Raw genomic sequence first — 68,487 nt, forward strand, 5'->3', positions numbered from 1 at the left:
GCTCCCTCAGCAGCCATGGGTGCATTACATCAGGGCCCAGGGATTTGTGGATGTCAGTTCTGCTTAGATGATCTCTGACCTGATCGTCTTTGACCAAGGGAAAGTCCTCCTTTCTCTGGACTTCCTCTCTTGTCTCCAGGGTCTGAAATTCCTGAGGGCTGATCTTAGCAGTAATGACTGAAGCAAAAAAGTCCTTCTGCACCTCTGCCTTCTCCATATTTTTTGTCACCAGGGCACCTGCCCCATTCAGCTGCAGGCCGACATTTTCCCCAGCCTTCCTTTTTCTACTGACTTATTTGAAGAAGCCCTTCTTGTTGTCCTTGACATTCCTTGCCAGATCTAATTCCAAATGGGCCTTGAACTTCCTTTTCACATCCCTGCATACTCTGACAATGTAAGAACATTAGCAACCTTAGCAAAAGAGTAAAAAGAATAACAGAGACGAACTATGTTATATCTCACTTCTGTTTCCTTCTTATTTGAATTATAAATAAACAGAGCAGGACCTTGCTGGGAAGAGACCCTTTTTTGTGCCATTTTAGTGTACAGTGATGGTGACCAGGTTGCTGAATGTGGGTCTAGGCACCCTAATAATCCCGTAAAAAAATTGTATTATTCTTTACTAACTTCTGATTTATTTAACACTGAAATGTACAGGGAGGTAGTCAGCTTGATAGCGTTAAAAAAAAAAATCCATCACTAAGTGAGCATATTTTTAGAGTAACACATTTATCACACAAACTAATTCCTAATCTTTGAATATGCATACAAGTTATGTATTTAGTCTTCTGCAAACTCCTTTGCAACATGTGGTGGGTGTATGGTAGAAATGATATGAGTTTTGCAGCTCCTTTGATAAGTTAGACTGAATGCTCTTAACATTTTTGATTACTTACATTGTCACTCATGATTTAATAATTGATCTGAACTCTTCAGTGTAACAAACCCTATAATTTATTTAAAAAAAAAAAAAAGCGGTATGGTAAATACAATTATTTTTTGTGCTTGGTGAAGCACTTGATAGCAGACTGGATAAAATGTAAAGACATGTTTGTAATGAACTTGTTCTTGAACAAATTTTGTCTAGTGTCTCTGCTATCATTTTTGTAATGGTTTTGAAATATAGGAATTTCTTCTAGAAGGCTCTGTCCAAGGCATATCCTCAGGAATTTTAGTGGGGCTCAGTGTCAGTCATATATAGGAAATGAACATTTATCTCTGAACATCCGTTCTTCTTGAGCCAGTGACCAAGGGTTTCTGTGATCCTGAAAGTCTTTCTATAACCGCCTTTCACTTAGTTTGTTACTACTGTGCACTGATGAGGAAAAATAGGAAGATGTGGTTTGTACAATACGGATATATCCTACCATTCAGTGCAAGTATGAAAGGGAAAGGAAAGGAAAGGAAGGGAAAGGAAGGGAAGGGAAGGGAAGGGAAGGGAAGGGAAGGGAAGGGAAGGGAAGGGAAGGGAAGGGAAGGGAAGGGAAGGGAAGGGAAGGGAAGGGAAGGGAAGGGAAGGGAAGGGAAGGGAAGGGAAGGGAAGGGAAGGGAAGGGAAGGGAAGGGAAGGGAAGGGAAGGGAAGGGAAGGGAAGGGAAGGGAAGGGAAGGGAAGGGAAGGGAAGGGAAGGGAAGGGAAAGTATAAGACCCTGAAATTCTCTTTTGGAGACAGGTTAGAAGACAGTATTCTATCACAACACATTTTTCCCACAAAAGCAGAGTTTTTAGCATGACAGTCTAGTGCTTTTTGGATGATTAAAAGAGGATAAATATGGCAGTATGAAAGAGAATTAATGACAAAACAAGTGACAGCATTTGTTTTTTAAAGGTGTGCTCTGTATTATCCTTTAAGATGGCATTGTGTTTGATGAACATTCTTTGTGTTCCATGGAATATGTCGTTGGGACCTTAAAACAACCCGAAAAGTCAAAGATAATGGGAGGTCTACACTTCCCCCCCACCCCCCATCCCCCCCAGATTAAGGATATACGGACAATTTTTACTGCTTTCACCTGTGAGGAAACAAACGAAAGAAAACATAGTTCAGGGGACATTAGGCACCATTATTCATTTGCTTTCATTTCCTCCTCATAATTGAATAAATGAAATGAAAAATCACTGTGAGAAAATGCACATTTTTTTAGTGTTCAGTTATGTGGGAATGTCTCTAAATATAGCTTTAAAATCCCAAGGATAGTACATATTGTTGAGGTATTGAGCTGATGGTCATTGTAACTCGTAGGAAAAAAAAAAGTCTTTAAGAAAGAATACATAGGAACAAGGGTTTTCTTGGTATACACTGATATGCATTTGTGATTATGTCAGTTTCATTGAGTTCTTTGGAAAAAAAAAAAAAAGAAATTCATGGTTGATGTTCCTACTGTTTTTGTAGATTGATGTTTATTTGAACTTATCTTCATTCCTATATATGGATACCAACATAAGAAACTTCAAAAAGGTATCTATGTTTTAAAACTAGTTTTAAACCTCTTTTTAACACTAATATAAACCTATGGATAGTCACTCTTAAATTTCAATTGAATTGAATCTTGAGGGTCAACTTCAGTCTTCAGGATTTCATGAAGTAATTTGCAGTCACAAGTCGTTAAGAGCTCAAGATAGAAATAGTCATATGTGTAAATAGCTTCACAGATCAGTAAACCCAGTAATTTCCCTGGGAATATGTGTGCCTCTGATGTTATTCACAAGCATTATTCTAGTATTTTCATTTCTATAGTATATGGTTATATACATGCATGAATCTTGAGTTAACATCTCTGACATAATTTGTTTGTATACATTTCATTTATAATAAGCAGACTGAATTTAAAATGTAGCCTTCAGAGAATTTCTGTTGTTCAGAAATTAAATTTAGGTGGTATGTGGTTTCTACACTTTATCCCTTGTTGTTAGAATTGTGGATTGCCTTTGAAATAATATCGTGAAGGTAAACTGTATTGTACAGATGCCTTGCTAATTCTCTCTCTCTCTCTTTTTTTTTTTTTTTTCCTGATAGGATTTCAACAGTTGCAGACTTTCTGTAGGATTTCAAAAAAAAAAAAAAAAAAAAAAGAGATAGAGAGAGAGAGAGATCATTACATTGCTAATTAAGTGCCTGATTCCAGATGACATATACAGTCAGTAAAATCCCCCCCTTTTAAAACCTTCCTTTGGCTTTAAAATCACCCTTAAATTTCTTTGTTTGCTCCAGTGGTTGAATATAGTCCTAGACTCTAGATACAAGTCATGAATAGTAAGTTAGATTTTTATTCTGCATATCTCTATATCTCTGTTGTGTTCAGTGACAAATGCTCCCAGTGATGAATTGCTTTGACCTTCATACCATTTAGATTTCATGTCAAAAGGTCTTATCTTATATTTAGTGCCATCTATGGAAGCTTGAATATCATTTTTAAAGGAAACAGAATTGAGCCAATATTTCATTCATGTGGACCTTTTCTTGCCATTACTCCTATTACTAAGCCATCTTAAATGAACAGAAGTAAATAAACCAGCATAGATTTAAATATGGCCTATTTGGGTATTGAATAAGTAATCAGAAAACTGGACACTTTGAATGCTGAAAACCTGGAATAGTTAGAATTTAATACAGTTGTAATAAAGCTCTTACTAATTGATATCAGTTTCTTTCATTTTGAAAGAACGCCCTTGTTCTCTATTCATTTTTGTATAAAATAAGAGATTAGCTATGTAACTTTTTATTGGATGAAAGACAATAGTTGCTCAGGTCTTACAAACATGTGCTAATTAACAAAATATTAGTGAGATAAGAATGTATTGTTCTTATTAGCAACTGAATAAAAGAGAATTGCCAATTGCCTGTATTGTGGTCTGAACATTCAGAGTAGCAACTGCATTCTGAAGGCATTGTCTGTGCCAGGACACTGGACAATGAAGGTGTAGCTTTGAGTGTGCTCATGGGGTTCAGCATCTTTCTGTCTCTATGACAGCTGTGATGACTCAGAATATTAACCAGATCAGCTCTAAATACCCCTTTAGCTAAACAGCTGTGAACCAGATAGCTCTTCAGTTGTTTAGAATATTTTTTCCCTTTCTCTTCTCTGCTTCTTTATGAAATTAAAAACTTGCATTTGTAGTAGAACAAGCTACAATAAAGCCAGTACATGCAAGTTTTAAACAGTTGTTTTAGCACTGTAATTTTTAAACGGTTAATGAAAGTAATTGTTTTAGATCTAGTCATGTAAGTGTAAAATTATGACTGTCTGCCCTATTAATCAAGTTGCTTTTGAATTCTAAAGAGATTCTGAGGTAGGAGTTTACTCAGTGAGACATAATCGTTTTCCCAGCTCAATACAGAGTAGTCCCATTATTCATGTTTTCTTCTGAATAAGAACTCTCACTGTAATTCTAAGCACTTGTGATAATTACAAAGGAGTTTTTTTTTTCTTTTTTTCCCCTTCAAAATGCTTCCCACACCCCCCACCCCCCTTGGCATTTTAAGAGAAAGTGGAATATTATGATCATACTAAATTCTAGTCAGTGCACTTGCATTTTGCTTGGCAAATTTTACCCATTTGATTTCTTTATTGTCATGTTGTACATCTGTGTGTTGTTAAACTGATGTTGCATATGTCCCAAGTTTTGTTCATTTCAGAGTTTATGAAAGTTGGCATTTATGACTTGTCTAACAAGGAATTTGTTTGCAGCACAGGTGATTTTATATACATTAACAGTGGGCTCAGTCTATACTTTTCTAGATAAAGTCTGAGGCAATCAGTGATTGAAAATATGAATAGATAAAAGACAATAATACATATGTGTATACATGTATGAGTTTTTTTTTCCTTTTACTTCCATCATAGAATTGGTTGAAATTAGACCTTTGTTGCGGTTGGTATTATCTAATCTCACATTTATTTACATAACAGGTATTTACTACTATGTAAATTTTATGTATAGGTATATTTATGTGGTAGCAAATAGCTATTATGGTTGTGCTTATTTTTTTTATGGTAATGTGAGGCTTAAGTCCTCAAATTCATCTCCTCTTCCTCCCACCTGGCTTAGCAGGAGCAATGCAGCAGGCTTGTCTAGTGGGAAGCCAAACAGCCAAACCCCTGAGAAGCTGATTTGAATTTAAGCTCCTCTTTGCTGGAGCTGAATGGTGAACTCAAGGCTGAGTGTGTTTATGTCTTACAAAGACGGTATATAGATATGGTCAATGGCTTCAGCTGCTATTTTGCTTCTTCCTTGAAGCTTTTTTTTTTTTTTAGTAGTCAATTTTTTTGGTATCTCCAGTTTTCTGATGGTTAACATCCCTGTTTCAAAATGAAAACTTGGAGAACTGAGTGTGACTAAATGCAAAATGAATGGAGAGGCATTGGGTTCGGGACAGCAGACAGCTTAGTTCAGCAAGTGCCTGTTTATAGCTTGAAAGTTTTCTAAACAACTGCAACCACCACACCACTTGTGAGGAATGTGAAGAGTAGGTGGATAAGATCATGAGTGGATACTTTGCATTTCCTATTGGGACTACTGGTTAAAATGTATTGGTTCCTCAGGTAGTACTTTAAAAGTAGTGAGACTTTGGAAATGCTTCTTCCCCAGACAGTCAGTACAGAAATAGAAATATCTGGATCTGTCCCTAAAATGCCATAAATGCCACGCGTTGTGTCTTTTTTGTTTGTTTGTTTTTTATCTGCAGATTATTTGTGGAATCAATGACTATGTGAGCCAGGTTAGATTTCTTTTAGTTTAGGGTAATCTAGGTGAAAAATTTTCTTTTTGATGTCCCACCTCTTTTAGCTCTATTTCTCTCTTTTTGTTTTGTTTTGTTTGAGGGGGTGGGAATGGGGTGGGGTGTAGACAGAAATGAAAGCAAGATATTCTGTCACGTATCAGTAACTGGAGACTGAGATCCAAAAGGAGAAGCTATTGCTAAAGGTGTAAGCCATCCTAGCTATTTTTCGTTCATTGATTCCAGTTGGTGTTATGTGGTTTTGGATTTAATAATATTTTTATTTGTATATGCATGATATAGTTATCACTGAAATGCTACTGGGTAAAGAGATCAGACAGAAAAGTGTATTCTTGTCATACAAGTAATTTATAACATTTTAAAACACCAACATAAATGATACTGACACTTGCAGCCAGAATTCACACGAACATGCCTGAAAGTTACTGATGATCCTGACACTGTACAGTGTGACTTTTCGTAAAGTTTGCAATGAAAAGTGGCAAAGCAACAAGAATACCATGATGAATGATTTTAGTAAGCGATGAAGCCCAGGAGTACTTAGCAATTGCTATCATGTATTAGGCGGCACTTCAAAACCTTGAGATAGTTGTCAATTTTGTGGGAATCTCTGCGGAGGCAATGCAGCAGGTTGTAAAAGGCAAAGAGTCTGGAGTCCTCATCAGCAAGTTGCAAGGATGGAAGGCCTTCCCACTGAGAATAAACTTCATTTCCAGTGTCGCCAGAATGAACCTAAAGGCACAAAATGATACCGTAGTAGATAATAATGAATCTGACTGGATGTAGGACAGAGAATTAAGAAATACTGGCCTTGAGGAATGCTAGATAGTAGTGTACAGCTCATAAAGTCTTTTCTGTTATGGTTTGCATTATTCTGTACAATGTTTTATATCCTCATGCGGATTTTGAGTGAATTTCAATCAGATTTTTCAGTTTATTTCCCTAAAATATGTAAGAAGCTCAGCTGTCAGTGTTCTAAGAGACCTAATGTGTTAACCAGTGTCTGGTGGAATCTGACTTTGCTGAGAAGTCAAACCTTCCTTTATGCATGGACTCATCAGTGGCATCTCCTTTTGGTTTCCTCCACCTTAAAGTCGTAAGCACTTGCTTTCAAAACTTGTTTCTCCAGCTTTGTCTCAGCCCATCTCTTAGGTTGTCTCTCTAACAGGCAGCCTGAAGAGCATGCTACCTGGCAAATCTTTCAACAATACATCTTCAGAGGTATTGTACCTCATATTCCATTAAAAAAAAAAAAAAAAGCCGTGAGTGATATACTGACCTCTAATGTTAGAAAGCTACATGTAGGAACTTGTGTAATAACTTAGTTTCTGAGGTGAAGATTGGTTTAGATCACCTCATTTGAAAGAAGCAATCATTCATTTTCTCACATCACAGAAATCTACCTTTCATAGTAGGAAAGAAATCTGTGCCTATTGGTACTTGTGAATCTTTTTTATTTCCCATCAGTTATATTTCATGAAAGCACACAGGAGTATATCTGCGCAGCCTCTCTCACTTAGTTTATGCAACTGGTAAAAAAGAAAAATAAACCTGCAGTCACTCAAAAACATGGTTTGACACTAATGCATTTGCCAACCTCATCTTCAACTCCGTTCCGTAAACAATGTAAATGAGAAGGTGGTGACAGGGTAACTGCAATGGCACCTGACTTCTACTGTTATCTTGGATCCCCACCTGAATATGGGATAGAGATGTGCTTGATTACACTGATAAATGCACTGATAAATGCACTGAGGGCCTGGATGGGATAAGGTTTCTGAGTTAGTAGTCACCAAACTGAAAGAGAGAGACCATGAGTGACCCATTGGAACGTGGTGGACACAGAGATGGTGGTACTGTTAATCCTGTCCAACTGTTCCTAGCCTAAGCAAAAGCCAGTAAAGTCAGAACCTCTTATTAACATATTGCTCACTGACAGAATGATATATAGGGACTGCCAGAGGCCCCTTTAAAAATAAACAAGCCAGAGTTGATTTTATTCAGTAAAGCTTTCAATCAATTACTGATAGCAAGGGGTATTTGAGTATGGGTTTTGTCAAAAAACAGCCTTGCTGTCTAACCCTCCAAGTGTAGGGGGAACTGAGTCAGAGCCACAGTTTTGAAGAAACAATATGATAGGAAAAGAGAAATGAAAGATACTTTGTTGTGTGCCACATCTTTGCAATAGGCCAGACTTCAAGAACAGTTTTAAACACATTATCCATTTCTGAAAGCTATATACAATACCTATATGTATACAGACATGTATAAATAAGCTTATATGTACATATAAATATGTGGATGTGAAAAAACAGAAACAGCCTACAAAAATTTGCAAATTCAAATGCTTAAAGATAAAATGAAGATTTCCAGTCCTGATGATTACACTTTCCCTTGAAGCAGGTTTGGGAATATGCTGGATTATGCTAGGCAAATCACATCACATTGTCTCTTTAGAAATCACGAGACAGCAGAAAGAATTATAACTGAATCTGAGAACTTTTCAGCTATGTTGTATCCCCCTTTTTCCTCAGAATCCACTGTTTCTGTTTTTATTTACTACTGTATGTGGCTTCTTTACATCAATAGGCTGGAAGGACTGGAAGGACCTAATACTTACCCGCCCAACTATTTTCTCCATTCCTTCTAGAAGCCGCTTGTTTTGTTCCTCAATCTCTACAGCCTTCCAGAGGATGGTGTCTGGAGCTTCTTTGATTCTTTGTACCTCAGAGGCCAGATGGATCAGGGGATCATTCCAGGAGCGCAGCACTCCCAGTACTAAATTCAGTAGGTCTTCATGCTGGTCATCCACATTAAGAAAAGGCAGTTAAAATAACAAGGCTATATGCTGGCAGTGTTAGGAGGCATTTAGAGCAATGTCCACAGATGCAGAGATCTAGGAATTTATTTCAAGACTGAGCACTGGCTGTGCTCTATAGCCCTGTCTTAGATACTGCTGCGCAATTCTGATATTTTATATAATGTTTTGCAATAATACCACAAACAATTAGAGCATTTTAATGGAAAACATCTTTAAACCCTCTCCAAATTACAAACTAGTAGGAACAACTGTGCTTCATCTCTGTGGAAAATGAACAAACAAACAACAACCAAAAAAACACCTCTTTATGTGATTCTAATGAACATTTTAAAATCCAACAATTTATTTATTTATTTATTTTTAAACAAGTTTCGTATGGAATGGAAGATGCAAATTATGGTAAACCACTAATAGCTTTTATTACCTCTGCATAATTCATCTGTCCTCCCCTTTGAACTATGGTACAGCATTAGCTCTCTGCTTTTAAAAATTATTCTTTCTTGTGAGCAAATAACAACTCATAAAGCTTATGTTTATGGTAGTGCTCAACCATTTCTTCTTTCCTAGATACACTGTATCTGAACACAACCAGACTTTATATACCCAGATGGTGACACTACCATTGCAAAACTATTACTGTTTAAGATTTCTCCCTGGCACACACATATTCATACACCTGTGCTTACTTTTTTTCTACAGAGTATTTTCAAATTCAGTCTGTGAGCTAAGCTGAAGAAGACTGTCTTCATCTTTGTCTAAGTTTATCGTTATTAAATTTATGTATTTATCAGGTTTCTTTTTGCAAGTAGTTTGCAGTATTTTACACTAGGGTCTTTGTATATGGGCAATAATGTGACCACTTTTGCCTCTTGGTAAGGAAGGGTAAGGATAGCTGTTTAGCATTTGTTAAGTATCATCAATGTCTTCAGTGCCTGGGAAACCATTTACCTCTGCCTACTATATAGCCAATGAATTTTTATGTTTGTTAATAATTGTCTATAAGGTGTTCAAAAATAATGCTCAAAGGATCTAGTATTCTGAGTACTGTACAAATATAATAACTGGCTTTGCTCCATGAAAGCAAGTTATATTGTAATTGGAAATAAGATGCAATGACTGAATGCAACATATAGGAAAAGAAAAGGAAAATTAGTGTTACTGGACTTGTATATTCTGTATAGTCAGTAGCTTAGTATCTGCAAATGTCTTTTTTCAGTGCTTTTTTCTTCCTGGCTTTTTTACTCTGAATGGGCTGATTTCCATCTGTCTGCTACCTCTCTATTGCTTTCCCATCCTTTTTTTTTTTTTTTTTTTTCCCCCCCCTCTGCTCTATCTCACACTGAATGACATTAGAAATGCGACTTACGTGAATCTGCTGAGCTTGCTCCTTGTCTTCAGGAGTGGTTAAGGAGGAAGTGTGGCAGCCATTAACAGCTTTTGTAATGAAACCCCGACCCTGAGCATAGCGTTCATCCTGCAGATCAGCAAGGAGAGGCATTATTGATATAAGTAAGAAGAGCTGCAATTCAAACACTATATTAAGTAATTGTTCCATTGTTTTTATCACTGTTTTATGCTGTAAATATCAAAGGCTTCTGGTATTTAGAGTGAAAACCAACCTGAGACACAAACTTGTCCCATGGATAAAGAATAATGGGAAAATACTATTTTTAATAGAAGCATTGGGGATCTTAGCAATGGTCAGCACTATAAGCAGATTTGGTCACCATTGGGACTATCACTGCTTGTGCAGCAGTTATATTTGTTTACTTATTGAAGGCTTTCATATGTTAACATATGTTTGTGCTTAAAAAAATACTGAATTGGATTTTTATGTGTTCTCTCTCTCAGGAAAAGACAAAGTACTTACAAATTCATTGAACATTTCTGAAGAGAGGAAGTGGATGTAGTGTGAGAGTTTAACCGCACGGTCAAAAAGTTCCCCAAGGGAAACTTGGCAGTTGGCAGATCCATTGGGGCAGATAGGCAAGGAGGTCACTCCTTCCTTTGTCAGGAGCATGTTGGACACCAGAAGGACCACCAGCAACAAACCTGTTCAGGTTTAGAACAAACCAAGATGGAAATATTGACATGTGCATTTAGAAGTAACTATCAGAGGCGGATGTAACCAAACAGGATGCAGGATAATGTTGGCTGTGCTCACAGCATCTTCTGTGCTGACTCTTGAAAATGAATAGAGGAGGGAAGCACGGTCATTCGATTATCCTTCCTCCCCTCCATCATCCTCGATACACAGGAAAACACCCTACAGAGATTGAGCAGACACAGTAACCTGTGTTACAGTACACTGTATTCAAGTCTCTCCCTATTGTGCCTTACTTTATTATACAGTGATAAATGGAAGAAAGAAAATCAAACTTCTTCACTGTGTAAATATAGATACACAATTATATTTGCACAGATATATAAGTTTGGAAAATGTTTTATTTTACTTTATTGTTTGTTTCTTCTCCTCCCACAAATCCTTTTCTTCTTTGCTAACATTTGGAGTTTAAATTACTTTTGTGGAAAGGTGGTTAGGTCACTCTTTTAAGGTTCTGATTGTCCTGGGAGTTCCTTCAAAGGATTTAGCAGCTGTGCTGTTTTGCTATTTAGAGTTTAACCCTAAATTACCTACTGTTAAGAAAACAGGGAATATTTGGCATTTCTGAAGAACTTCTACACTGATACTGAAGACTTCTCATTACTGAAAAGATGAAACCTTATTTTTTTAAAAGCTTTAACATTGACAGGGTCAAGTGTTCTATTCAGCAAAATAAAATATGCACAGAAAGACAATGAAAAGCTTTAAAAGTAAATATTTGATAAACAAAAGACACTATTCTGAGCTCTGAAGGTTTTAGTTCTGGAAATTGGCCTGCTACATGCATTGGTTCACTCGAATCACCACTGATGCAAAATTAAAATAGAATCCATATATCATCAGAGCTCTCCTGAATTTTATCATGTGGCAGGCTTCCTTTTATCTCTCAGTTCAAGAAAGGTGACCCATTTGTACAATGTTAAAGTAAACCATCATCCTCCCCCATGAACAATGTCCTGAAATTAGAACAGTGTTCTAGGCAATAATTCTATTAATAAGAAGACTTGTTGGCTTAGAAACTTGAGAGTAGTTTTGAAACCATTTACTTCAAAATTACTAGACTGCTTCTGGACTCTGATGATAATGACTTTAAGTCATTGCCTTCTGAGTTGTGAGTAGCAAAGAAGTCTGGATCCAGTCTTTTTTGTGCAGGTGTCATAACCTGCAAACCAATTTTCAGTGACACTGCTCAGTGCAAAGGTAGTCTTAAGAGATCAAAAACTGAGTAAAAAAGGGATCAAACTGCATGCTAATTCCAAGGTTTGAACACTAAACATTTGAAGCGGAGGCAAGTTTCACTATTACTTGAAAACTGGATGTCTTAGAAGACCTCAGTTTCTAGAGTTGTTACCTGTCAGTTACTTCCAAATTCAATCTAAAGTAAAAAACAAACAAACAAACAAAACACATAAAAGTTATCGACAAGTGAATGGCTAAAGTCTTACCTTTCAATGAAGCCCCCTTGGTGCTCATGGTAGAGATCCTGTAGGATGACTTGCTGCACCAGAAAGAAGTCTCAATACTTGTTCTTATTTTCTGCACATACCAGATTTATATACACCATCCGGGGTCCATTTTGCATACATTCAACAGGTCGTGGAGTTTACCTCGATAATTACAAACATCAAATTGCCTTTCTTCCACATTCATATTCAGTATTTTTTTTATTATTTGTAACTGTGAGAGGGAATTTCATTAACAATTTCAGTTGTGGGATCCTGAGTATGGTTTGATGAAGAGAATGCCAAAATTTTGCCCTGAAAATGCCACTGTTCGTGGAAAGCTCTAGTTGTCAATTCTGAGGCAGGTATCCTCAATGTTTATAGCTTGTTGTTCCCCCTTCCCACAGCTGTCTTTTCATCCTTCCATGTCTCTTCAGCTTTCCAATGTTCAGCCTTCCAATGTTAAAATTCTGACTATTTGGGGAAGGGGAACAATACAATGTTGACAGTAAAAGAAACAGCATAAATTGTCTAGAGAGGGATAATGGGGGCTTCTGGAAAGACAGGTCATTATATGTAAAGTTATAGATATGACATCCTGGGTATATAGCTTCATACAGTTAAGAAAGAGATTACATAGTCATGATATAACTGGTCCTCAGGATGAGGTATGTTTAGAGAAACAGGGGCAGTTCTTATATTAAAAAAGTAATAATGTGTAACAACGAAGAGGAAGTTGCATGTTTACTGTTTAATCATAAAGTTTAATGATTAAATCAGCATTATTTAAAGAACAAAAACAAATCAGAAACCATAAGATTATTTTCTATACACGAAAACTCTTTGCGTAAAAGATGTACATTTTCTACCATACTCAAAACACATGCTGTCGTAATCAGTGGGATTTGTTTCCACATCTGATGTGTCTGTGGTAATCTACAAACTAGCCTTAACAGGTTGGCCCTGTTTTCTTGTTGTATGAGGCTCACCTGTATGAATACGTTAGCAAATGTGTAATCTCTCATCTGTTTCTCAGATCCATTTACCCATGAAAAGACCTTCTAAATTAGATGATTATAATGAATAAGCTATACAGCATTAATGAATTTTCTTGCCTTTAGACAACTTGTTCTGTACTTGTGGAACAGGTATTTGTGTAATCCCAAATACTTCATTATTTCATAACTACGGACATGGTTTTTGAAGCAGTGACAAACAAAGGAGAAGAAAGGTAGAGCATATAGAGGGTAAACCATGGAAGGCATTCCTTGGGAAACAATAATAGAAGATGCTTAATCAGTAAACCATCGGCAAGTAGCCTACATCTACTAAGATCTAGGATGATTTCTAGAACAGTTTATTCTGCTCAGAGTCTGGATCTGTTTTGTAAACTACTGAGTAAATGAAGTATCTGCCTGCATCTGAAAATAGTGACAATCTGATGAAGGCAATAAAATTAGAAAAGGGCCATAGACAAAACTCTAGAATGGATGGTGGAAAAACAGCTGTCTTCTAAAACACAGGTTTAAGCTCTTGATTTAATTCATCTTCTTACCCAATGAGATTACAGGTGGGCCTGAAAAATTCTTGTGCCTTATAATGTTGGAAGAATCCTGTGAATAAAAGGAATGACCATTTCTAAACCCACCATTTGCTCTTTCATTTACCAGTCTGCTTTTCTTGGTATTTTGAGGGGTTAGTAGGTGATACCAAAATAAGGTATAGACTTAATATCAGGTAATAAAGGAAGGCACTCACAAAGGCAGCAGGTAAACTCTACCATTTTTGGAGAGAGAAGCTTTTCTCAGGCCTAACAGCATCAGCTAAAGTCAGGATCCTCACACGACTTATGTTCTAGAAAAGCCTGTCTCTTGCTCTATAGAGGAAGATAAGCACCTTAAATACAGATTGTGGAGTGGTTTATATTAAACCATTGCATGATGTTTTAATTAAATCATTCTACCACATAATAATATATGTTATTTTTCTCATGCCTTTCATCCTGAAATACTTTACAAATGTGAATGGACTAAAATTCTCATTAAAATAGGCAGAGGGAGGGAAGAAACTCTCTGTAAATCAGGTAAATATAAAGTAAACTTCTTTTATCAGCTGTGAGAACTGATGTAGAAGTTGTTTATTCATAGTTGCACAAAAAGGGGGAAAAATTCCCGATTCCCAGGCCTACGCTTTAAATAAAGCTCCTTACTATTACTGAAAAGAAAAAGGAAAAAAAAAAAAAAAGGAAAAAACAGATGAGAGAAGAGAATAGAAGAGGAAAAGAAGGAAAAGATACAATAACCAAAAATAAATAGGTCAAAACAGTAATTTTCTTTTAAACAGAACCCAGTTCCTAATTGATAAAAGTTGAGAAAAACTTAAAAGTATCTGAGAATGCTCTCCTCTTCCTTTTGAAACTGTCCTTTTTATATCCCCCAAAAGACTAATCTAGACAATTCCTCTCTAAATGTTCCTTACAAACTGGTAAAGGTAGCTGATCCTAGCCCCAAATAGCATCCTAGTTCTGACAGTACCTCAGGACAGCACTGCAAATAACTGGAGGAATCAGTATTGAGAGGAATGCTACTAGAACAACTTAAGGTACTAGAAAATGGCTGTGATGAGCTGTATGTTTCCATGTCCTGTCTTTCACTTTTGCCTTAAGAATTGAATTGATATTTTCTAAATTGTCACACTTTTTATCTTCAAGAACTTTTCTGGAAACAAAATTATAAGGCTGTTACCAACGAGTGTAAACAATATGCCAAAAGAAGGACTTGGTATATGCAGGCTTATATATATTCATAGATTTTAGATCATTACTAGAGCTTCATAGACTTTACATCTGATAGATCAAAATTACAGATAACAACATTCAGTGATCATTTCTCAATAATCTTATCTATCTGCCTCATATCATGTGGCAGACCATGAGTTAGACTTGCATTTTGATTAAAAACTATTGATCAGTATTGAAAAATCAGATATTGCCATCCCATTTTATATATAAAGTTTTTGAGGTATGCAAATTGTTATGGCTGATTGATATCTATCACAGAGGAATTATTATTATTTTTACTTTTTTAGCGTACCAGTTCCTTGCAGAATAGTTCTTTTTAAAAAGGGGAATTGAAAAATGGGCAATATTACCTCATTTTGTCTTTTACTGAGCTGGAAGTATGTTTAATAACAGAACATTAGTTAATGTAGAAATTTGAAACTCAAAATTTTAGGCTATGTTTTTAAAAGATGATCTCTGTGTTTCGTATGCACATGACTGACCATGCAAAACTCAGTTTGCATGTAAAATCCCTATATGTGATCTGAATGTTTGATTCTTCAGATAGGCTCTGAAAGAAAAGTTTTCTGTGTTCCTAATTTGTTTATGTGAATCAGAGTCTAAGTAACAACAAAAAAATATATATTTGTCTTTCTGTTACAGAATAGTTTACAAAGTTAACCATTCAACTTAATTTAGTGGTTGTCTTTGGAAATAAATAAAACTGTTTGATCTGGATCAAAAACAAATCCTTAGAGCATTTAATGATTCAAATGTGGAAAATACATTCTGAGGAAGATCATCAGATCATCAACAATATTTTTTTCAGTCTAGATGGTTTCAAATGTTGTTGTTGTTGTTATTGTTGTTTTTCCTAATTAATCCTTACAATGTGCATGAAAATTCAAGTGATTTCCAAGGATTCTGTAAAACAAGGGCTTTTCTTCTCCCTCTTCTTCATTTAGGGAACAGGAGAATTTAAACAACATTCTCTCCAAATGGTTGTCTCAGCAGAAACAGCAAAATGGGGATTGGATGTTTTCTTACTGTGATCTCTGCATGAAGGGTGGTAAAAATAGATAAGAACATAAGGGAAAATGTTTCCATGTGAAGAAATAAAAAAGGTGAAAATATCTGGGAAATTTTTAGTTGACTTTTAATTTAAGTACTAGTGTGGTTTCGTACAATTTCAGAAGTAGACATAAAATAAAATGGCAGGATGTGTTTCAGAAATTATTTTTTGTCATTTAGGATGACATACCCGAGTGCAGCATGAAATATGAAGTGTGAATCCCAAGTAGAATTCCAGGTAATGTTCACCAAAGAAATGGAGGAATTGGCAAAGAACAAAGTAAATGTTAGCTTGTGCATATTGGTCCTGATACTTGAAGCTGTTTGAAGCATGTAGCTCTGTCTTCACCAAGGCCATGACTATATATTATCAAATAACTTATCGTTGAATCATAGAATGGTTTGGGTTGGAAGGGACCTTAATGATCATCTAGTTCCAACCCCTCTGCCATGGGAAGGGACACCTCCTGCTAGACCAGGTTGCTCAAAGCTCCATCCAACCTGGCCTTAAATACTTCCAAGGATGGGGCATCCACAACTTCTCTGGGCAACCTCTTCCAGTGCCTCACCATCCTAAGTCTACCCTTGTTTAAAGCCATTCCTGCTTGTCCTCTCACTCCACTCCCTGACAAAGAATCCCCCTCCAGCTTTCCTGCAGGCTCCCTTTAGGTATTGGAAAGTTGTTATAAAGTCTCTCCAGAGCCTTCTCTTCACCAGGCTGAACAACCCCATCTCCCTCAGCCTGTCTAACAGGTCCATGTCTCTCTTCTGCTGAGATCCTCAGAGCTGGCAGTATAAATTTGATCCCGATCACACATAACTGCATTATATCACTTTAGTTGAATTATCTGTTATGTACTCTGTAATGGTACTTACGCTGGCTTGATGCCTGATACTAGATTTAATTGGTTGGTGGAGAATGGATGATAGTGAACTGATATCTGTTAGGACAAAGATATCCTACAAACTTTTTGTATAAATGTGAAGTGGCAGAGTGAGCCTGTGCCGGTTCAGCATTTCATATCATGTGGCTGCAATATTATTTCTCCTATTGCTGAAATACAATTTCCATTTTTCAGAGCTAGAAAACTAGTGATTTTAAGACAAATTCGGTTTTGTTAAAAACTAATAAGGGGAATCTTCCCTCCAAAAAACCTTTTGAATGGATTCCTGGGAACATTGCTGTACATCTGAGGATTTGAACAGTTGTGACAGCTTCTTCTGTCTGTCCAGTTTCAGTCCTGTTCCAATTCTAAGATAGTGGATTTACATATTGGGCCATAGTTGGCCAAATTTCCAAAGCTGTAAGCTACAGTTCTGTCCAAATGGAGATGTATTACATCATGCAAGTGGTGCATTTGTTGACTTTGACACATAGGATGCATTTACTGTAACAGAAAAACATCACTGAAATGCTCTCTTAGCTTCAAGAAAAGGTATGCTTGATTCTGAGATGTTGAATGTTACTCCAAAAGCTGAAGACCTAGTGATTTAAACAAGTCTATATATTTTGATTATTTTCCCATACATTTGCTTTTATCTCTTAATTATTTTCCAACAACCATGTTCTGCTACACTCAGAGAGCTGTTTAGCATAAAATTCTGATTTCAGCTGATCATTCATCAGTCTAAAGAACAAATTTCAAGAATTTACTTAGGGTAGGCTTGCCACAGTGGAACTCACTAGTGGACTGGGTAATTATTTGTGTTGTTTTAAGTATTGTATTTGTATCACACATTTTTAACAAAAAGCAATAAACAATAAAATGAACATCAGAAAGCTGCAATTTTACTGTTAACAAGTAAGAAATAAGAGAAATAGGAAGTTGGTTTAAATATTTGCATATTTTTGGTTCTATGGATAAATGCATCACTAAAAAAACATTTCCTTAACAGCTTTGAGAAACGAGTCTGTAAAAGTAAGAGGATTTTTTTTATTTTTTATTTTTATGTTTTTTAATTACAAATACACTGGAAAGAGCACTGAAGTGTGCACAGAGATTTTGAAAATATTTCAGTAGCTAAGTATTTTGAAGGACTGTGGTAAATAAGCTTTTGTTCTATCATGTGGTGTTGGATTTTATAAATAGATAATATCCTGAAATAGCAAATGAAGATTTTGTCCTAAGTTTTAGAAAAAGTGCATCTTCCTGAAGACCCATTATTCCTCCTATGTGAGGTACTCTTTGGTCAGATAATTTCTGATATATGCAGAAAGATTTCATGGAGAGGAAAAGGTGAGTAGAAAAAAATGGGGGTTAGGGGTGGGGAGGGAGGGCAGAAGTGGTATTACCGAAAAGTTGAATGCAGGCAGAGATCAGTGCTAGCATTTTTGCTTCTTTGGGAGGATCTCACTCTTATATGTGCAGTTATCAGAGGGAGAAGCACATATTGATATTTGAGATTGTCAGTTTCATAATGGGATAGAAGTGATACTGAAACAATGTGATCTCTACTTGATTATCCTTAAGGAAGTATTCGGTGTCAGATGTTTCTCTTACTGATTCCAAAACCTAGTGCATTTTTTCCTCTTCATTTTCTTGTTTCCTTCTCTAAACCAAATACATAAAAATAAATATACGCATATATTTAAATGGAAGGGGTAAGGTATGTATGTATTGGGCATTTCCTGACTCATCGAGGAAATTTGGAACTTTGATTCTTGTTTAGTGTCTCATTATAACTATTTTTCCAATCTACCACATTTTGTAGATATTTTAATTAAGCTTGTCATAGGTATTAAGTCCAGACTAGTAATTAATATTGACATATGTTTTTAGGAAAACATGTGAACTTACTTTAGCAAAAGGCATTCACTCTCTTCCTAAAGTTTGTTTTCTTAAGGAAAAATGTGAGAGGGGTTCTTCTGTGACTATATATTCTGTGTTATTAAAAAGAAATATATGTCACAAGGTGAAAGATGTATGGAAATGTATACAGATATTTACAGCAGGCACAGACCATGGTATATTCTGTGCAGATTTTGTCAGCTCTCCCAGGGTATCTGGTAGGATTCTTTTTTGTCTTAAATACTTAAAAATAATAGATAAGCTGGACAGACAATAATATGAGCAAAGAAGAAATAAATGATTGTTTTAAAGAGAAAAAAAATATAGTGAAGAAAGCTTTTTGATAGCAAACACTGCTGACCAACCCTTAAAAGTTCAAATACATTAAATTGCACACCTGCAACACATTTGTGTATTTAAAAATTCATTAAAAAATGGAAGGTGCATTTCTGTTCAATCTCTTCTGTAATGAATATATTTGCATCTAATCACAGCTTTTCTCCTTTAGAGATTTCTTACTCATTTCCTAAGTCCTCAGTCTGTAACCTAAGCTTGTGGGATTTACAAAGCTGAGGCCAAAGTCATCATGGAAATGTCATGACATTGCCATTATAAGAAGTGTCTAGTCATCAAAAATGGCTGTCATGGTATAACTTCATGACTGAGCAGGAGCAATAACATCATATATATATGTAAATATATATGTGGCTTGTTACACTGGGCATAGATTTTGTGTAGACAAAAAGAGGTAAAGCAATGGTTGCCTGTTATGCTCTTGATCCTTCATTACTGTCATTCAGTGCAGTATGTTCATTAAATGTAAAGATGTGGGAGACGCTGCGCTGCTTGGCAGCTTGCATATAACCATCCCTGATGTCATTCTGCTTGGTTGTTTGTTTCATTGTAATCTATGTATTTTATTATAGTTTTTTGAAGTGCTGTTAAAAAATTATTATTTGAACTACTTTAAACACCACTCTGCCCAAGGAGGAAAGGTTTCAATACTGTTATTGGAAAACAAACAAAACAAAATAACCACAAAAACAGAAAAAACAACAGAAGGGAGCACAGTCAAACGCAGTCTTTGCATCACTTTCTCCTTATGTCGTTTCTGTTTTCACTCTGGTTTCAAATTTTGGGGCTATTATTCCTTGTGGAGTATATTTCAAGAGTGCTTGGCCTAATGCCTGTAAAACTTAAGAATACCATCCCACCCTGTAGATGCCAGAGAAATTCAAATGTCCGCAGTGAAAAAGAATAACTGGTTTATATCCTTCATAGAAAATGAATATGCTTAAGAGAGGTAGTTGAAAAATTTTAACATTAAAATAGATTAAAAGTAACTCATACCAAAGGACTGAAATTTTATTCAGATCATGGCATTTCATTTAAAAATGCACAACAGCCTGCAACAATTTTTCTACAAAAAAAAAAATCTTTTTTTTTTTTTTTGAGCAGGTGTCCTCTCAACCTCCTTAACCTTATAAGTCTGATAAATCTTTAAAAAGACAGTATTTGGTGAAGGAGGCATCTGTCTGTGTCAAAATTAATGTATTTTTGCATTGTCATTTGTTGTGAGGGATGCAATCATAATGTTAAAGAGTTCTAATTTGCAATGTTTTTTATAAATCTTATAATAAAAAAGTATTTCATGTAGGAGAAAGAGATACAGGTTACAATTAAAGCTGATTGTAGAACAGAAGTTCTCAGTTTTTTAATATTTCTTTCTTGTCTTTTAGCACTGGAGGAAAGAGATACTGCATGCCGGTTTGCAGAATCTTCTGAGAGAAACAGTGCCATAAGATTGCAGTGCATTTATCTATTAGGGCTCTTGAGTACATGTGTAGATGGATCCTGCAGCTGGATCACTTATTTGCAGGTGGCTGTGAGGTAAAGATTCCAAATGATTGGAATAGGATGAGCAGTTAGCAGAAGTTTTTGCAGTTTATACCAAGCTTTTTTTTTTTTTTTCCTGGAGGTAAGTCATAATCTTTATGTAAATCGGATAATGTAATCTCCAAAATTCTTCCAGAGGTAGTCAGTTTATCTTCCATCAAATCTTCTTTCCAAATGGTTGGATGCATGCCAGAAATCTATCACAGGTTTAAAAGAAGGGAAAAAATAAAAAAGGAAAAAAAACACGCCAGCAGTAACTGACTATTCTTACAGATTCCCTCCAGCAACTTTTCACTTCATAAAAGTTTTTAATTTAGGTCCATCATATCTATCAAGGAATTTTTCTAAGTTCTAATAAGGATCTTTATTCTGATTTTGTCTCTCTCTCTCTCTCTCTCTCTTTTTTTCCTATTCAGAATATGAATCTGGGAGGGGAAAAAGATAATAAAAACATTGTTGACATCTGGTGAGAATTTCAAATAGCCTTTCACCTTCTGAAATAAAATCTACAAGTTTTTGGAAAAAAAAAAAAGAGTAAAAGGATCAATCAACAAGAGATAAAACTTTTATCTGAGAGGTCCGTGACAGTGTTCAGCATTCTCTAGTGAAGATTTTGTGGAGGTGCTTAACAGCAGAAGTTTTTTTTTTTCTTAATGTGAGGTCAGAAATGCTTTCTAGCCTCTGTATAAAAACACACAATTGCCTTACACTGTTCAATACCATATTACACATACTTACTTTAAAATGACGGTGGAAAAAAGACCTCCATAACTGGTAGAAATCCCTCCTGGAAAATATACTGCTAGTGTTCCTTTTTGATATGATGTTGAGATGGCCCTAATATTTATGTTTTGTGATAAATATCAGGGATTGTGGAACTAGTTGTAGAGCTTAGTGATAAAATCAATAGTGCATATGTTGTTATTTCTGTAAGAAGTGTTTTAACGTTGTATCTTTTAATACCTTTGGAAATTGAAACTACATCTGTAACCTTAAGGTATGACTTTGTTATATCCAAAGGCATAGATAGGTTGTGTGCATAAACTCTGCACATAAAACATACACTCAGTTCTACATCTCTCTCAAATCTTGCAGAATCATCCGCAGATCATACAACCCTATTTCATTTTTACAGGATTTGGTGTTCCTTTCTCCATATACATTCTTTCCTCCCCCTGCTATGGAACCACATGAGAAGCACACTACTTTGGGGTACAAGACAAATATTGTTTACTCTCAAAAAATCCACCAGACTGCCACCTTGTCAGCATATATTGAGATGTAATAATTGCATGTACTTGCATGAAAAAATTCCTCATTTGCTTCTGAACGCATGGTCTAGTAGTCCACCAATTTATTGCAGAGACACATCTAACTATATGCATAGGGTGCATGATCCCAAGGTCAGTGATAGAAAAATGTCATGGTCTTTTGTAAAGTCTATTTATGCTATTGGATTAGTGGAATCTGGGATGAAGCTTGGGTACAGCTCCCATTCTAAAGCACACTCCTGTAGAACCTGGGAAAGGATCAACTTTCAGATCCCTGATTTGACATGGTAGTAAAAGCTACTGTTTTGAATGACGACAATAGGGTTTGGCAAAGAAACAGTAAAGAGAATTATGAGGAGATAAGTGTTTTTTGACTGTCACATTTATAATCTTGCTGAGGTGTTAATGAATGTTGCCTGTGTGAACAAGGCAGGTAATAGGAAAATCACTTACCTGTCACTTTGAGTGACTATTCAAAAACCTGAAAAATATTTGTTTCTCTGACAAACCCTTCTTAAATCATTTTAATTTGTGTTTTTAACTCAGATTTTTAAATATTTAATGTATTGTGTTGCCTTATCCTGTTGTTTTAATCAGCACAGTGATCTGGTGAAATTGAGAACAGTTATCTATCTCACTGCTAAAACTCCAAAAAATGCTATCAGTCAAACCAATCTTTATCAGTAGTAAAGTATATACTTCCCTGGCAAGATAAGAATAATATGCCGCATTCTGTTGAAGCTGTTTGCTAAAAGCTGCTCTGATATTTTTGGAACAGGCTTCCTCAAAAAGAAGAGGTGCACATCATTCCCTCAGGATGTCATCTCTCTAGGTTAGCTGAATGGCTCTGGAAACAATGAGTCCCATAGCCAAGCGCAGGCCCATCAAGATCCAGCCTGCATTCTGTCAGGTCTGAGATCCTGTCCCGGAGTTTTATCACAGCATGTGTTGGAATGAAAAGAGACTTGTGTAGATAGGACAAGATGAGTCTCTATGAGGTTGAAAAGACAAGGACTAGATATTCTCATCTGCTTAAAAGAAATAGTACAAAATATTGGTGTGATGTTCTGTTAGAGGTCCCTTCAGCTTAGGAACTGCCTTGCTGCAGTTGAATCTAAAGTATATATTTCACATAGTCTTAGAGACAATCTGCATTAGAGGTATATAAGGTAGTAGCACAGCCATGGAGCCTTACTTCCAAAATTCAGATCTGGCAGTCACTGTGGAGCTTGGCAGGTCAAACAAAAGAAGAAAGTGTATCTGACAATTGCCTTTAACTGTGAGCAAAAACAAATTCACAGCAATCTGCTGGTCAGGCACCACTTTGCCAGCTGGAGCACGGATTCTTTTACTGTCAGGAGTCTATAGTTTCAGCTGGGTCAATACAGTGTTGCTTTCTGCCTGTGAACCCCAAATCTACCTCTCTTGTTTAGCCTGAGACAGCTATTTCTCAACAAGGTTCATAATTCTCAGAGACATGGGGTCAAGAGAACAATACTCTTAACATCCCCAATTTAAGAGAAGACTGGATCCAGGTTTTGCAGGAGCTATAACAGAAAAGAATAGCTTCTTTGTCATGCTGACCACTGTACTGGAAGATTTTAGATGCCACATTTGCTCTTGATAACTAGATAGCTTTAGGCCTGTTGTCTAGCAATTCTTTACTCTCCTGTTTCTTTTCTTGCAGTTCGACATAGAATCAGTTAGCTATAAGGCATGAGTGAAGAGAGACAGAATCTATTACTTTGATGGCTGTAGTCAACAAATATTTGCAATGTTTCCATTTTATACACATTAACTGTCACCCAATTTAGTGGATATGCATTGATCTCCAACAGAAAATTTTGAAATTATGATCAATATGAAGATGCCACAGAAGAATAAAAATAAACCTCTTAGGAGCTGGAATATATTTAATGAATCAGAAGGTTTAGCAAATATTACCACATCTGTGCAGTGGGAGCTGTCTGAATAACTGTGGTTGCAGCTCCAAATAGCTTCTAAATAGCCTACAGAATTAAAAGAAAAATAGATTTATTCATTATTATTGGAAGGCTTGCACATCAAATGAAGTTTCAACAGCATAAAACATGAAAGAGAATGATGCTATTCTTCTTTCCCTTTAAAAAACAAAATGATAATTTTATTTGATTTTCAGGCAAAGCATGTACATGTTTCTATATGTAAGGTGGATAAGAAAGCTCCAACAAAAAGTAAGGAGCGTTTCTTCATACAAAAAAGTATTTTCCAGCTGGAGAATTGACAACAAATGCTTGGGTAACTCTTGCTTGTATCTATACCACTGCTTCACCCAGCTTCATGTACCTGGGACCATGTTGTACCTCATCAGTTTTGTGACTCAGGCTACAGAGGTGGGCAAATTAAACAAGGGTAGACTTAGGATGGTGAGGCACTGGAAGAGGTTGCCCAGAGAAGTTGTGGATGCCCCATCCTTGGAAGTATTTAAGGCCAGGTTGGATGGAGCTTTGAGCAACCTGGTCTAGCGGGAGGTGTCCCTTCCCATGGCAGAGGGGTTTGAATTAGATGATCATTAAGGTCCCTTCCGGCCTAAACCATTCTACGATTCTATGAATTTTTATACTGAATCTGGCTGGACAACACCCATCAAGTGGCTGGGGATTTACTAGCCTACCCTCACTCAGACCTACAACACAGTTGAGCGGTTATGTGTGATCAGTCTCTAGCGAGTCATATTTGTATCCTGTTGTGGATGCTGTGTCTGTAAAAGAAAGGCAGTGATGTACTGAAGATTCCCATCTGTATGATTTAGGTAAAGCAAGTGAGTTACTTCCACAGCCATTTCAGCAACTTTCTCTCCATGTCACCTTTATGTGGGAGAACACGTAGAGCAAAGCGAGCAGACTGCTGTTGGGGGTTTGAGTAGGTGACCCCTGTGGCCTTTCCAACCCAAGTGATTCTGTGGTTGTATGATTTGAGAAATGTAAAAACAAGCTGTTTTTAAAGGCATAATTACGAAATGAAGAGCAGTCATAAGTCTATGACCATTTCTTCCATATTTGCTGCTTTATTTTCAGTTTCAGAAGATCAGAGGGCCATGTGTGTACATGTGTCTTGATTTCTGCATAGCACCTAAATGAGCAATATCCAGCCTTTTTTTGATGGCTTCTTTTAGTGTTAGAAGAGAACTGTGTACAGTAGAGATTTTCTTCTCTCATCACAGAAATGACACAAGTTTTGGTGCATCTGGGAAGTGTACTGCTCATGTGCTCCATAGTATACATGCACAGGTAAACTCTTATATTCTACTGCACACAGAACAATGCCAGCAGGTTCTGGCTGTGCAAGAAGAGCTCATGCTATGTCTGACAGCTGCCTTTCTCAGTGGCAGTTTGCACACAGCAGAAGCAAAGGTGCAGGGCAGGTGATTTGCTCAGCTTCTAATTGAAATTTATTTCCAACTGCCCTTTTTCCTGAAGATGTCTTGGCCCACATAAAAAAATTAAAAAAAAAAAGTCACTGGTGATTTATCCAACACCAAACCCACTGCCCATGCCAGGCATTCTCCCAGGTTACCCCACAGGACAGATGAATTGCCTCTGTGGACTGTATGCAGCCCATGGTCTGTAGATTGAGCAGATGGATGGTTATTGTGCCTTGACAATGATAATTATAAAGGAGCAAGTAGTAGGGAGAATAGAGAATGCTTCCTCTGTTCAGCCCCTTCACCAGCGATTCCTCACAGAGGATGAAGTTGTGGTCAGAGCCCACTGACGAGTGGGCAGCCAGGCTCAAGCAGTGGGAGCAGAAGCTGGTATGGCAAGCTTCGGTGGCTGTTAGGGGTTGGGAGGCCAGCTGCCCAAAGGCAGAAAAGAAAGCAGGAAGGAAGGAGAAAAATTGAAAAATAATAGCAAAGAAATCAATTTCTTTTGAAACTAGAAACTTTAAAGGAAACATTCGTGAACCCTCGTGTTTATTAAACCACCTGGTGCTTTCCAGTACACTGCTGGTTAAATTTTTCAGTTCAGAGTGTGGTGGTTGCTTCCCTCAGTTATAAAAAAGAAAAGAAAAGAAAAAAGACATTTAATTCCACATGTGCATTGATCTAAAATTCACACCCCCGTAACTTTGAGCTCAACTTGTAAAAATCAGAAAGATTTAGGGATAAAAGCCTGTTACTTTTTAAGGGCAGTGTTACTTTTTTTGTGGCATGCATTAAGAAGTGCAGCCCGTGAACTCTGCTTTTGCCATCTGTTTAGTTTCCTTGTGGGAGCCCTGTGTGACTTGGGCTGTGTTTTGACAGTTGGTGGCCTTTGACCCCCTGCTCCATAAAATGTTTAGGCTGACGAAGCCTGAGAGGAGTTCTCAGACCTGATCTTTCAGGGCTCATTTGAGACAGGCCTGTCACCTTTCCCCCCAGCCCAGCCCATGCATAGTAGCAGTGGTGTTGGGCCTGCCCGTTGCGCTCGTGCAGCCGCTGGGACCGAGGAAGTTCCCTGCATGCCTAGCACTGTGGAGCAGGAGCACAGGACAGGAGTCGAGGATACCACCCTGTGACTTGCACTTTGAAGTCTCTCCTGCCTTCTGCTTCTTGGTTTCAAAGGAGAAGGGGGGGGGAAACAAAAGGGTGCTCAGCTCCTGGTTGCCTCCGCCTGTCTCAGTCCAGTGCTTCCATGTTTGTGCCATGCTCATCTGCTTGGCTGGCCAGCCTCCAGATCTCATCAGCAAGACTCTGAATCTGCAGTCATCCTCCCTGGTCTGCAGTCTGTCACTCCCCTAAGCCCCCCAGGATTAAAAGGCCTTGTGCTTTTTGGGAGGCAGTGGGAAGGAGCCTCGTGCTACCAATAGGGTTGAAACAAAATTCAGCTTATAATAATTCAGCTATATAATAATTATAGTAATTTCAGCTGAAACATAATTCATGATGCGAGTGAGAAAAATACAATTTAAATCTGATTTTGCCATGCCTAACATGGCATCTCCAGCTAGGGAGGGTTTCCAGAGAGTTATAAAGTCTCTCCTTTTGTACTGGAACTGCAGTCATGGCACTTTGCTCTGTCCCCTTTCTTCAGGTGTTATACCAGCTGATTATGTCTTATAAAAATATTTGTAGAGACAGGTAGTTACTAGGTTTGGATGAATCACTCAGAATGTTCAATGTATTCAGCACATTGCTTTTTTTTTTTTTCCTTTCATAACTTCAAAATTAAAAATGGTGTCTCTCTTAAATGCATTTATTATTTCAAAATCCGTTGTCACTGAAAGAGTATTCTTGTTCTGATTTAATTTGCAGTTTATTCCATGAAAAATATTTATAATTTCCACTGCTCTGACTAGCTTTGGGAATCAGGCAAGTCTCAGTTTCCTTGTTTATGGTGCAGGTATTTAACCACCAATAACACTATTTTGGAATTGTGTTTCACTCTAAAAATCAAACTTAAGCCAAACACTTGCATGTAATCAAGTACTTGAGCTTAACATCACTGTCTTCTCAAGTTTGCACTAAGGTATTTATAGAAAGTGGAGGATACTGACCTTTAAAGATGGCTGAGGTAAACACTAATTTAAAAAACTGTATGAATGTCTGAAAGTCTCAGTTTTGTAACTGGGAAAACATAGCCTCTATTTTTTGTTTCTTTTGTTAATTCTCCTTTGCTGTGGCCAACCTTGTAGTGTAAATAAGGGCTTTTTTGTCATGGTCTTGTTCAAGGGCTAATGTCTGTCTATGGCAGGAGATGAAGCAGTTATTACAGTTTAAGCAAAGCTGGAGATTTTTGTCATGTCTGGGTGGAAACGAATAACACAGGTAGAGCTTACTCCTGCAGACCAGGTGAGAAGCCTTAAAGAGCTAGTTTGTTTCCACTTCTTGCCCTTTGACTCTTGATCCTCCTGTCAAAGGTCAAACTTTGTAGTGTTATCTTGTCCTTCGGTTTACTAACTCCTGCAATTGCCTCATTTACCTTGGCCTGCACAGTTTGAATTTCACTGACTTGAAACTTACTAACTCAATCCCTAGTTGCCAAGATCCATACATAAGAAACAAAAATGTGACCATGAAAAAAAGCTTTGAATGGCATGGCTTTCATTTTTTTAACACAGGAATAGTATTAACTCACATACTCATTCTGTGTATTTGATCTCATTTGGCAGCTTACAGCTCTTGAAAGTACTATGTGTTCTGTCATTTTTCAGAATAAATGGAAGTTTTGTGGTTGTTCAATCTTACACCAAAAGTCTGTGATAAAGGTAAAAGTTATTTCTCTGTAGCAACATGCTCCATGGTGAAAGACCTGAACTAATTTTATGGAAATTTGTGTTAAATTCCTGACTATTTCACAAAGCCCTTCATGTTCTTAGGCAGGTTACTTAAGTTTCTGCTACAGTTCTCTATCTGCAGAGAAATTGAACTTATTGCTCTACCCCGTAACACTTTGTTTTGCTCATTAAAACTGCTGAGTACTTAATTTTTGGATCAAACTTTAATGCTGGTGTGTGGAATTAGTACATCAAGATTATGACCTTTTTTGGAAGGTTCAGGGATCATTAGGATTAAAAAAGCAAGGTACAAAAAGATCTGTATATATCCTCTTACAGTCATTTGCTTTACTTGAATCTCAGGCCATCTCTAGGCACAGGCAGCAAGTGGGCATGTATCTTGGAGTTCAGATTACAGGCAGATAGCCTTACAATCCATCCTTTCCCTGCTGAGAATGGCTTGTTCCTTATCATGGGGACAGCAAAAGGTAATTTTACATATGCTGCCAATCCCCTGATCCAGTTCTGCTCACCTGGTTTGCTTAAGAACAGTTAGTTATCCTTCTCAGAAAATTGTGTATTCCCTGTGGGAATGTATTTTCAGCAACACAAAAGTTAAGTGGTTATACCTTTTCACATTTGCTTCCAGGACAGGATTGCATATCCCAGTGCTTGGAAATACTGGAAGCATTTTGTGGATCCTTTTGGTGTAATAGTTCTATTTATTTATTTATTTATTTATTTTATCTAAGTCTTGGTATTATTTCTGTCCTATCTAATTCGAAGGAATTTAGTGGAAGAAAACAGAAAAATGAAAGGGGAAAAATTGATCAATATTGGAAGAACTGCTTACACCTTCCGCACTATCCTCCAAACTTAAAAAATTATCTCTATTTGAATTCAATGACAATTTTTTCTACTTACAGTAGATACAATAATATGGGTTATAAAACTGTGTATGGCTTTCTTTTGTCCGCATATGTATACTTGTCAGATACACATGAAAACATGTTAAAGAGCTTTTCTCAGTATGATTCTGTTATGTGGACCTAGTAAAGATGTTACAAAATTGGAAATGATGAGTTAGAAAACATAGATTTCATTCTTTCTTTGTGAAATAGAGAAGGAGAGTGATGTGAAACTGTTCCAAGAACACTGAACTGTGGACTAAACAAATTGTGATGGGTATCTAGGAGAATTTCCCAAGTGAATCTTATCACTTTCTTGCATCTATGCTGATTACCATCAGTTTGTCTGAGTTATTTGCCTTTTAAAAGGATTTTAGTTGTGGCTCATCTAGTCCCTTTCCCTTCTGGTCCCTTCACCTAGTGCTTATATGACTCAGCAGGAGACATGTCATGGAATCTTCGAACTTGAGCTCATGGGATATGACCTTGAAAAATGCAACTTCTATCTTATTTCCAGCACTGATATATCCTAGAAATTTGCTCTGCCTGTTATTTAAATAGTATAAAGTGTCTGGGGTTTGGTTTTATTCCTCTTTGTGCATCATGGTATCCATGGGCACATGTAGAGGATGCAAATTACTTATATATTTACATATAATAAATGGCTTTCAATTTACACTGGTTAATAAAAAGGAATATTTATGAACATGTACTATGGTATGGCAACTAAATACAAATCAAACCATCACTCTCTTTCTCCTTTTGAGGATAACTTTTGTTAAACAGAGAGAAATTTATCTCTGACTTCACAGTCTCTACAGCATCTAGATTGGCCATGGTGACAAAGCAGTAAACTCTCAGCCACACAGTTTCCCAGGATAAGCAAGTATAACTCCTATTCAAGTCAGCTGATCTTTGTGCAGTATACTGTAGGAATTTGACACTTTCATTTAGTTCTGTTCTCAGATTTGCTTAATTAAGAAAAATAGTTTCTTTTCTTACAACAGATACATTTGGAATGTCTTTGGAAAATTATACAGAGAAAAATTGTATCTTTGTATAGGTAGTACTTAAAGGATCATGAAGACTTATGCCTATACATCCTAACTCTGAAAAAAAATGGTTGTACGCACCATTGTGTTCTTGAATAAGTGGCAGAGAGTCCCTGTGACAAATGCAAAACACTCTTTCAGTTAAAAGAATTTTCTTCCATGATAGCTGGTTTCTTTTGATCAGTTCCAAAATCTTTTACACTACAGATATATACTAATAAATAAATAAATAAAAAAAAAGCCAATAAAATTTAACAATAACTGGTGAAAGCAAATAGTTATGTCTTATAAATCCTAATGCAGTCATGGTAAATATGTTATTTGTTGCCTGCTTTTGCTTAAATCAGGTAAGCTGAGCTGAAGTTTTCAAACCGTGGTTTGTGGCTGAAAGTGAAATATTTAGTAACATCAGGCTGGTTCTTATTCTGTTTTGTTTCTGAAACAGAAACTGTGGAAGGGGTGAATATGAAGAGTAGGGTGAAACTAGGCCACTTCAGTCCTTTGAAAAAAAGGACAAAGCATTTAACTCAAAACCCACCAAATTGTCATAAAAAACAACAACAACAAAGAAACAAACACCAACACAAATGCTTTCCCTTCAAGACTTTCCTATAGAAACAGTTGCTGTATACTACAAGTGTGTTGCTGCTGTATGTAGGTGTCTGTAAAAGAGAGCAGATATGCGTTTGCCAGAATGACAGAGAATGGTATTTGCGAACCATTTTTTTTCCAGAAGAAACCAGCATGTTAAAAGTTTTGAATGGTCCCAAGGTGATAAATTTGAGCAACATTTAATTTATGTTAGAGTGGGCTTTATTCAAATGTTTTGTTCTTCTGAGTACAACAGTTAGGAACCGATGGAACATTACTGCAATTCACTGAGGCTTATCCACTCACTATCACTTTGTTCAAGTGTGTACTGTTTGCTGCTGAATTGCCCGTGGCTGGGCTGAACTGGAACTTGGCATTTTCTATGAGCCATGGTGTGACAACAGAATGTAAGCTTTCATTGCATAACAGTAAGCTTTGTCAGGGGAACCTGTTACGCTCCATCATGAAATTATGAATGCTTCTTATTCTAGACATTCAAAGCAGACAGGGTCTGAAATTGTCTTTTTACAGACAAGCAAGGAGTATTTCCTCTCTGAGGTGATGGAATCTAAGAAACAAAGCATCAAGTATCTTTCTCTGTATAGGTACAGCAAAGAAATTTTCTTATTTCACTGTGGAATAAGGTATAATGCATCTTAGAATGGTACAAATCTCTAGTTCCTACTGAGAAAAAAGGGTAGATTTTGTTCTTTTTCCCATGAACCTCACCTTTTACTTTCCCTGTAAGGGAATCACTGTTCAGTGAGTAAGGAATTGGCTGGATGACTGCATCCATCCAAAGAGCCATTTGTTTGATGTTTAGGTGGAGACCAGTGACCAGTGGTGTTCCTCAGGGGTCCATATTGGGACTGGTACTGTCTTCATGTTACATGGCCAGTGGGACTGAGTGCACCCTCAGCAAATTTATGGATGGCACCAAGCTGAATGATGCAATTGACACTCTAGAGGGAAGGGATGCCATCCAGATGGACCGTGACAGGTTTGAGAGGTGGACGCATGTGAATCTGTCCTGAACAGATTTTTACATAGTTTTGATTTAGCAGGAATTTAAGATTTCTTAATATTTTATGGTAAATTACAAGATTAGATTGTGTATTTTAATAGCACTTAATCATCAGCTAATTTAACATAATGATTCAAAATAATTTACCACAGTAACAACAGCAACATATTTAAAGATTTGAGAATGGCAAGGTTCACACGAGACTTGCTGCAGGATATTGGGGGTATCTAAACTGAGTTGAGTGCTTACAATGCACCCTTTTCCCCCTCACCCTTCTTTACTTTGAAAATCTAACTTCTCCCCCTTCTCCTTTGTTGGTGTGTACAGCAGCAATCTTTAAACCTCAAGGAGTCTGTCCTGAGAGACTCAGGGAAGATCAAGTATCACAGCCCACTGTGATCCTTGGAGAGCTCAAGGGGCTCTTTGTTTAGGACCACTTTATAGAACTGTAGGATGATTGACTGTTAGTCAGTACTTTCCCATCCTTCCTATAGTTAAAATAAGGCAGTTTTGATATTTTCCACCAACTGTGCCATTCTGGTACCTTCCGGAATGTACGGTTCTAGTAATTACCAGATTGGGCTACTATCTAGGTCACAGGATCCAAGACACAATCAGGGAGTGCCTGTTATGCCTGCTGCCCATTGACAACAGAGGGGTGATGTAGCATTAGTTAATCTTGAACCACAGTTGACCCGGGGAAAGCGCTACTCCACCACACTCCACCCTGTGACTCAAGTCAATTCATGTCTTTCACAGAATGGTGGTGTGGTCACCTCTTCCCTCCGTGCCTATGAATAGACAAAGCCACATTTCAATAAAGGTTTGAGGAAAATTTTCATGTTTTGTCAATCTCTAAAACTATTAAAGAATGTTTCATCTATTTTAGCTAGATGGTATTCTATACCTGGGGATGTCCTTGTAGTGATGTAACTTATTTAGCCATCCTCCAAACCATGATGTATAAGAAAATGTTCAATAACAAACATAATATAACAAGAATAGCAGGATCATGATGGGGTGTAGCATTAGGTTAAGTACTCCAGTTGATGTAGTGGATCACTGAAGCAAGACTTCCCACCATCGATGCTCTCCATCCTCATGGAATCCCTCTGAAATTTGGTGTATTTCTTCACTGTCATGATGAAAGGTGAATAGGGTTTTGCGTCCATTGTTCTGTGTGTGTTTAGCAGTTCACACAGATCATCACGTTGTAGTAGTTTCTTCACTAATGTAAGGTTCGTACCAATGGGGACAGGCAATAAATCTTGAGTCAATATGTAGTTAGATTGTAATAATTGATAAGATGTAACAGGAGTTGAATAATTAAAGTTACATGCTATAATTTTAGTGAAGTTACAAACATAAATATCTGAGTGATTGCTTGTATATATAGTAGTGTTATCTACGCATGTAAAATCACAAAGGGTTTTCATACTAACGCATCCTTTCCAATATATGCAAATACAGTTTCAGGGCTTTCATAGGGATGTATTTCAAAATGACAAACATTTGTTCAGTGTCAAGACAAATGTCTTGGACTTTGATGGTGTTACTCTTCCCCAAAAAATCCTTGTTGTTCCTGTATAACACATACATTAACGTCAACAGTTTTCCATTTATTTTCATTCATTGGGCCCACACTCCATGTTCTAATGAGTATAGTCCCGTTGCAATTTAATCTTACTACAATAATTGGGTTTATGGTATATACTGAAGTACTGTGTATTGTTAAGATGAAAGCTGTGGCCTTATTGTTGATTGTGTCTTAAGTAAAATTGACTAAATATCACCAGGATTAGAATTTCCTTTCAAATTTGGTTGCACTTGATTGCTGCTGTCCCAGTTCCATTGATTTTTGTAAGTATGCTTCATTTCTGTGCATGACCACAGTTGAGGGTTTCAAGCTTTATTATTAGAATTTATTCTCATATGGTCACTATAAGTTTCTCTGACCACAATTAAAGAGTAGTAGCATTACCAGAGTCTGAGATAGCAGCTTGAATGCAGCATTTCTGTTTGCCATCCTGTGGGATGTTGTAAGAGAAAACAGAGATTTGTTTTGATGGGTATGAAGTTCAACAAGGCCAAGTGCAAGATCATGCAACTGGGCTGGGTCAATCCTGAACATCAGTACAGACTGGGGTGACTAATGAATTGAGAGCAGTAGCCCTGCGGAGGAGGACTGAGGAGTACTGGTGGATGAAAAACTCAACAAGTCAGCAATGTGTTTACAGCCCAGAAAGCCAACCATATCCTGGGCTGCATCAAAAGAAGTGTAGCTAGAAGGTTGAGATTCTCTCACTCTACTCTGCTCTCATGATAGGACAAGGAGGAATGGCTTTAAACTAAAGGAGGGTAGATTTAGATTAGATGTTAGGAAGAAAGTCTTTACTATGAAAGTAGTGAGGCACTGGAAGAGGTTGTCCAAAGAACTTGTGGATGCCTCATCCCTGGAATTGTTTAAGACCAGGTTGGATGGGGCTTTGGGCAAACTAATCTAGTGGAAAATCTCCTAGCCCATGGCAAGGGTGGTGGAATTAGATGATTTTAAGGCCCCTTCCAACCCAAAGAACTCTGTGATTCTATTCTATGATTCCATTCTATGATTCTGTAATTTTCATCTATGTAGATATGGCAATGTATTCTGTACGTTGATTATGTTTCCTCATGATTTGTTGGAGAATAAATGCTAAAAAGTCTACATGTTTGGCCTCAGAGTAATTTTATCTGATTTCAGGAAAGCTGTTCCTGATATGCATAATTTCATTTGAGAATGTAATGAGAATGTCTGAGTAATAATGTGATTTAAATATTCCCCAAATTAGTTAATAATATTTGAAAACTGAATAGTTGGAGTTTCTTATCTGTTATCTATACAGAAAAGGACAACTGATCACCTGCTGAACATGGTCATTTCTTCTCCCCTTTTTTCTTTCTCCCATATTCTCTGGAGAGGTATGCTAACTAACCATTGTAGTGATTATATTGTTCCATCATATTTGTAAAGATATATTAATGAACATTGCTCATTCTGAAATGCTCATGCAAACCTGCTATTAGGAAACTTATGTTATTATGATGCTATTGTACTTGCTTCCAATCTGAATACAAATTATTGACCTACAACTGCTTAAAAGAAGCGAAATCCCTCTAATCACTTACAAAAATTCAGAAGTCTGCTCTTAAATTAGAGGATTAACTGGTTAGGATTGATTTTGCATATGGAATGGCAAGAGGAAAAGGGCAGCCTGTGTCATGTAACTGGCCTTGTTTATCTCAGTAAGAGAGAGAGGAGAAATTAATTTAGGGCATGCAGTTTTGCATGCAAAAGGTCAAACTGGTGCTCCCTGCAAGTAGTTAATCAGAAGACTGCGCTAATTCCCAACCCAAAGAGTGCTAAGCAATAGAAATTTAAATATTGGCACTTTCTCTGTGAGGCTGATTTCAGCTGATATTCATAAACCCTTCTTGCTTCTGTTGTTGAGTCTTTTACATGATACAAATGATTTTGATTGAAGAAGAAGGTGTCTTTCCACCCCCAGATTCTTTTATTGTCTTCAGTAGGTTTGGAACAGAGTGTTTATCAGAGCAGAAGTGCATCTGGGGTAGGATTCCTCTTGAGTGGACTCAAATTTGGTTTAATTTAGTCTAAAAAAATTGTCTGACACAAGGTATGTGCAATCTGACAGTGGTCAGAACCTAAAATCAGTGAGAGTTGAGATGGAAGAAAGACTGTGGATGAGCTGAGAGCAGCCTTTCATCATGGTGAGGGAAGTGTGTATGTGCAGAAGTCACTGGGAAGTCCTTTGTTATAGAACACTTCACTCCTTTCTCTTCTGTTTTTCTTTTCTTCCCATTTATTTTTACATTCCCTATCACAGTAAAGTCCCACTCAGCACTTTCAACCCTGTGCACTCCATAACAGAATAACGGAGCATCTGAGTTCATTATTGTGCCTACTTTTTGTTTTATAGGTTAGTAACTTGGGAAACATATTGCTTTGTTTTTTTAAGACATTGATCATCTTTTAGTTCTTTTCAGTTTCCCAGATGTGTGGTGCAATTAACTGAAAGATACTGTTTTTCTGTCCCATTTTTCTTTTTGTAAAAATACATTTAGTAGCTTTTTTTTTTTTTTTTTTCACAGGGTTTAATAGGAAAACTACTTTCCTTCCAGCTCTCATCTACATACCCATTTCTGTTCTTCTTGGAGTGCCACACTCTCTGAGTTATATCCTTTTCAAAAAATAACCTCCCAATCCCAAAATAAATTGGACTCAAATCAAGTATTGCTCTGTTAAATCTTAGATCTGATTGGGACCCTATATGTGGCAAGGTTGGAATTCACATTTCCCTCCCAGATGTCACAAAATGGTGTCTGCTTGCAAAAACTGAAAATCTTAAAGACTGCTGTACAAATACAGCTGCTTTCTTATTTAGTGGAGCTAGTCACAGGCAGCATATTATTCTCATTTTCCAAAGTCTGCTCTGGCTTACGGATTTGCCTCAGGGCATAAAGCATTGATTCTGATCTGCAAACTCACGCGCGGTTTAGGTGCTGACTGTCTATGGGCATCATCATTTCACATACTAAGTGTCTTTTGGGAGGTTCAGAGTTGCTTCAGCTCATGTTGTATTTAAGGTAAATGCAAGATAAATGGAAAGAGGCAGTAGAGACCTTGAGAAAGATGCTCCCCTCTCTGCAATATGATAATATGCTTGAGCTTTGTTGGGATACTTGCAGTCTCCAAATGCTTGGCAACTGAAAAAGTCAGCCATAATCTAGTATAAAACTCATTTATTCCTGTTCCCAGAAGAGAACAAATCAAGAGGCTGGAGTATTTTTAATGATCTTTAACTGTGTACGGATTTTGAGGAGGCAATAGCATTGTTCACTGTGGCATGTGCTTTAGGTTTTAAATGGTGGAAATGTACCCAGACAGGACATGTTCAGGTCCACTTCATGACTGTACTCTGCAATGGTTGGTGAAGTACCGGTATGAGGGCTGTATCTCTTCTCTTTTCTCTCACCCCATCCCAGTGGCAGGGCTGAGCAGACGGAAGCTTGTATCTCTGCTGACTAGAAGCACACCACTCACAGGAGCTCTGCAATGGCTTAGACTGATAAATGGGAGCCCTGACTGAGAAAGGCAGCTGGCTGTTTCATGCTTGACTGGTTGATTTTGCTTACTGATATACGAAGCAGAGAGAGATATGCCCACCTCTTCCTCTGCTTTTCCTGTATTTTCCTACTAGTGTAATAACCAGTAGAAGGAAAGGAAAAAGAATGTGAGGGAGATGGCCAAATACAACTTCCCATTTCCTTTTCATATATCTAGAGTGTAGATATATATGTATATGTATATGTATTTGTATATGTAGTGTTCATATATCCACTGTACTTGACCCCAAAAATCTAGCAGGTATTGGCTCTATTTTCTGCACTCTGCTCAGTCAAAAATACTAATTTAATTGAACACACAACTTAACAACTGGGCAGTTACTTGATGACATTTTCCACTATTATTGTTGTCTAGGTACCTTAAACAAATCAAGGCTGTGGTCCAGCATCAGAGAAGGTCCACTCCAACTTCCACAGAGGATGACAACAGAGCCCTTGACTGAGGAAAAGAGAAGTTGGAAAGGTAGAGTGGCAGTAGCAGACTCATATTCGGTCCAGTAAATAGGGACGTGCTTAAGCTTAAGACCACAAGCAGCTGCTTTGAATTAACTTAGGTGAAGAAAATTCAATGAGAAAGTTAGTATATGTGAAATTAAGTACATACACAAGTCTTTGCAAAACTAGGTCTTAAGCCACACTCAGTGGTTTGTTGTGATTTGTTAGTTACTTTTTGTGTGTCACTCCACGTGGGCTTAGAGACAGACTATGATTCAGGTATGAACTCTGAATAAGAAAATGATAACTTTGTCTAGTGTTTCTCAATTTACCTTTTTTATGCTGTAGGTTTCATAAACAGTAGAGAGAGACCTTTTGAAGGTTCTAACAAGTTGCATTGGTGAAAGCAGATTTCAGTCCACACAGCCAAATTTCTTCATAAAGGTGCTCATTGTATTCCTAAATCCATAGATCTCAAAATAGGTCTAAGTCACTCTGCCCAAGAAGGAAAAGGAGAATTGTGTCACTTGCAAACATGTTATGAAGTCTTGAGCTGTGAAGTGCAGAATCATCATTCAGGAGTGTCACCTTCCCCTTAAGAGTCAGATTGGATGGTACACAGTACTGCTTAGGTTCTAGACAGGCAAAGCAAAGCTGTTGGAAGACATTGTAACACAAACACATTAATCATACATTAGCTTTTGAACAAGCAGCTTTTTCCTAGAGTTTCTCCTTCCCCAAGGAATTGTTAGTTGCATAGGAGATAGCACTAAGGTAAAGTGTAATGCACGGTTTGGGTTGCATATATGGAAAATTGCAAAACAAAAGAGTAATGGATTAATTCAAAAAATGTTTCCATTCCTAGGAATACTAAAGAGCAAAAACTAAAACAAAAGCAACCAAAAAAAACCCTCCTCCACGCCCCCAAACCAAACAAGCAAAGCACAAAGGATGTGGCCTTCTTGCTGGTAGCTTGTCACTGAGGCCTGACAAAATTTACATGCACACACAAAACCTGTGTGTGGACTGTTTTTAAACTGGATTCCAGTTGTGTTTTTAATGACTAAATTGCAGGGTCAGATGCGTTGTCTGCGAAGCCTCAAAAACTGGACTGAGTACTGAGAAGCTGTGCGGTGGGAAATAAGGAAGACACTCTCCCCTGCAAGCTTGGGAAATGGTTCCAGGTGCTTATTGGGCTTTAGAATGTTAGCTAAAGTAGCAATGCACATATCACATTTAGCCTTCTAGTAGATGTTTGGGTGCTGTAGTGGGAAGACCCACAAAGCTGTGGATCCCTAGCATTATACCTTTCAAATGACTCATGGCCGTGCCTGCCCCGATATAGTCCAGTGCCGAAAGTAACCCCAAAGGGACCTCTAAAGTCTAGGGAAGTGTGAGAGCAATTCATATGGATTTGCTTGTCATGGTAAATTACCCTTTAAAATGTGCACATATACTATGAGACGTCTAAATAGCTGGCCTTCTTGTATGTATTTGCCTCAGTACTGCCAGTGAAACAAATATCTAGATAGAAGACATAGCGAGAGTTGATTAATATTGTGTGGCTATGATAGAGTGAACTTGCCTAATATGCTTTTGCCAAATTTACAATACCATGCTTCTCAGATGGAAGCTCTCAATAATTATAACAAGTAGATCAGTAGCCTTTAACCAAGTTCAAGGAAAATTCCATAACTATTACTCAGACTTTTGCTGTGGCTAATGGGCACATAAATGCCACAAACATTTCATCTTACTTTTATGAAACAGAAAGCATTACTCTGTAGTTTGACTGATTGCCCAAAGAGATGTTTATACAATAACCAGTCTGCTTACCATCATCCTGATTATATTGTCAGTCATTTGACCAAATGCCTGGAAATCTTAGCAACTTGGAGAAATGCCAAGCAAAATGGACATTTGATCAGGTTATTAGGACATTTTATTTTCTTACCGTTTTAGTTTTTTTTTGTTGTTGTTGTTCTGTACATGTAGACAATGCTTTACAGTTTCTCTGTCTCTGCTATAGGAAGATGAGATTAATTTTGATTCATTTGACATTACGACTCATCTAACTGTGCTATGTAAATGAGAATTAAAGATTGCTGAGCAGAAGGACATATAATTAGTGCACTTTTTCTATCCTTAGGCATATATTCTTTAGAAAATACTGTGTCTTTAGCAATTAAACACAAGACTGTAGTAACATTGCATACTTGAGATAAACTGTTGACTAAAGCAGATAGGCCCAGGTGCTGCTCAACTGGTGCATTCTTCCTCCTTTTAAGTTTTGGTTATATAGAGAAAGCACTGTCAACACTGTGTACTACAGGTCTAAACCCAGGATTTTAATCTCAGGAATTACCGCTGCCACAGCAGTATTAATGTCAGTGGTTACTATGTTTTAATTATGTGCTGTACTTAAACACACAATGAACATGTTTTCTTACTACAGAGCACTTGATTAGACTTCATGGAATATGGAGGGATCTCAAACTAAATTTCACAGGTGGAACTGTTTACACACCTGATATGAGCAGGTATGTTTTGCAAGTTATCCAGTATGGTGTAAATCAATCTGTTGATCACAACAAACTTCTGTGATTTTAATATTGTAGAAATGATGGTAAAATATGGGTGCTCTGAAGCTTAAACTCCAGCTTTATCTTGGCAAACCCTGAAGCAAAAATCCAGATTCTCTTCTAAATATAATAAGTTGAAAACTTAGTTCTCATAGCTGAGTTAAGATCAGTCAAAAACAAAGAGGGAAACACAAACATAAACTCTCCCTGAAAGACAAATAGAATGCAGTGGGTGCACTCAAGAAACCATTCTAATATGAAAATAATAGAACTCAGTAAAGTAAATCCATGATGTTCTCAGTTTTTGTTGTTATTCATTGCTAATGCCAGTGGGAGATTTTTCTTTTTAATTCTGGAAGAACTTGAAGGATTTAGTCTCTAACAAAGAGAGGTAATTAGAAAGAGGGTGCAGCCTGAATCTAGGAGATGATAATCTGAGTCTATAATGTGATCACAAAAAAATTTAAATGAGATTTTGTTAATCTAAAGTAGAAATAAGCTATATCTAACTGAAAAATAATGCTAATAATTCCACAGCAGAATAAACATTTGCATTAGACTCCAGACATCAATTGCCTGTTATCCAGTACTAAATGGAAACACATGGAGCTAGATCAGGGTGGGAGGAGGAGGTGACAAGAAGCCCCAAACTCCTTTTCATTTCAGGTTTATACTGAATCATGGCCACTGCTAAAATAGCCAATAAAGCTGAGCCAATTCAAAACCATTCACTTCAAGGCTGAAACATCTCTCTCCCTTCCCAACTTTGTTCATAAACATGCTTCAGTCAGGTGTTAATTACAATCCCCAATAAAGCCTCAGAGCTTCTCAGATTCTCCTGGGGAAAATGACTGAGTTCAGCACGTTACTGATCTGTTTATTTTACTTTACTGCACTTTAGTTACCCCAGCCGGCTTTCTACATGCAGAGGAGAGGGGGGGAAAGCCCAACATGCAGAAGAGCCCAGGGAAAGGAAAGACTATCACTCTTCCAAACTGAACAGTTTAAATGAAAATTGCTTGCCCGTAGTGTGTTGATTGAGTGTTGAAGTGTTTGTTCTTTCTCTGGGGACCTGACCTTTAAATATCCTGAAAAGTCTGTTTCTTGCCAGGTCAATCCAAGCCATCTTCTCTTGTGCCATACTTTGCAGGCAAAAAACAAGTGCAAGAACATCTTGCAACATTTTTTTTATTATTATTAATAGTAAGAATTATTTGCTAATCTTTGATGATGTGATCAGCACTGAACAAGACACAGAGAAGCACAGAGCATACCCTGAGGAATTTATAATCTTGAAGACAAACAGATGAGACAACATGCACTTGGAAGACCCTGAAGTGGATGTTGACCTACTAAGAATTTAGAATGAATTAACTGGGAGTGGGAGATCATTTCTTACTGATACACAGCCTGTTTTAAAGAACAGACTTTTTTATTAGGCCTCTAGCAAGGAAATGCCATGAAAAGTATGCATGTTTGTGCCCTCTGGGAAATTAACAGGGTCACACTTATTTTTCTAACTGTGGCAGAGTGCTGTTGAGGTAGATGCAGCTCTGTTAAGTTACATTGGGTAGGCAGCTGATCACAGAGGTAAGCAGGCACCTGCATGTTTCAAGACATGCCAATACACAAGTTTTTCTGAGTTTATAGAGGACTGAATATGAATTTGAGATCTAGTGTGTCAGTTTGCTTGCTCATTCTTGGAATGTGCATTTTTCTTTGGTACAGAAATACTGGTGTAAAAGTGAGGAGAAATTCCAGACTTTTTATACCACCTAAAGCGAGCAAACCAGAATATTTCGATCTTCAAGATTTTTATTTTTTATTTTTTAGATGGCAAATTAACCTCACTTTTAACAGTGGCTTCTTAGGTACACATACAGATCTAACAACAGAAACATAATTTTTAAATAATTTTTAATTAAGGGAAGCACTACTTTTTTTTTTTTTTTTTGGTAACCTTTATTCCTGTTTCCTGCTGAGATTTTACAGAAACTTTACTGTTTGAACTGTTGGGCATTAGTTTCTGGAAATCAGGCAAATTCACAACCAAAGACTTGTCTGTACAGGTAAATTACCAGCAGTAAGCTAAGATGTGGATTGATGTTGCCTTAGCTGCTCTGCTCTGAAACCCCATATGGACATTGAGAGTGCATACTAAGAGTTTCTTTGTATGAAGTAGCTTCCTCAAGTGCATGTTAAAGTACACATGCAGGGAGCAGCCAACATAATGTAAATTCACGCTGTAGCTTGTAAATTCACACCCTACCTTCCTTGTATAAGCAAACCCATAGTCAAGGCCTTGCATTCATTCCACTGGCATAAACCTGAATGAATAGATGAACCTTACACCTTGCCCTGAAAGTAAACATATTTGGACTAATGTGATGCTTAATGGAGGGAATGCTTTCAGGAGCCAGGGCACAGCCCTAGATAGTCTTGAGAGAGTTAATAAAAATAATTCTGGAATTCTCAATGACCATAATGTTAGAGGGAGATCACCTAGCAGTCTTGAAGTACATGAACATGACTTGAAATACAGTTACAGACTTCTTGCCCTGTGTGTCTTTCCCTAGTTTTTGAAGGGATTCTCATCAGATAGTAGATTTCTCTACCATTTTAGGCAGAATGAATATTATTTGTTTCTTATCTTTGGCAGTGAAAGTTACAGGAGTGCAGCTAATCTCAGACCTGCCAAGTCTCATGTAGCTGAAAAGGAGAATTTCTCACAGCAGTCTCCGGGCCTTTTCTAAAAGTCTCATTCTCTAATGACTATTCCTCAAAGGGTTTCCATGAGACATTTAAAATCTTTTTGATTACTTTAAACTGTCCTTCCAAATTGCCACTACTTGACAGCCCTGTAAGCCACAGTCAACCAAGGCTGAGCTGATTCCCATCTGCAGAAGAGTAGCAATGGTGATCCTGTCTGCTCAGGTTTCACTGAAGGTCAAAAGCAGTCTACAGACTGGGGGGCCCTCACTGAGTGGAATGAGTGTCTCCCTTTCCTCCTGCCACTGTTACTTTTGCAGGAATATACACAGAGCTGGCTTTCACATTTTATTAGATTCTTATGTGAAAAGAGTGCCTTTGTCCAAACATGCATGAGCCATCAAGCTGTTTTTCCAGCTTCTGTCAACGGCCTCAGGAACCCATGTGCAGAAAGTGATGTTACCCAAACACCAAACATACATAGTTTACTGTGAAGTATTTATCCTTGAGTAACAGTCAAAAACAAACAAACAAACAAACAAAAACACCTACTCAGCTGTCAACAACTGGGGCTACAGCAGGTTTGTTAAAAATGCTCACTTTTCTGTGTTTTGACCATAAAGCTTAAAAAAAAAAAAAAAAAAGTGAAAACAACATAGTGACTAGAAGTTTCTTCCTGCCTCCCTGAACATGCCTACATGTGAAGTGGTATTGATTGCAGACTGAGGAGGTCACAGTCATGGACTATCTACTACAGTAGTGGAGACAGAGTGACAATGTAGGCTTCAAAATGAGCAAAGTACAAGAGCCCTTGAAACCTCTGTATACGATCCGGTTATTAGCTCATGCCATAGGTCATGCTGCCATGTCTTCAATGCAATATTTAGCCAAGCCAGCTAGAATAATTCTTGCACAAATCTATGCTTTTCTGTGCTGCAATCGTACCTTCATTTTGATGTCTAGGCATATCATTCATTCTTTCAACTTTGGAATTATGTGTCTACTTGAAGTTTTAGTTACCCGAAATGTTCATGAGGCACTCCCAGGGGACAGTTCATCCTACTTGTGTCAGAAATCCCTTATGGTGGATTAAGTTCTGTGGAGATTTCTCTTGCTGCTTTCCTCCCTCTGATACAGATGTATCTCAGCTAACTAGCTTGAACTAAACAGCTAGCTCTTCACCAGCGAATTTTAGAAGAGATCAAACCAAGCCCAGAGAGTAAGCACAGCCTGTATGATGACACACCTGCCAAACTTGGCATTCAAGAAATAACCACAGGCTGCCATCCTTCTTTGTTATTGGGTTGGATTCTTCTTGTTTTAAGTATCTGTGATTCTATTGTCTCTATTGAGTGCTAAACTGTGTGCAATATAGGGTAAAGCCACACCATTTCAGTAGATGCTAAATAAAGCAATCTTACTGCTAATGGCTTGCCAGAATTGAAATGCTTCCTGATGCTCCTCAGATTAGCCTCATGTGCCACCTGCTCCAGATGTATGTTTTGTGTCTTTCAAAGGATGGCCTAAGAATATTCTCACTGAGGCGGTCAGCTCCGGGGCAGAAACGTTCGGCAGCAAAGCGGGGAATCGTGGCGTGCAGGGGATTCCTTACATTGAGGCCCCTCGAGGCAGCAGAGGGAGCTGCCAGGACCCAGCAGTCTTCGCGAGGGTGGTTGATGAGGCTTGGTCAGAGACAGGAGTGCCCCTCCTCTGTCATAAAAAGGCAGCCCCTGGGGAGTGCAAGCGACAAGGAGTGCAGCAAACAGGGCATGTGGAGCATCAGGGTGTGCAAGGTCAGCCATTTTGTGTTCTGAGAACAGCAAAGGAAGGGCCTTCTACAGCAACAGAAATGGTGTCCACCCACCAAGTCTGCCTGGCTGAGGCTGAAACCCAGACCGGGCGGCCACAACCTCCCCAGGCAATTGCCTACACCCAAACAGACCTCCCGAGGATTGAAAGAGCAGCCCAGACCTTCAGTTCCAGGGAACTTCAGTCTCTGAAAGTCCCCCAAGGGCCTGAAGGCAGAGGCGGGTGTCATGTGTGCACGTGTGCCCAGCTGGATGAGCTCTTCAAACAGGTGGCTCTGCTACGAAAGGAGCTCACCAGACAGCGTGGCATTCAGTAATCTGAGTGGGAGACTGACAAATGGTGTTATAAATTGACACGGTCTGAGCAACAGCCCTGCCTTAAGTCCAGGCAAGGGTTAGGTAAACATGCTTGCAGCCCAGAATGATCACATTTGAAGGACTCAAAGGATGAGGGAGAGTGGACCCTTGTCTCTGATCGGAGCTGCAGGAGGAGTCTCCCCCTTGCCCCTGAAGCACCCCTGCACTATAGATATGATGTTCTAGAGCAGGAGAGAGGAGACTCCGGGAGATCTAGTAAATACCTCAGAAAGGCCAATCATAGAGAACTTAGAAAGACCAACCACACAGAGCTGGCTCAGTCTCCTACCTGCATCAGAACCAGTGCCACAAATAAGGCACAAAGGGTGTTAGTCATTGGAGATTCCTCTCTGAGAGGCACCAAGGCTCCGATTTGCTGCTTGGACAATCTCTCCAGAGAGGTTTGCTGCCTGCCTGGATCCATATTCGCGATATTATGAAGAAGCTACCAAGTCTGATGGATCCCAAAGACTACCATCCCTTCCTGCTTTTTCAAGTAGGATCAAATGATGCTGTAACAAGGAAGCTCTGAAATATCAACAAGGATTTTATGTCCTGTGGAAAGATGTTGAAGTGATAGGGAGTGCAAGTAGTGTTCTCCTCTGTCCTCCTACTTGGTGACTGGTACCCAGGAAGAAGGAGATGAATGAACTATGTGAATGATTGGCTGTGAGACTGGTGCCCAAGGTTTTGGGTTCTACAACCTTGGATGCACTTTTGAGAAACCGGGCATGCTGATGCCGAAAGGGGTGCAGCTGACCAAGTGGGACAAGTGTTCTGGGCAGTAAGCTGGCTGGGCTTATCAGAAGGGCCTTAAACTAGATGTTGTGAAGGAAGGGGATGCACCTCTGAGTGAAGAAAGCATACCTGAGAACATTGTCACTCTAAGCAACAACAGGGAAATACTTGTGAACTCTCCCAATGCAATCAGGAAGGGTTCTGCGAAGGTGATACGACCGATAGCCCAGCAGAATTGCCTCTACTCCAATGCACACAGCATGGGAAACAAGCAGGAGGAGTCAGAAACCATGGCATAATTAGACAAATGTTACCTGATTGCTATCACAGAAACATGGTAGGATGTATCGCATAACTGGAACACTGGAATAGAGCGCTACAAAATCTTCAGAAGAGATAGACAGGGAAGGAAGGGAGGGGGTGTTGCCTTATACATTAGGGAAGGGATTGGCTGTGAAGAGTTGCCTCTGAGAAGCAGCGACGGACAGGTTGAGAGCTTGTGGGTGAAAGTTAAGGACCACACCAATAAAGGACAGCTTGTGGTTGGGGTCTATTACAGGCTGCCCAATCAAGGGGAGCCTGTGGATGAAGCATTCTTACTTCAGCTACAAGAAATATTGCACTTGCATGCTCTCATCTTGATGAGGGGCTTCAACCACCTGGATGTCTGCTGGGAAAACTACACAGCAGGCTGTGAGCAATCCGGGAGATTCCTAGAGTACGCTGAGGATAAGTTTCTGGTCCAGATATTAGACAAACCAATGAGAGGAGAAGTGTTACTTGACCTGGTGCTCACCAATATGGAGGAGCTCATTAAAGAGGTCAGGACTGGAGGCAGTCTGAGCTGCAGTGACTGTTTACTGTCTTTGTAAATGACAAAGACAGTGGGATCAAGTGCAGCTCAGCAAGTTTGCAGATGACACTAAGCTGAGTGGTGCAGTTGATACAACAGAAGGAAGGGATGCCATCCAAAGGGACCTGGACAAGCTACATAAGTGGGCCCATGTGAACCTAATGAGGTTCAACAAGGCCAAGTGCAAGGTGCTTCATGTGGGCTGGGGCAATCCCAAACATGAGTACAGACTGGGAGAAGGACTTGGGCATTCTGGTGGACAAAAAGCTTGACATGAGCCAGCAGTACACACTTGCAGCCCAGAAGGCCAACTGCATCCTGGGCTGCATCAACAGAGGAGTGGCCAGCAGGGTGAGGGAGGTGATTGTGCCCCTCTGCTCTGCCCTTGTGAGGCCCTACCTGGAGTGCTGTGTCCAGGTCTGGGGCCTCCAGCACAAGAAGGATGTGGAGCTGTTAGGTCCAGAGGAGGGCCACGAAGATGATCAAGGGACTGGAGCACCTCTCCTATGTAGAAAGGCTGAGAAAGCTGGGGATGCTCAGCCTAAAGAAGAGAAGCCTTTGGGGTGAAATTATTGCAACTTTTCAATACTTAAAGGTGGTTTATAAAAAGATGGAGAGTGACTTTGCTCATTCAGATAATGACAGGAGAAGGGAGAATGTTTTTAAACTAAAAGAGGAGACATTTAGATTAGATGTTAAGAGGAAATTCTTCACTCAGAGGGTGGTGAGGCACTGGAACAGGTTGCCCAGAGGAGATGTGGATGCCCCATCCCTGGAGGTGTTCAAGACCAGGTTGGATGATGCCCTGAGCAACATGATCTAGTGGGTGGCATCCCTGCCCATGGCAGGGGAGTTGGAACTAGATGATCTTCAAGGTTCCTTTCAACCCAGGCCATTCTATGATTCTATGATTCTATTATTCTATGATTCTATGATGCTATGATGCTATGAATATGACAGTATGTACTAACATATGTTGGGAACCAACTCATAGTAATCTGCTTTCTGGGTATTGGTCCCTAGAGGGCTGCCATTCAATTATTCCCCCAGCACAGGATGCAAGAATTTAATTCTTACAAGCTGCAGAAATGCTTCTCCTGACAGAGGATCTGCCAGTGAAGCTGCACTATTATGTAAAGACAGCAGACCAAAAAGTGCTTCTTTCTGCTCTAATCATTTGCCCTGTCTCGTGCTGCCAAGCTTATGAAGGTATCCTTAAAAAAAAAATAAAAAAAAAAATTGCTAACCACCTTGTTAAGCTTTTTGTTTTGTCTAGACATGCAGGATACTACAGTCCACCCTGCTCAAGACATCTCTTCACGTCTCAGCTGCTTATTGTGCTGCCCATATTTCACAGCAACTTGCAGCCCAGTTTTTCTAACTGTCCTTGGGCTGTGCTTGCATTGCACAGTTCTAAGGTCATTCTGAATTCAGTACAAGCAGCATGAAACAGTGTTATCTGCTCTGTTTTGGCATCTGGCAGAAGTGAGTTCCTGGTGGAGGTGCAGACCATGCTGCGGTCAGCCTTGAATATGACACCACAGTTTGAGGGAACTCCAGAGACTCTTGCTGTCACTTCTCTGTTTTGACATGTTTGTGAGCAGGTTGTAGCTGATAGTTATGTTAATAAAGTATTTAAGCTAGCGAATTGTATTCCAGGTAAATTTCAGGTAATTCCTACTACCTTTCCTAAAGTTCTTTAATCCTATTAAATATCATTGTTTAAGTGTTTAATACATGAATGACTCAGTAATATTATTGCTACATCAGGCCACAATGGAAAGAGACCAGCTGCGTAGCATGGTTCAACACTTGTCTGAAGCCTTCATGTAACATGGCCACCAGTGCATACTGTACTGAGAAAGGGAATATTTGGCTGAACTGCCAGCATTATTCCTCACTCTTTCTGTAAATGCCACAGGATCTGCAACTAGTAGCTAGTTAGTCACAGAGTAGCTGAGAAGGGATGTGTTTGTGGTCTCTGAACATTGTATTGTTAAACTTCTCTAGTTTGCAGCAAAGTGCCGACATATTGAGCACATTAATTATGTGCAAATTGTTTGATCAGGAAATATCCCACACCATTATTAAGGAAAGGTGAAGTAATGTATTGCAATTATAAGAGCCTGAAATATGGCTGACTTACTGGGGGACACCATGTTTGGCTTCAGCGATGGAGCTGAAAATCAGAGACATTTCTGATTCAAAAATGCTCTATGTGAGTTGCAGGTTTGGGGAATATTGACACAAATTCTGATTTCATTCAAACATATGTAATTTAGTTAATTATGACTAGGTAGAATCTGTCATATTTATTTTTTTATTTATTTTCACAGGAGGGCACTGTTCTGAATTATACTGGAAGTTTGAGTAAAATGAGATTCACCATGTTAGCTTAAATCTTAAATTGACCCTAATGGAAGGATTTGAAAAGAGTTTGATTCTTCATCTTTTGTTCTCTCCAGATCTCTGGATTCTAACTGGAAAAAGAAACTGAAAGGATGTAATGTGACCTGAAAGAAAGGCTTCTCCTGTGACGTCTTCATACCACAAAGACTTAGGCCAAGTTTTTGAAGTACTTATGCAAACTCAAAGTGTGTTCGCAGAAAACAGTTTGTATAGTGAAGGTCTGGGTTCAGGCCCTTCTCCCACTGGTTAAGAATGCAAGTTTGAAGGAGGGCCTTTGTCTCCTATAATAGTACCTTCATGGCAAGGCTAAAATTTACGGCCACATTCCATGTTCAAATTAATTGAGAGGCCAACTATAATGTGGATGCTCGGCTGGAAAGTGTGATATCCTTCCTTGTATTTTATCCTTGTTAGTATTTTAATGGATATTTTTAAAAGCCATCTCAGAATGTTCCATTAAACTGTTCTTAGGGTGGTCTGCTGGGATTGTGGGTTTAGGAGTAAGGAACTGGATTCAACCCTTTCGTTTCTCTGGAGAGTGGTTTAACATTTAGGAAAAATAGGTATTTATCAGCACACCATCTGTTTGTTTTTTTTTTTTTTCATCAGCTGAAACCTTTATGCAAATCAGCTAGCCAGCTTCAATCACTTTTTTTTTCCCTTTTTTTTTTCTTTATTTTGTCTTTTGCTTAGAACCCTGAAAATATGTTAGGGATATTTTAGATGTATCCTTTTATCTTGTTTTATGTTCCTACAATGGGAAAAGGGTTGTCTAAGTAGAATAAAGATATTTTTTTGAAGGTGGTCTTGTATAAATCCCGTGAGTTCCCTGTGCAGTCTGATGTCAAATAAATACTCAAGACAGTTGTAAAGTTTTATGATATGTCTGCGTTGCAATCAAGAGAAAAGCAGGTATTCTCAGTACTTTCTGAAATTGCTGTCGTGAACTGAAATCCATGCCACCAATCCTGCCTTTGGTAACTGGTTCAGAAATCACCCTCCCCACTATGACTGGCACACCTTCCTAGGCTGAAAAATATGAGGTTAATTACAGAATTTGCTGCATATGTCATTGATATTTTTGTAACTAACTACTTAATTCCTTCTTATTGTGCCTTGTATTTACTAAACACATTTATTAAATTCTATGGATGGATCGCCCCTATTTCTTTCAATACTCTAAGTTCAGATGAGACGCCGTGTTAAAAGCCCAGGTGCTCTGGGCTTTTTCAGTATTCAGTGGAAAGTGGTATCTCAAGAGCCTAAGAGTGGTAACAGAGGATGGCTTCCACCCCAGGTGCCATTGTTCGGTGTCTAAAACCAAGTAGGGTGACTTTGAGGTTCCTTGTGCCACTGTAAATAACACAGCGCTGATGCAGTCTCTCAGTAAGGTCTGTTACACAAAAAGAAAAAGTAAGACCTTACAAAAGTAAGGTCTACCTCACAAAAAAAACTGCAGTTAAAGTGTTGACAGCTACAAACTATCCTTCTGTTGGAAGGTGTAAGTGGGGAAGAATGGAGGATGTGGAGACAGCAGATGTTAAAACATTGTCAGACCTCTTGCTGTAGAAAGCTGCACCTGCCTGTAGAACCTACAGTCCCCTTTTCTTATGCCCCCAATAGTTTTTCTTCTCTCTCCCTACTTATTTCCTTTTTTTTTTTCTTTTTCTAAGAAAGAAAAACAAAATAATAAAAAATCTCTAAGCAGCACCAATTTCTGAATCACAAAACCTCTAACTGGCTTGCTGCTTTGTCCCCTTCCTAGTAGCTATTTTTCCACAATAGTATACGAAATCCAGATACTTGGGAAAGGTAGAAGAAATGAGAAAAAGAAAGCGTTTGTGTGGAGGATAGACCTAGAAATCAGAACCATGCTGTGTAAAATTGTTCCAGCTGTTTCTGTTTTTATTGACTGTTTCTTTTGGATTCATTTCTCTGACAACTGCTGCTCATGTGAGCAGGAAGGCATGCAGCATGACATTGCTGTGGGCTGTGCGGGGTCCAAGGGCCAGGAGTAGATGGAGAGTGAAGGGAAAAGAAGAGGGTGTGGTGGTGAGGACATTTATGTGGGACACATCAAAGCACATCCTTGCAATATGTTACAGTAACCCAGGAAATTCAGTGCAGATGCACTGAATAACCTCATGACAATCCAGGGTTTGCCATACTGTTACAGCAGCAGCTGTCACAATACTTGGTTTTTTGAATTTCAGCGAGTTGCTTCTCTCTCTGCTCTCTCATACAAATCCATTCTCTTTATTTCAGTTTTCTCTCCATAAACTCTTCAGAGCAGTCTTGCTACACAGTGTGTCATGCAAATGAAAGTAAGTATGCAACAAATGAGTTAAGCTGTGCCTCTTTTATAAGCTGAGAAGGAGTAAAGAAATTGATTGTTATAGCCTTTTTTGATTTGCTTCGATATGACATTAAAGAGAGTGTATGAACATGAAAATAGTAAATTATCTAATTCCGTCCTTGAGGGGAAATACCAAGAGAGATTTTTTTTTTTTCCATGTGGGTAGATACTCATCTTTCTTTTTGACAATATGAGATAGCTGCCCCAGTAACAGAAACACTGGTTGGAAGATGGAAGGTAGGAAATGCAGTTTCAGATGTTCAAATCAGTTCACTTACTAAAGGGAGAAAAATTTAGAAAGAAGTCTGAAGTCTTGCTGAAATTTTTTTTTTTTTTTTTTTTTTTTTTTTGTGCCTTATCTTCATCCCTTGGAGTCACTCCACTGTAATCAGGGGCTCCTTAAGCAACTGGGCAGTATGAAAGGGGTAGATCTTGGTATTTTTTGTTCCATACACAAAATGACACATGCTCAGATGTTCATATAAGTGGTTTGGAATACACACACACACATTTGATTCGGCTACTGGGTTGTTATATCACGTGTGCATATATCAGTGACTTAGGTCAGCAATAAGGCTATCTCTAAAAAAAAGGTGGATGTTAATTTTTTATTTGGTAACCAATGTAAACAAATAAAACTTTAATGGAAAACTTTAAATGAAAATTTAAAAAATTGATCATGTGATGTATATTTGAGATGAAAATTTTAAAGTATAAATATAATGTATATATAGACAAATGCTTTGTATGTTATTAAGCATTACTTGTTTCTTAGTAATTTGTACTGGAACTCCTTCTTCTGTCTGTCCGTGGTTTTCATCCATATGTGGAGCCTCAGTGTGTCCCTGATATTTGTCAATGTGTCAAAACTTTGGCACAAAGAGGAGGAAAATAGACCCCAAACTAGAATCTTCAGTCAGAATACACTGAAATCATGTGGATTAGATTCAAATCACAGAGCCAGTCATACCTCTTCAGCTTTTGATTAGAAGTTAAACTCAAGACTGCAGGGTACATAGCTGTATAGTTCATTGCAGCTTTAGCTAAAATCAAGAGCAGAACCATAGACCTGCTTTGAAAGAAGCCATACTTCTTCATCCAAACTGACATGTCACCATTAACAAAAGCAGCATCTAAATACAAATATCAGGTAAGTTCATTCACAGTGTGAAGACACCAGTTCAGAATGATACAAAAATTAATGTTTTTGATGAATTTAACAGATCATGCTAAATTTGCTTAAACTTGGCATTGATTTTTTGAACTGGGGTCTATGTCCATAATGCTAGCTTTCCTTAAAATATGTGTACAAATCAAGTTTCTGTGTAGCAAAATATGTAGCTAATATGATACTAATATGTAGTTTTGTGCTTATTATATAGTTGTCTGCTTAATGTGTCCCTTAGTATGCAGTTACTTGCTTTTACCTGTGTTTTTTACCCATGGAGGGTTTGTAACTTAGGAGTCACTATGAAAAAACAGTTCTTTATGAGCAACAGAGATGCAGTGTGAGATGCCCGTGAGTCCCTGCACTCCATGTTAATGCCCACAGCAAACCATTAACAAAACATACGCATTTTTTCAAAAACTGAGAGCAGAACTGAACTGTAAAAAGTATTAGTGACATATCTTTTGTGACTATACATTTCCAGGCCATTGCCTTATCTGTTGGACATTCTCCATACAGTTATTTGAAAGAAGTAGGTGGGGAATAATGGGAGAAAATTTTTGTTTTGTTTTGTTTTTTAAAACCAGATTTCTGGCAATTCTTGGCTATGGATGACTTAGAACTATTAATATAATAGGCATTTTTGCAGAATTCTGGGATGTTAGTTTTAGGTCTCAGAGAAATGTTTGAATAAGCAAATAAAAAGTTTGAATAAACAAATCAATTCACCACCAGACATGAAATAGCTCCATCTTCTGAAGTCCAAAACTGCATTGACAGTCATTTATAAACTGAATTTGATTGCTCATTCCTAACAATAAATGCCTGCAGCTCTGGAGATCCTCCCAATGGTAAGATTATTATTAGAACTGTGAGGATAAACCATAAATTAATATATATGAGGATCCTCTCCCTTTCCCTTATTCTTTCTTAGGCTTATTGGATGAGAATACTTTCCCAAACACTCTGCAAATCTAAAGTCCAGACTTCTGCAAGCGTATTGCTACTGGCACACAAGCACTGATGTTGTTTTCTGGTGACCTGCAAAAGTCTTTTTCTGTTTTTTGATCAAGACAAGTGTCTAAAAGTGATAAAGAACTTAAAAGATGTTTTGTGTTTTGTTTTCAAAGAAGCAAAAACTTTTGATCACTCAAAGATGCTAGGGGGTTCTTTTGTTCCTACCAGGGGTATGTCATACTCTCCACTTACTCTTTTTCAATCACTGACTTTTCCTTTCCCCCTGCCTAGAATATACCATGAAAATAATTTTTGTTGTGTTTGCAAATTCTGAAATTTTAATCATTCACCCAAAAGTTTTGTTGTTCTGATTGATTTTTTTTCAGTATTTCCTCTCATATTAAGACAGCCTTTGGTCTTCAGGATATTGTTATTTCTTTGTCTATATTTATTTATATATTTTTTTCTATATTTATTTTTTTTTTGTCAGGAACCTGGTAGGATTATATTGTGGGAAGAACCAAGTGTCAGGTAGGCAGGTTGTGTTGGGCCTGGAAAACATTGAAGCAGGAATTTTGGGGACTGAAGCCAGTCACTATACTGAATTTTATTAAAGAGATGGGGATGTGTGTTAGTAAAAGGAAGCTGGTCATTGCTGTTATACGGGGGGGAGGAGGGGTGTCAGGGACAAGTGAGTGCAAGCATGGCCTCTGCACATGACATACTGGTTTCTTTGACCACCTAAACTAGTGTCTACTGTGCAAACTTCTGAACAACCCAGTTGATGATTTCCTTATTAAATCGAAACACAGCACTGAATATAGGGTAAAATATTTCTCACTTCCTAATGTTTAAGTCTCCCTGATTTGTCCTGGCACATGGATACCTGCACAGAAATGCTTTTCAAAGTCCGTTCTCAGCTGTAGATTCTTTTCCACAGGAAAGCGGGAAAATTGGACACCAATCCAAAAATTGACATACATTTTCACAAACCCTGGATGCTGTCACTTTCTTGCTGCTTATTATATTGAACAGACTTGCCCACAGGAATCTGCTGTCTCTGATATAAAGTCATGATGTCTGTATTCTGCGCTTGCTTCACCAGTAACTCTAGCTGCCTTGTGCCTTTCTAACACCACAGTCACTGCAATTGTGGCTAGAGTGGACAAGGTTAACCATAAGCCTGACCTTGAGCAGATTTGTGCTTTACTATCTTAAAAGTTCATTGCCAGGAAAATTGTCTAGCAACTATTGATGCAAATCGCAGAAATTGTCCTGTATATGTTAGGTCTGGTTACTTCTCTCTGTCAGAAATAAAAATAAAAATAAAAATAAAAGTACCTGTTTCTTTTACAGTTCAGACAATCTAACTAATATTATGGCTCTGGATTAGTTTTCTGTGCTAAGCATTTAAAAGTTTTCTTGAGATTAAATGAGGGATAAACATGAAAAAACACTTCGGTAAAGATAGAGAATCAGGGCAAAGAGAAATGAATAGAATTGTGACTAATGCTAATCAATAAAACACATTTGGGGTGAAATAAACTAACCAGAGTTAAGAATAATAAGGTAAAATGTAATTTACTTAGAATAGCATACAGATTTTCTGGAATGAAAGGAGATCAGTTCTTTCAAAACCTTTCTAGGCTTGTGTTTCTACTCTACAGTGGTTTATTTATTTTTTATCCCTTTCTAAGCGCTAGCCTCCTTTTGAACATAGTTGCAGCTTTTACTGCTGCCTTTTATAGTGCGTTCCACAAGTTAACCCTTTCTAAATAGATTTTTTTGTTTCCAGGCAACCTCAGGGTACAAGAGAAACTCAAACTATAGTGAAAATCTTCTAACTATAAATGCTCAAAACCTCACTAATGAATTAGTAACAAGCAGCCTGACATTTCACTTATTAAAATAAGGGGTGGAGAAAAGGAAGGAAATAATAATTTGTTATTTTTTTTCCCCCTGATTTGCTAATATAATGCAAGTTCTGGAACTGAATTAATTTCTGGCACTCCCCATGCTCATGTATTCATCAATATGAGAGCCAGACAATGATAGGAGGATAAAATAATCCAGATGTCTTCAGTTCATGCAGAAAAGAGTGAATGTTCTTTTTCACATTTGCAACTGTACATAAATAAGGTTAATTTTCTCTAAAATAATATCTGTGTGCTTTTTAGTTAAGGTTGTTTTTGAAATCCAAAGACAAAGAGATGAAGCTTAACAATATATGTAAGTTTGCCAGGAACTGGCTGGTATAAACGCATATATATATATATATATATATATAGGTACACATTTTTCTATCATTTTCAGGTGTGAAGGCTGTTACAGAAACATACACAAATGACACAGAAAATCTGCATCTTTCTTCCCTTTGAATCTCTACCCATACATTTCTTCACATTTCTTGCTAACAAAATGATTTCCCTGTTTATGTTGATGCACCCATTGTAATACTTGTTTAGGTGAACCAGCCCATTTCATTCTTCTAGGATTTCATTAACATTAGTATTTAAAAAGACAAAGTTGAATGTAGAACTTAGTTGAAAATGTATCTGTTTATTTTCAGTGTTTTGTTTTTTCTTGTTTGGAGGTCTCAGAATCAGTGGTTGGTTTTCTCTGGTTGCCTTCATAGAGGCAACAGGATCAAGAATCCTCTCTCCCCTTGCTGAGGTCTCCTGTGCAGGCAGATGCTAATGAATACATTGCAGTCATGCTTCATTTGGCTGCACATAGTGAGCCTTTTAGCTGAATATGCGCTGGAGCTGGAAATGGGGTTGCTGTTGTATTTTCTTGTAATCTTAGAAGCCTTCTAAGCCCAGAACTTCTACTGATGTCTTCTCCATTGTGGCATGATTGTGAACACTGCTCTGCTACAGATTAAAAGCAATTCTGTGAATCTACCTTATCAAGTGTATAAACAGCATGTGGCTGAGTATTTTGACTTACTTACGGCATAGCGTACTGACTAGCCTATATAGAAATACACATTGCATTGTTGTTCCTGCTACACAAACTACTGTCCGGGAGACTCTTGGGTTAGTGGTTGATTATCAATCTCTGTGGTGCTGGACTAGTGTAATCTGGTGGGTTTTGCTGATTTATCATAGCTGTCTGAAGCAGCTCTCATAAGCACTTTTGCTATGTTTGTGCGTACATGTAAGAGAAGCAGACACAGGACAGAGAGGTGACTTTAGTCTTCTGCTCATTTGTGACAGAATGGGATATTTCCTGACAATTCCAGTTCCCATCTGAATTGTATTTATTCTTGCTGCCGGACCTGTGTTATACTATTTCAAGCAGAACACATATTGCTTTACATTTCTTATCCAGGTTGTAGGCGTGATATAAAATTCTTGTGGGGGCATTTTAAAGGTGCCTTTTTTTTTTTTTTTTTTTTTGAGCAAGACTCGCAGTGAAAAATATGTAATCTTACCATGGGAATAGCCTCATTATAGAATTCCTTCATGACAGTATGCTCTTCTGAACTCCAAGGCATAACTTAAATCACACCTAAGGTTGTTAAATGTAGAGACAAATTATGTCAGAGAGGCAAATCCTTTCTTACTGGATTTTTCACCTTTCATGTTAGTGTTCTCTTTGCCATGTGTGGTCCTCAGAATAATACCTAAGATTGCTAGATATTCAATGATTCAGTTGTCTGAGTTCAAGAAACCTCCACTCTCATCTGCTGTAACCACATTTCTGAAGTAAATTGCAGCCCCGTGGAGCTACAAGTGGAGAAAACAGCAGCCTTCTGCAGCCTTCTGATGACATTTTGGTACTTAAAGGGCCTATTGCTGTTATATTACTTGCACCACTGATTATTTATGTTTCTTTATTTACAACTATAAAATTGTTAGCTTTGCAAAAGAAAACCTGCCTCAGGCTAAAAACAAATATATAAATAAAAATTCTTAGTTAAGGCTAGACCCAGGGGGAGTAAGAGTTTCTCAGAGGAAACATAGCCACATTTGTTTGTGCTGTACTTCAGTGCCCTACAGATCCAATCCAGCATGCAGACAAATGGAGCTAAATACAGTGTTTAAATGTGCATTTTAAACCCTTGCCAGAAGCTACAGTTATTAAATAATACCAGGATCTCCCCCAGTCTTCCACTAAAACAGTTGGAACTGACTGCCAGGCTCATGTTTTCTGGGCAGATTATTTCAATCCTTTGGGAAATGGCAAGCCATTCTAAGAAGTTAATACCTCTGGGGCAGTATATTGGAAAGCTTCATTTGATCTTCTCTGACATATACGACATTATCTCATTTTGGAACTGAAAAAGTCCCATCCATGGGTTATACCACCATCAACATGCATAAATAAGGCTCCAAGTAGGAAAGGGAGAGTGATGGGATATTGGAATGAGTGGCAAATGTTATCTGAAGCTCTTATTAGAATCCACCTATTAAAAGACATGCTGACAAAGCTGTCTGGGATAACTGCAGTACGTTGCTGGCTTATTCATGCTGTTTGGCTGAGTGGATGGTAATTATCAGCACAGGGGTTGTTGGTGTCAGTAATCAGGGACTACTAACATTTTAAACCTCTCTGTCCATATCCATAAAAAGGGCAGCTCACTGAGATCAATCCTCTCCATCAATTAACTATGTCTCAAAAGTGTGAAAGACACTGATTTTGTTGTGGCCCAATGTATGGAAAACAAACTATTTCCTTCAAAGACACTTAAGGAAGTTGTTGTATAAGCCTAGTGATAAGAATAAAAGGATGGGTATGTAGAAAGAAATAAGATCCTTCTGGAGTCTATATCAGCCTTTAAGAAGCTTTATTAAAAATTGCTGCAGATTTCCTCTGGGTGCTAGAGCTGTGCTGGAGAATGGTTACTGCACAATAGCTTAGGTAAATTGAGATACAGAGGCAGATGGGGCAATTTCTTGCAAATCCTTGACTACCTTGGAAATCTGGTCCTCCTGGAGAAGGTTATTTCCACACGTTTTTTATCAGGGAGGAAGGATTGCTTGACTATACTGTTGAGTCCAATTACAACACTGTGACTGAAAAAGCCTTTAAAAGCAGCATCTACTTCTCCGTTTCTTCATCTCTCTAAGTCTTTGTGATACTGTTGGCTCTGAAATAGGTCGAATGGGACAACGGGAAATCACATTTCAAAATCCTTTATTGTGCAAGGTTTTCTTTTTTTTTTTTCCCCTCTTTTCTTTTTTCCTCTTTTTTTTTTTTTTTCCTGACTGCAAGTAACAGAAATGTGATTCTGCCTTCTTGGCAGTATAATAGCTGATTCAAACTAAAACAAGAAAATCAGGACCATTAGGGCAAAAGTCAACAAACATTTGCAATCAGTGATGCAGATATCTTATCATTGGTGGGGACAAGATATTCCTGACCTATTTTTCACTGAAACAAACACATTTCCAAGATGGACATTGTTTCTGTGGGTTAGTATTCTTTGCTAATTCTTAATCCATGGAAGGGTCCCTCTTTCGAGGAAGGAAAACTTTTTCAACACCTTTTTCTTTCCTTTCCTTGAGCACTATCAGAAGATGTTTAAAGACTGACTCAGGAAGTTCTGGGTTCTGTTGCTAGCTCTGTTATGGGCTCTCTAACTTTGGGAAAACCATTTTTCCTATTACCCCTTTGTGAAATAGTTGCAATAATACATCTGCTTTCCATGCCTCTTGAGAGAGTTGATTGAGGACTATAATGGGCTTGTAGTTTCTCAAATGAAAGGCAAGGAAGAACTGTGGTGTATTAATGTGTTACCAATTCAGGGGACAGTGTGTAACCTTCTCTTCTTGCAGAATGAAGGAAAATTCTACCTATATAACTTAGACTTATTTGAACAGTATACTGACTCTATGCTGTTTTGAACAGTGCAGGTCTATTTTCATTAGGAAGAAGCAGAATTTACAACTGTTCATGACAAAGTTCTCTCTGTAGAACAGATTTTAAGTACTAAAATTCACTGGCTTTCAGTTTCTCACTGGGAAGGGGAGGATTGACAGAGCCATGGATAATTAACTGGCAAAACTACACCTCAGGCAATGGTGCAAGAGAAAATTTGGTGAGACTTAGCCCACAACATTCAAGGCTTGTATGTCTTGAGAGGAGGGAATTACCAAAACTTACTAAAAGAAAAAAAGGCTCCCAGAGAGCTACATGTCTGTAATGGATAATATTAATTCACAGCAACATTGCTGGTGTAATAACGAATCAATGAAAGGAACAATAAATATTTTTAAAATTGAATAATGTAGTAAGGTATCATGTAGCTTCAAAGTGTATTGACCTGGATATATCAGGCCTAAGCAGTCATTTGTTGGTTCTTGTGAGATCATTGCTTGACTCAGAAATTAGAATCATTCCATGAGCATGTGGAAATAAAAATGGGGTCACCTCCATCTTAACCAGAAGAGGTAGATCAAGTATCCCAGGCACACTTTCTTGTTTGCTGTTGACTGACTTGACTTAGGTTGTTGTGGTATTGTCCTGCAGCAGTATTTTATGATAGCCTATTTTGCTGCCATATGTATTGTAGTTCTCTTTGCCTTTCTTTCTGATGATACTATAGGGTTAATCATGCTTAAAACCTATTACATTTATTTTGTTTCTATCTGAAAAATGGAATGAGGTGAGTGAAACATTCAGATGAATAACATTTAATGCAGGCTTTATACAAGCCAGAGGTCTCAATAAAATTTTAAATCCTTTTAGTCAGCTATTCTTCTAATTACTTTTTATTTCTCCTCTGTTGCAAGAGCTTTCAGGCTGTGTACAATGAACATGTGGGTCTTCACATTAATATGTTCAATAAAATAAAATGATACAGTTGAGTAATATGGATCACAAACTAATTTATATAAACATTGATTGTTTCAGAGAACTGGAGAACTTTGTCTTGGTCTATATAACTGCATTTCAGTAAACCTGAAATACACTCAGTCTTTATGACAAGTTTTGCACATTTTCAGAAACCCTGATATAGAAGACATTGATTAACAATTGGTCCTGTCACCTTCCTCCTTCCTAGGCTAATGAAATAATAGCTTCAAAATGAGATACATGACTGCTATTTTTCCTATTCTGTACACTAAGTGCCTGATTCAGAATAGTCTGAAATCCAATGAGGATATTTCATTGACATCACTACTACATTAATACTTTTGGGGATAAAAAATCTATACAAAAACTCTCTCTCTCTCTCTCACACACACACACACAAAATAGAAACGTTCTCCATGTTAAGCATGAGACTGGGTGTTTGCACTTTGATGCCTATTATGAACCTAGAAGACATACTGAAATGTCATGCCTCTATATTACTCTAAAATATACCCTTGTAAACTGGGCCCAAAAACTAAGGTTTCAGTTTTGTAATTGATGTCAATATGGCCAGGATTTACTGACAATTATGAACTGTTGGAATCTGGTTGTACTTAGATTGTCACACGGGTCATCAATCTTCAAAGATATGCATACATCTGGGATTTCAGCTTTATTTTTGAGATGATCATTATAAACCTTAATCCTAGGCCTTCAGACTTGGAACTCAATCAGAATACTGACCCACAAAATTTCCAAGTATGGGGTATTAGTTGGACAGTTAGTGAATACTGAAATGTAGTAATCTATGCATAACTATGAGGAGAGCCCAACTTTGGGGGGTCCAGAATCATAGGCAGGCTCATCTCCCTAATTAGAATAATTAAATATGGTCTATATATCTGTTAAGCTAGAGCCCAGTCCAACATTCAATTAAAGAAATTTCCTACTGCATGGAAAAAAATATATATTATACTATGTATAATAGCTGAGACCCTTATCATCCACAAGGAGCAATTCTACCAGGTGAGCTATTGTAAAAGGAAATCTTGCAAGTGCTATGGTAAGCTTTTCTTGGCTAGGAGCTGATTCAGTGTTTTGTAGCTGAATTCTGTGCCAGCCAACTCACTTAGATTTATTCAAGTACACATAAAGTTGCTTATACATCCATCATGTGACACTTCCTGTATGCTTGCCAGTGTTTGTGATGCTTAATGCTCACAGATACAAGACAAATAGAACAAAAGACTCAAATGGGAATCTCAGTTGCACAGGCAGCAGTAAACTATTTTCAAACAAGCCTGCCTTGAAGAGGAGAACAAACATATTTCTTGTTATACCTTTACACCATTAGAGATCCTGAATTTAGTGAACGGCCCAATCCAGCACGCCTTTATGAAAGGTGCACGGAGCTCACCAAGCGGGGTATCCACACCTTACAGGTAGCACCACAGACAGGCAACAATAACCAAACTTAGCAAATACCCATGGGCTGGACAGCAGATAGGCGAGGGGGAAATATTCCAAACCAGTCTTTGGGAGTGTGGATTTTACTTCAGAATAAGCTGTATCAGGTCCATCTCTAGTTAGTTCCTATGGGTTATATAGAAGTTGACTGGGAGGAAGGTACTTTTCATAATAAGCTAGCTGCTTTTTGGCAGGGGAGGGCCTGCCTTAAGTATGAGTGCACAGATCATACATGGTTTGAATGAGTAGATTCCATTTGGTGTTTCCCTCATTTAAATGTCATAAAATAGCAAGACATAAGTATGAAGAGAAAATGAAAGCTTTTATATAGCTTTCTGGGAACATAAATTGCCCTAAAATTGAGTTTAATATTTGACTCAGATATGAAGACACTTGGAGTAGTAAGCTGGATTGTAGCAATGTACTTAATGATCTTACAGCTGGAGAGATGTCTTAGGAAAGTGTTGAAACATAAATCAGCTAAAGAATGATTCTAGGAAAAGGAGATCTGAGCTGAGCAAATCTAAACTTGCACAAACCTGTAAAAAAGATGTTCTATTGCCCAATGCATTATCCTCCTATGATTAATGTGAAATGGAAATATGGTATGGTGCATAATATATATGCATGTTGCAAATACATTAAGAACAATCTGTATATATTTTATTTGTATTAATGCCATATTAAATGCTAAAAATAGAGTTGATGTTGAAGTGCATGTGCAATCCAATAAAAGAAAAGACAATTTGAGTTAGGACAGTCTTACATCAATTTTACTCACTGCCATCAGAATAGTAATGTAGCACCTACACTGTGAACAACCTAAGCATAGTAGGTTGTTTTTTGAGTTTGCACCCAGCGAAGGAATACTTTGGTATGGTGAAGCTTTCAGACAGTTTAGCTGCCTGAAAATACACATTCAGGAATTAAATTCCTTTATTCCCTTCCCTTCCCTTCCCTTCCCTTCCCTTCCCTTCCCTTCCCTTCCCTTCCCTTCCCTTCCCTTCCCTTCCCTTCCCTTCCCTTCCCTTCCCTTCCCTTCCCTTCCCTTCCCTTCCCTTCCCTTCCCTTCCCTTCCCTTCCCTTCCCTTCCCTTCCCTTCCCTTCCCTTCCCTTCCCTTCCCTTCCCTTCCCTTCCCTTCCCTTCCCTTCCCTTCCCTTCCCTTCCCTTCCCTTCCCTTCCCTTCCCTTCCCTTCCCTTCCCTTCCCTTCCCTTCCCTTCCCTTCCCTTCCCTGCCATATATTTATGCAGACCACATGGATTTAGAACACAGGACTTTTAAAGTTGTCCTGAAACTCCTCTAAAATGTGTCCTAATAATTTTGCGTGTAAAATCACTTGTTTATGCAAGATATACTGCTTTCCTAAGGGATCAAGCCTAAGCTTTTATAGTGAGCCTTCTTTTTAGATAATTAGTAAAACAAGGCAGAAGAGGCCATTCTGAATGGGCCACACTGTATTTGGGTGGGATCACCCACACTTTTTTTGGGTGGGATCTTACAGAATCTGTGCAGAGGCTACATTTTTGTGTAATGATGCTCGATAATATTAATTTTATTTTTCTTTCTGTAGCAGAGGGAAATGATTTATTTTATTTTATTTTATTTTATTTTACTTTTTGTGAGTCCTGGAGGCAGGATCAAATCTGTTGAAGGAGTATAAGAAAGCCTCAACTAAAAGGGAAGACAGAAAGAAGGTTATTAAATTAACTGATAACCCCACAAGGAGTACAGGCTATAACACAACAAATTAAAAAGGTTTGTGCTTAAGCCAAAATGTAAAATCATTACTAAGCAGTTTTGCTAAACAGTTTAATTTATGAGGGAATATAACTGTGCAAAGACATTTCTCTGTAAGACTCAAAATATTACAGCAGTTCAGCAGTTTTAGAATGAACAAAAGAGGTACTAACCCAGTAAATCCCCACCCCCAAATATTCTGAATCCCACAGCAACATGGCTTTAGTGTGGCATGTCTGTGACTTGTAGTGTGTGATTATAATCCTTTGGAATAAATTGACTCTGACTGCTGTAGCATCTTAAAGCTATTCAGGCAGCACATACAAATTGAGAAAGTAAATTACAGCCTGTGTCCAAGATTTCACCCAATACTTTTTTTTTTTTTTTTAAGTGAAGTGTCTCCTTGGAGGTAATGAATTCAACTGGGGAAGATTTCTTTAGGGAAATGATTAAGGGCATATTGGAAAGACCGAACCCTTTTGTTGAAGATAATTCAGACTATCTTTGAATCTATCTGTGGCAACTCAGTCAATATAAACATCTTTAAATCAAAAATCTTTGTATCTCAAGTGGATGGGAGTTGCTCACTAAAGTTTTATGTGCAGGTCAGCCTGAATGACAATAACAGCTTAAAAGGAGTAATAGAGAGCAATGCAGGTGCCAAAAATTAGGGTCTGCTGCCATTTTAGATGCTCTTAGATGTCTTGTCCAACCTCTGTCTGCCTGTCCATGAGGGTAGGGACTCCCATGCTTTACCTGCCAGATCTACTCAAGTCTCTTAGGTAACCAGTGACATGCGTTAGATGCCTCTGTTTAAGCTGTTGAATACCATTCCTAAATGAGCAGGTTTCTGTAGGGCTGTATATTAACAGGGTAGAGGCTGAGGCTAATCTGAAAAAAAGGCATTTTAGGTGATGAACTCTGGGCCAAAATGTCAGTGGAGCCAGAGCTTCAGATACCACTTGGAGCCAGGCAGTAAGTGTGCATGCTGCAGATGCCTCTGGTTACTGTGATTTTACTGTTATGGGTATGTCCATGTATTCAGTTACCTGCAGTGAGCTTTTTATTGTCTGTGGTAACTTTATATGGGATATGGCTTATCTGCCACATACATTGAGTGCCAAATCAGATCTGACAGGAGCAGCACTATTAAAATGAGTCTGTTTGCTAGGCCACCCCAAGTCCAGAAGCAATTTATGGTCTGATAAGCAAGCTAATACGCTACACTAGCTTGCATTACACTCCAGGAACTGAGGATGCTGGGCAGTGCATCACAGGGACATATCACTCCCCAGAATGAAGCACAGACCACTGGGACTTATTCGTTCTTCCCTGACTTTCACTTCTAGACACAAGCTGGTGACATGTGGAACTAATTAATAGCTGTAGCAGTGGGAGCTGGAGGGAGGTGAGAGAGATGTGGAGGGTTGGCTGTAGTCTGCTTTGCTGGCTGTGCAAATGGCATTTTGGAATACAGTGGATATGTCTGCACAGCTCTCAGTGCTCTTATTTGCCATCACCTGCAGAAATATGTTCATTTCTTAGTCCACGACATACCTCCTGCCTGAATTGAGAATAAAAGTGGTCTTAGTACTGTGAATTCCTCATATAGTTAGATCACAATCTTCCAGTGACTCTAAACCACTCAAGATATGGGATTATTTCAAATTAGAAGGCTAATAAATTATAGTTCAATGAAAACAAAGATAAAGCTGAGAGTCAAAAAGCGTGTCATGGACTCCATGCTTTTAAGTCTTAGGAAAATTCACAGTGACTATTTCTGCGAGGCTTCCTGGCCACTACTCCAGTGCAAAAAGGGCTTGTCCTGGATGTAATTAGCCAGTCTGTATTATGGCCTGGCCAGGAGACGGGACTCCTTCCCTGGTTATGAACACAGCAAAAACAACTCTTTTTCAGTAGAAAGAATGCAAAACAGAGTCATGCTTTGCCAAACCATCACTGCTGTAAAGTCCAGCTTGTTGCATAAATGGCAGTAAATCCTGGGCTGGTCCCACTGTCTTTGGGACCACGCTAGGTCAGGACCTAGCTACAGTCAGTACCTCCCTTTCCCACCCATTTGGTCCCTGAGCAGAGCCTGGCTGAGAATTGATCTCTTTATTTGGGCACTTATGCAGTTGAAATTAATGCTTGCACGGAAATAACATGCAGTTTTAAGCTTGAACATACTGCTTAAAATACAGAAAGCTTACTGTGTGCAGGAAAGCCATGGTGGAATGGGGTCTGGTTTTCAGTTTGAGATGGAACAAGTGAGCTGCCCTGCCCTGATCACATCCTTTAGCCAGGAAGTGTGGGAGTGTGGTTTTCTTCCTCTCCCTCTCCCCTTTGTGTACTTTTTTATTTTATTTTATTTTATTTTGCTTATTTATTTTATTCTGATTCTGACAAGGTGTTAAGTGATCTGACTCACCCACACTGTTGGACTCTGCTTCAGGTCACAAGTGGGCCACAGGATTTTTGGGAGCACTTCTCATACAGTTGGGGCAGTTCCAAAATCCTCCTGTGCCAAGTGGAAAATGAAGCTGTCATCAGTCCAGGGTCAGCTCAGCGTAAGGGCAGAAGAGATCCTTCCTCCTGTTTTTTTCCTTTTAGTCTGTGGTCCATTTCTTTTGTTGCTGGAGAACATTTTCAAGAGTAGTGAAAACCCTTCTTCAGCATCTCTTGGCTTTAGATCTCAAATCTTTAAAGATACTTCTTATTTTGTCTGCTTGGCTTGAACTTATTCCTCCAAGGGAAAGACAGTTTTTAACTTCTTGGTGGTGATTTCACCTACATAAATTTTTCATGTTCACAGAGCTTTTATAACGGAACTTTAGTGATATAAGCCATCAAGTAATGTGGGGCTATGTTGGGAGATCCAGTCTTTAACTAAAGTGCAGTCATTAAAAGCTTTACTCATTCTTGCTTTTACTTAATTTATACACCGCTTTGGAGTTGGATGTGGTAGTCACTAGTCAGACATCAATTGTGTTGCCTTTATTTCCTAAGTAGTAGTCCAGCTGTGCAAATAATTTACTTTTTTGTTTTGTTTTGTTTTGTTTGTTTATTTGCTGGTTTAATTAAGGGTGTGGGTGGCTGTTCCAGGTTAAACATTTGGTTTCATTTTAATTTGTCGTTGAATAAAAAGTAGAATATTTTCAAAACCATTTGAGATTAGAGTCCTGATATTCTGTTTTGAAAATCTTGAAATGAAATGTTTTGGCTTTTAGAGATCATTTCTGGCTGTGAGAATCTGATGAGATTGATGTGTATTTTTGATAAATTTGGGTAATCCAAATTTATATTTTGTTAGCAAATAGCTGAAATGCCTTCTTTAATTACTATTTTACATTGTACAATATTTCCAAATAAATCCATTGCTCATTGTCTGTTCTAAGAAAGTGCACCATATCTATACCTGCAACAGAATGTTTGTTAAAGCTTTCCTCCCCACCCTTTTCACCTTTTTTTTTTTTTTTTTTACTGTTTGAAAATGCATCTGCTAATATTTTTCAGGTTGGTGCTAAAGCTAAAACAGCTGGCCAGAAACACTCTGCTTGTTTTTGTGTTCATCTCTGCACTCTGTTACACAAGGCAGCTTGAGCAGCCAGTAGCAGAAAACCTGACCACTTGCTGAGATCCATCTTTCATTTATTTTATCTCCTTGCCCACATTTACGTCTGGTGACGTGGTAGGCTGAAGAAAGAAAGTTGAGAAGGTCAGTCTATTGTGTTCCCTCTGGAGCCTGTGCATTTGCCCTTCCTGAGTTTATTCCCTGAAACATTTAACATGCTGCGTGTTCTGCTCTGATCTTCAGCCTATTGCTAACGTCATCTCCTTGCCTATAGGCCATGATTCTCCATACATGAAAGTAACTTTAGGGTGTCTCATCCCAGATTAAAATCCCCATGCCTCAAAGCTTAGGTCTAGTTTAACATCATATTCCTTAATCAAAGTTGCTCAATTTTTGTTTGACTTTAACTGCATTCTGACAAATCTCATGGTTCTCTTGCCTTGTGCCACTACCAGTGTCTCATTGAACCTCAGCTGGTTACCACAGTGAAAAATCCGAAAGGGCAGACAGCCATGCAAAGCCATGCAGTCAGCCATGGTTAGTTTCACTCAGAGCTCAATCTGGTAAAGACAGGCACAAATCACTAGCCCCCTGGTCTGCGCATCCATCAAGCTTCAGCTAAACTGCTACATCCTTTCCCTTTTAAAACAGTCTCCTTAGAGAAATTCAAATGAATGCACAATATGGTTATGGAGGCTGAACACTGTAGCCAAGGCATAGTGGCATATATATTGGCATAGTGCTTTGAAGATATTTTTGTCTCTTTCAGGTGTTGTATTCTATGTCAGAGATCTGGAGCAAAGAAATGAATGTTGCCTGCAGATAGGTGAAAAAAATCACCTTCCTACTGTGTGTAACTTAACTTACCAATTCTTAGAAATGAAATGGTACTATTTCACAATAGCCTAAAAACCTATGCTAACATTATTATAGAAGGCTGTTGGGAGCTTTTACTGTAGAATGATTTTTATTTTTTATTTTTTTAAATGAGGGCAGTGTGAAGCAAACATTTCCACGCAACAGGGGGAAAAACCTTTTCCCTTTTCATTATCTGTCCCTATTTGCTTGCAGGAAAAGACTTTACCATAGATGCACACTTTAGAATTTTATGCTGGGAAGATTTTGTTCACTCTTGTCCTTTCCACACATAGTAATGTGTTTTCTAATAATTTTACATTCCTGCAATTTGTGTGTGGGAGTAGGCAGTGCTAGAGATACTACACAGAAAACACATATTCTTTATGTGTCTTCTGAATACTGGAGAGTATGCAAGAGAGTATGCATAAGAGTGGCAAGGGTTGAATGATAACCCCAGGCATCTCTTTTACGTGATCAGTCTCATGGCCTGAAGATTGCACTGAATTATGCTGTGCTGTGCTGTTTTGTGATAACATAGGTGAAATAAACGTCTGAAAGGGAAAGTAAGTTTAGATGTTGAAACTAAAAATATTTGTAAATGGAAAAATATTATTTTCTCACAAATCTTTTTGACCCTGGAAACATAAGGCTGTTTGTTTTTTTTTGTTTGTTTCCCTTTTTTTTTTTTTCCCATCTACAAAGTGCATCTGCAAAAATATTAGCCAATATTCAAAAGAAATGCTGAGGAGAATATTACTAAGAAGAACAAAT

The 68,487-nt window shown here is 38.1% G+C and overlaps 1 protein-coding gene across 1 annotated transcript; it reads right to left on the reverse strand.

The window, feature by feature from the left end:
* Positions 1-6,064: 6,064 nt before the first annotated feature.
* PRL (prolactin) lies at positions 6,065-12,264 on the reverse strand. Its single transcript, XM_080578193.1, has 5 exons — positions 12,110-12,264; positions 10,431-10,612; positions 9,927-10,034; positions 8,360-8,539; positions 6,065-6,471 (listed from the first exon to the last, which is right to left on the reverse strand). Exons 1-5 carry the CDS (start codon positions 12,135-12,137, stop codon positions 6,280-6,282), a joined length of 690 nt encoding a protein of 229 aa, XP_080434319.1. The 5' UTR covers positions 12,138-12,264; the 3' UTR covers positions 6,065-6,279.
* Positions 12,265-68,487: the final 56,223 nt, after the last annotated feature.

The sequence above is a fragment of the Anser brachyrhynchus genome, assembly GCF_964034855.1.
Source record: "Anser brachyrhynchus genome assembly, chromosome: 2".
In the NCBI taxonomy this organism is placed as follows: domain Eukaryota; kingdom Metazoa; phylum Chordata; class Aves; order Anseriformes; family Anatidae; genus Anser; species Anser brachyrhynchus.

What these genes read in the sequence shown, in the direction of transcription:
- PRL (XM_080578193.1), bottom strand. Translation starts at nt 12,137, where the DNA reads ATGAGCACCAAGGGGGCTTCATTGAAAG. An exon ending in CAGAAATGTTCAATGAATTT is followed by an intron (nt 10,035 to 10,430) that starts GTAAGTACTTTG and finishes GCTGATCTGCAG; the next exon opens with GATGAACGCTATGCTCAGGG. An exon ending in AGCAAGCTCAGCAGATTCAC is followed by an intron (nt 8,540 to 9,926) that starts GTAAGTCGCATT and finishes GTGGATGACCAG; the next exon opens with CATGAAGACCTACTGAATTT.